Consider the following 72,089-nt stretch of genomic DNA (forward strand, 5'->3'; position numbering starts at 1 on the left):
TAGGAAGTGTTATACGCGTAGAAATACAAACTTTAGTTTTGGGGAATGTTGTCCCTACGGGTGCGGGACAGATTTTCTTAGGGGCTTTCCAAGAATCAGGTAAGTTGATAAACTAAGTTAGTATTTTATGAAAAATATGTATATTGTTATAGCATTTGTTTTCAGGAAAATAAATATAATTATATATGATTTATATTTGGGTAAATACTGTTAAAAATGATGGTATGTAAATATGCGAAAAACCTATTAGTGTGGCATGAGTAAAAATTGTTATAAAATACTGTTTTCTAGGAATGTGTTAATGATACGGATTTTTATAATGGAAAACTGGTGTACGGGCCGAGATTTTTATATGTTTTGCCGACGTACGGGCCGCGCTATGTGTATGATTTACCAGCATACGGGCTGAGCTATGGATATATTTCGCTGGCGTACGAGCTGTGCTATGGATGTGATTTGTCAGCACACGGACTGAGCTAAGTATATGATTTGTCGGCGTACGGGCCGAGCTATGGATGTGACTTGCCAGCATACGGGCTGTGCTATGATATGATATGCCAGCGTACGGGCCGAGCTATGGTAAAATGTGAAATATCGGCGTACGAGCCGATGATTTTTCATAATATACGTTTATATGCAAATGAAATGATTTATCTGATAATTAATGATATGGAATATCCATGTATCACAGTTTCAGTATATGTTATATGATATCAGAACCTGGTTGGTTTGGTCTAGGCTAGCACTTGCACAGTACCGTTGCTATGTGTCCATGGTCATCATGATCATGATATCTATGTTAACGCCGCTGTACGAAGTGGTGTGAGATTGGATGGTCGATGTGGTTTTTAAGAAGTGTGTGAGCGCCTCTGGTGTATGGACCAGGTCGGCAAATCTATCAGACTTACAGACTGTACTTTTGACTTGGCAGTGGTCGACCAACCATTATCAGGTCCCGCCTTTGGGCCGCACAACTCAGTCATGTGTGGGTAATACATAACAACCAGCTAACTTACCAGGAATGTTTTTGTATTATTATTATATGAGATGAAATATGTTTATGAAAATGCAGTATGTTCAGCCATGTTTTGATAATATATATGTTTTCCCAGATTTGACAAAACAGTTACTGAATATGTTCTGTATGATATATGTATAATACAGAATACTCATGTTGCCACACACTAGTATTAGTTTATTTCTCTTGCTGAGAGGTGTCTCACCCCAAAATTTTATGAACTTTTCAGGAGCTCTAGATAGGAGAGCGAGAAAAGTCACGCTGATCTAGTGTTGTTTGTCTGCCCTCTCTAAAAGGTAAGTTTTAGTAGGGATAGTTGGATTTTGTGAGAAATGTCCCTAGATCTTGTTTTTGGGATGTATATACTGAAATACACTAGATATAGTGACTCTGGTATTTATGGTAATGTGATGGATGTTTTCGTATTTATAATATTGTGATTGTATGTTTCCTGCTGGTTAGGCTTCTGTTATGTATTCTAATGTATCCCTGGTACCCACGGGTCTAGGTGGATTATGATCTGCTAAGTTGAGGGTTGTGATTTTGTAATATGGAAAAAAAATGTGGAAAAAGAAAATATTAAAATAATATTTTATTTATGATTGATTTAATGGAATTACGATTTTTGATTCAGGGTCCGGGTGAGCGCCACAGGTATTTTTCGGGGTCTCTGTTGGCGTAATTCAAGAAACTAGGTAAGGGGAAATTATATATTAAATCAGATTTTATGAAATTAAATGTAATAATTTATGTTATATTATATGTATGTTTTGGTGTGAATTATTAAAATGCCAACCATGTAAAATTATGATTTCTGAGCTTAGGACCACTTATTTAATTATGTATTTGTGGAAATGAACTGAAGAAAGTGGAAAGAATTTTCTGGATAATTATGTAAGAAATGGAAATTGTATTTTCAGTAATTAAATGCTAAATGTGGGTTGACCTATTTTACAGGAATATGTATGAATTTTACTGTTAAATTGTGTGGCATAAGATTTTGTGCAAATATATGTTAAATGTATGAGATGCAAGTTAAGTAAGTAATGCATTAAGAATAAAATATAATATGGATTATGTTGCTTGTGTGTGTTAATACAACCATGTAAGCAGCTGAAAGATGTTGGGTAAAACAGCTGAAAGATGTTGGGTAAAACAATTGAAAGATGTTGGATAAAACAACTGAAAGATGCTGGGTATGTAATGTAATGAAATGAAAATGGAAACGAATGAAACGAAAATGAAATGTGAAATGTGAAATGTGAACAACGGAAAATGGGAAAGAGTCACTTAAAGTGAAATGAAATGAAAAGTTAAAGTTATGAACATGAACATATATGAACAATTGAATAATGACAGAAAGAATAATGTATTATGACACTAGAAGTATCTATGCTCATAGAACACGTTACGATTAGGTGGGGTTTACTCTTTGCCTGAGAGCTTGCTGAGAAAGGCGAGTGCGCTAGTAACTTCAGATGTGGTAGTAGCTGCATAACGTACTAGGGCAGAGGGAACCTACTTGTATGGGCAGGTAGATTTCCCTATCCTTAGGGCCTTTGTTGGTAAACTATTGTTGAATGCGTAAGTACGAGATCAAGTTAATACTTGAGGGCTTTCTGAGTAAGGTGAGTGCCCTAGTATGCTTTAGTTGTGACCTTAGGGTTACCTATGTATCAGAGTAGAGGGGTGCTACTTGCATGGGCGGGTAATCACCCCTATCCTTGGGTAATCTTGTGGGTTAAACCTTTGCATGTAATTGGTAGGTTCAGAGAATGTTTTCAGTATTAAGTTAATGATTTGCAAATGTTATTAAAATGGTATTTATATACCTCATGTTAGCCACACGCTATGTTTAATATATTGTTTCTTCCCTTACTGAGATGTGTCTCACTCGAATATAAATGTATCTTTTCAGGATTTCCTTGAGATCGAGTTTAGGGAGCTCGAGGGTTTTAGCCTTTTTGAGAATCATAAAAGAAAAAGGGTATATAATGATAATACTTTGGGGAATGTAAATGTTTATGTTTTATGTCTTTATATTTTAAGTCAGTTATAAAAAGAATGATTGTGAAAATACTGGAATGTTTGGAGAGGTATGTATTTATGGTAATGTAGGTGTTGGATGGATAGTATGGATGTTATATAGGGGTATTAAACTCTAGTATTATTGATTATGGTTTTTATATTATATGGAGATTATGTTTATATTTTCTGCTACGTATATCATGGATTATGGATTATCAGGGATTTTATCAGGTATAATGCGCCGAACCCGAGTTTAAGAGTTCGGGGCGTTACAGCTGGGGTTTGGAAGGAAAAAAAAAATCTTATATAAGGAGAGGGGGAAAAGAACCCTATGCATGGATGGAAGATCCATACCCGACTGCAGTCACATCAGGTAGGTATTTAATTTTTTTCTTCTTTTGCTTCTCCTTTTCTTCTTTACTTTGTTTCCTAGCGAACGAAGGCGATTTTGACCGTATTAGAGCTCGTTTCTCTCAAAACTCAAAACATGGAAGTTGTAGATAATCTTCTCATCTTTTTCCAAAATTTTGAATCATCTCGATCAGAGCTCGGACAAAAAAATTATGCATGAATTATGAATTAGTGCCAGTTTTAGCTTCTGATAATTTTCTTGCGATAAAAAAGTACCAAAAATTCATAAATTGTTCAATAAAATCCAAATACTACATTTAGGGCATTGTATTAAAATATCGAGAGTAATAAGGTATTTAATTAAAAATATAAACCTCAATGTATAAATTAAACCACCTACTTACGCAATTTAAGCGCGTAATCACATTGGTTTGCATCCTTGCTCCAAATTGTGATCATATTTGAAGGATACCCTCCGGTAGTGGATAATAAAAAATCACCAGAGAGCATTGCTCAAAATAATTTCATATACTTATAAATGCTTTTCACCTAAAAAGTTTGGACATATTCACTAGCACGAAAATATTTTGAATATTGTCCACTCGTGCTCACTTCTGATTACTCTTCTAAACTTAATAGAAAATTAATTCTTAAGAGTATTTATGTGCAACTCTCTCACAAGCTCTCAAATTTTAATAAAATCCTTTAGAGCTTTGCATCCTTATAATGAAGTTGAATGGCTAATAAGATTGTTATAGGTTTCAATCTAGATGAAAGTACAGAGTTAAAGAGACCTATGCACGGGTAGTTAAAATTGAAATCCATTCATACCTTGAGCCTCTCACGTGTTGAGATTCATAAGAAAAGAGGCAAAACAAGCTTAGTACACTGAAAGGATTTTCATTATGACTTTTTGATCCTCTAAGCCTAATCATTTAAAGTCAAGTTCAAATCATTGAAAATTAAGTAGTCTTGGCTAAGATTTTGAAAATATTAAAAAAAGGCATAAGATGGAGAAGTGCATAACTGAGGGGGAGCATTTTTCTTTATAATATCATAACTCTATTAAATGCTCTCATGATTATGTTTTATGCCCTTATGCCTTTATGTGAACAACATTGCAGATTACTATCCATAATGTACTGAATGATTATATTTTTTTTAATGGATGGTTTATATTTTGTATGATTTGTTATTTTAGCTACTAGATTTCATGCTTAATCTGGAACGTCAATTGTATGGTTGATGCAGTATTGTAAAATGCATGCTAGTAGTTGATATTAGGAGTGCATGCTGTGAATTTATGTGTAATCCCAAGAGGGGGTGAATTGGGTATTTTAAAAATCTAGGTCTCTTAACTCCTAATTTTGAAAACTTACAATCACACACGCACAAAGTAGATGACAATTAGCTCAGTATTTCTCAACTCATCAATTTAAGGTGTGATATTATCAATCCACCAATATTACCCAACTACTTACAAACATACTAGTTGTTTATCACATACACAACAACAAAATAATTATGTGCAAGCGAAAATTAAAAGAGTTAAGGGAAGAGAGATGCAAACACGGTTTTTACGAGGTTTAGCCAACTTGGCCTACGTCCTTGCAGGATTCCACTAAATTGTTCCTTAACTTGGGACAGAACTTCCCGTTACAATCTGCTGCTAACAAGAGACGTAGCTATCTCCTAATTTGCTGCTTACAAGAGGTGTAGCTTCCTCCTCATGATTCACAAATCGAACTGTTAATACAAATAACAATTAAATATTCTTGAACACTCAAATACTTCTCAAAAAGCTAATGAGTACAATCAGTCATAAGCACTCTCACAAGGTATAATATGAAACTCAAGAGAGAATGTAATTTTCTCAATGATGTATATGAAAAGTATGATCTTTATATGAAAGATATATATGTATGAGATGCTTCAAAAATCTAAACTTTATTCAATATCTCCCAAAAAATGATATATAAAAAAATGCTTTGGAGATTCTAGGGTTTGCTTTCAAATAACTTTTGCAAGAATAATAAAATATAAAATCTTTGAATCAGAATATAACTTGTAATATCACAAAGATTTAAGCTCTTGTTTTCAAATACCTTTTGCAAAAATAATATTAAATCTTTTGAATAAAAAATATGCCTTTGAATATTACAAAAGATTTTTATAAATAAGTATGTATGTGAGATTCGAGTTCTTGCTCCCAATATAAGATTTTAAATAAAAGAATACGAGAATAGATGAGCTTATAAAGATACGATTGAATGCTCAATAATAAAGCTAATCAAACCTCAAGATCAAACCAGTTTTTCGTAAGATGATATGAGTGTAAGCACTTGGATCTTGAAGATGATCTTGAGGAATGCCCAAACTTGATATGAATATGTTGAAAGTAGGCAAAGGTTTGCAAGAGGTATGCAAAGGTTGTGCAAAAGTCGTACAAAAGTTGTGCTTGATGACTTTTTTAGTCCTATCTTATTTTTGATAATGACAAATACAAGGTATTTGACGTTTTCCCTGAGTTTGTGTGCAGGATCAGTCTTACTTAAATGGGCAAGATCATATGGTGTGTATGGTGACTCGAAGAAAATGATGAAGACAAAGTGTTTAAATTGTTGTAATTTATATTTCATTCTTTCGGATCTGTAATTATAATTCCAAAGGTCTATAATAATCTGCATATCATGTATGTAGGAACTATAAGCTCAAAGGCCTTAGAACAACCCTAGGTCCTTGACACTTGGAAATCGAGAGACCTTAAACCTTAGAAAGACCTTAGGTCCTTGCACTTACATGTAAGAAAGTCCCCAATATCACATATATTATCGGGGGAATTAATTGAAGTAAAATAGGACTTAGAGGGTTAAATTGGTGAGGCATCGGGCGACCAAACTATGGTGTTCAAAAACACCTCATGCGACCGAACCATTGACTAGTTAGCAAGCTAACTTGGTTTCGGGTGACCGAACCGAAAGAACTGCACCGTCTTCAGTCAACCGAATGTATATTTTGACTTTTTCCACCAACTCGATAGCCCAAACTTTCACGTTCAAAACCGCCTCGGGCTATCGAACACGTGAGTTCAGTAAACCGAACTTAGGACTAGGCGACTGAACCGCGGAATTTTGGAAAATCGCCTCGATTCAGCAAACCGTCTTCTTATTGAGGCGCTTGAACATGAAGAACACACTTTTTCTCATGTGTTTGTTCGGGAGACCGAACCTCAAGTCAAGTGCCTCAAACTCTCGAGTTGTTCAATTTTTTACCGAGGTTAATTGTGGTTAAATAGTTTTAATTTTCTTAAACTCTTTTAAAATAAATTTAATAATACCCTGGATGTCCCCAACGGTCATAATTCTTGGCATCTCTATATATAGGTCTTCATTTGCAAAAATTAAGATAAGATTAGGAGTTTGATTAATGAAAATATCCTCTGAATTTTTGAGAGCCTTTTCTTTATTATAGCCAAATACTCATCTTTTTACTATTCCCTTGAAAAATATTTTTGAGTGAGTATATCTTAAGAGATCCTACAAAGTTATAACTCTCATTGTTTTGATTGTGTGATTGCTTTTCGATTGAGAGTTTAGCACAAAGTTCCCCCCCCCTCCCTGATTTAATCAATAAATCCATTGTGTGGGGAAAACTTGGTAGCTTGTGAATCTTAGCATTTGTATTGCAAGACTCCTAAGCTTCTATTGTGATTTGTGAAGCAAAATATTTTTTTACAAGCTTATACTCAAATATCTCTTGTGCATAATATTTTCGAAAATCATTTTTGAGATATTTGATCATTATATTTGGATATCTTTGAAACCCTACTTGTGATTGAGGTATATTGATATATTGTTTCAAATATAGTTTGAAAATACATTCTTCCACTTGATTGCCTATTGACATTAGATTGAGTGTGATTACACTTCATTGGCATTGAGCTTATAGTTCATATCTATGTGCTATGCATTGATTGATATTGATACATATGTGTTTATTGGAGAAGCATTTAAATTGTACACAAAAATTATACTGATTATTGTATTCCAGGCGTGAGCCTGAATAGGGAGACTTGCCCTCGTAAAAGTCCCAGACTGGCTTCGACCCGATCAAGAAATTTAGGTGCACCATCTTGGTAAGGTGTAGTTGTAGGTTGAGGTCAGCCCCGTTAATTTACCAGGTTGTAAATGGTGCCGCTCCACCCGTTAAGTGAGCCATAGTGGAATCCTCAGGCTTGCGAGCTAGAGGCGGGGACGCAGGTAGTATTGGTCGAACCATGATAACAAATCGTGTGTAAACTTTACATTTCAGCACTTTATATTTACTGCATATGTATGTTATTCTCAATTGCCTGTGAATGTTGTGCATGATACTGCTGTTGGATAGTTTAACCTAGGAGATAAATTTTTTAAATTCCAATTCACCCCCCTCTTGGGAATAACCACAGTCAACAGTGCTTAAGTGATAAACTAGGGTTTAAAGTTGGTATATATAAGTATTCTCGACCTTCGATCAATTTTCAACCGTTGGATCATTTAATTAAAAAAATTCCATCCATTTCTATGCTGAAGCGTCGTTTTGCGCCACGAACTCATCGATGAATGTTCGTACCAGTCGACGAATTTCCTTCAATCGCTCATCGACAAGAATAGGGGATTCGTCGATGACTGGGCTATCTGAGATTTTTATGGTATCGGTATTTTCTCGTCGACAAGAGTAGAGCATTCGGTGATGAGTGGCCTTCAGTAATTCATCGACGAAACCAAGGGAATCGTCAACAAGCTGCCTGTTATTCAGCCCGATCCAACCTAAGCCAATGCATATGAATATGTCATGAAACAAAAACATGCATCCTAAGGTCAATCTATATGCCATTTTGAGCTTCGCATCATATCTTTTGAGTTATGAAAATACAATCAAACCTAATGCAAATTACAATTGAAAATCTGGATTACCTATGTGCATTGATTACTGTGAGATTAACAAAGTGACTGTGAAGAATCGCTATCCTTTGCCTCGTATAGATGATCTCTTTGACTAGTTGCAGGGGACGCGGGTATTTTCAAAGATTGAATTGCGGTCAGGATATCATCAGGTGAGGGTTAGATCTGAGGATGTGGTGAAGACTGCTTTTCGAACGAAATATGGCCATTCAGTTAACCATTTTAACCGAAACTAGGTAGGAGGGAAGGTGTATCACTGTATGTATATTCGTGTATATGTATCCAAACTGAAACAAGGGAACGTGGGGGAAGGTTGAAGCCTTGAAGTCCTGAGTCATCGAGTGTAGATCCATCACCACGCCCATGCGAGGGAATAGCCAATTGAAGAGGGATTCGGGATCGGGACGGGTCACGAACTGGGAAGACTGGAAGAGGGGCTCAGGCGAAGCTAGGAAGAGGCGATTTGTGAAGAGGGAGAACCGTAGAACTGAGAAGTGGAGATTGATGTGGAGGAAAGGTGGTTGGTTAGGGAGACGATTGGGCTCGAGCGAGCTTGATGCCAGTGAAGAGGAGCCGGGGTGGTTCTCGGTGAACTGCTCTGCCAGCAACGACGATGGCGATGGGCGCAGGCGATAACATCGCCGTCGCATGAAGATGGTGGTGCGAACTGTGGTGGATTGAGCTCGGGTGAGCGAGGGAGAGGCAATAAGGGACAGAGGGAGGGCTTTCTGACTTCTAAGAGCACTGAGAGTGTGAGACTGGGAGTGAGACTGTGAGAGGGAATAGAAAATTAGAAATATAGATAATAGAATAACAGGATTTTCATTTACTAATTTAAATTAAAATTTAATTAATTATTAATTCGGTTAATCGGTTAATTGAATTAATGTTTTCTATTCACCGAACCGAAACCCGATTCCCAGAAAAATTGAAATGCATAACAGAACCGACCGAACCGATTTTTTTAACCAAATCGAACCGACCAATTTCGGTTGGTTAATTCGGTTAATTTGGTTTTTCCCGAAATTATGCTCACCCCTATGCATTCCTAGGCCATGTGGTGACTGGTGACAGTATATTAGTTGATCCTAGGAAGATCGAAGCGGTGATCGACTAAGCCAGGCCGAAGAATGTGCAGGAGGTTTGGAGTTTTCTAGGACTGGCGGGTTATTATCGTCGGTTCGTGGAAGGTTTTTCTAAACTATCTGGGCCTCTGACTCAATTAACCAGGAAGAGAGTGAAATTTGAGTAGACCAGTGATTGTGAGCAGTGCTTTCAGGAGTTGAAGCACCGACTGGTTATTGCTCCAGTTTTGACCATTCCTTCGGGGGATGGTGGGTTTGTGATTTATAGCGATGCGTCTCTGAAAGGTTTGGGATGTGTGCTTATGCAGCAGGGTAGGGTAGTAGCATATGCTTCCCGGCAATTGAAGGAATATGAGAAGAATTACCCTACGCATGATCAGGAGTTGGCTACAGTTGTATATGCATTGAGGATTTAGCGACACTATCTATATGGTGTATAGTGTGAGATCTTCACTGATCATAAGAGCCTCAGATACTTTTTTTCGCAGAAGGAGTTGAATATGAGGCAGAGACGGTGGCTTGAGTTGATTAAGGACTACAATTGCACCATCAGCTATCACCCAGAAAGAGCTAAAGTGGTGGTTGATATGTTGAGTCGGAAGTCGGGACCTGCGGCTGTATCTGCAGTTGTAACTTAGTATGACATCATACAGGATCTAGAGAGCTCAGGTATAGAGTTAGTGCGTGGTGATCATCAGGCTTATCTTGCTAGACTGGTGGTCCAACCAACTTTGTTTGAGTGTATAAAAGCCGCGCAGGCTAGTGATGCAGAGTTGGCAGAGGTTATGGGAAAGGTATAGCAGGGACTGGCTACAGAGTTTAACATCACTGAGGGAGGTGTGCTGAGGTTTGGGACCACGTTATGTGTTCCGAACGACGATGAGATCAGAAGGACAATTCTGGAGGAAGCGCATCGTTCTTTATATATGGTACATCTTGGTAGTACAAAGATGTATTGGGACTTGCGCAAGACCTTCTGGTAGTCTAGTATGAAGAGGTAGATTTCTCAGTTAGTGGAGCAGTGTCTGACGTGTCAGCAGGTGAAAGCTAAACATCAGAGGCCTGCAGGGCCATTACAGCCCTTGCCTATTCTGGTGTGGAAATAGGAGCATATTTCTATGGATTTTGTGATCGGATTGTCGCTAGCACTTCACGGGCAGAATGCTATTTGGGTGATCATGGACAGATTGACGAAATTTGCTCACTTTTTACCAATGAAGGTTAGCTACATTTTGAGTAGGCTAGCAGACATGTACGTGCATGAGATTGTGAGAATGCATGGAGAACTTGTGTCCATTGTATCCGATCGAGACCCGAGGTCCTGCAGGAAGCATTGGGGACAAAGCTCATTTCAATATAGTGTTCCACTCCCAGACTGATGGACAGTCGGAGAGGACGATATAGATCTTGAAAGATATGTTGCGAGCTTGTGTGTTAGACTTCGGTGGTAGCTGGATACAGTTTATGCCACTAGTAGAGTTCGCGTATAATAATAGCTTACAAGCTAGTATTGGGATGGCACCGTTCAAGACTCTGTATGGTCGGAGGTGTCGATCTCCTCTTTATTGGAATGATGTTGGAGAACATCAGGTGTTTGGACTTGAACTTGTACAGCAGGCGTCTAAGAAGGTAGGTTTGATCCGGAAGAGGATTAAATTGGCTCAGAGTTGACAGAAGAGCTACGCAATGTCCCGCCGTGAATTTTATAGTTCAAGTGGGGTATGTATTTCTAAAAGAATCGCGCTTATGAAAGGGTTGTGATATTAGGGAATGAAGGGCAATCGAGCCTAAGGTATATCGGACCATTCGAGTTCTTGGAGTGATGGGTCCGGTGGCGCTACAGGGTACTCTCTAGGATCCACGTGTGTTTTCACGTATCCATGTTTGAGGGGACTGTGTTGGGGAATCCAGCACATGTTTATCAGTTATATGATTGAAATTGGCGATACTTTAGCGTATGAAGAGATACCTGTTCAGGTTCTGGACTGTAAAGTTCAAAAGTTTCGCACTAAAGAAATACGTGTTGGATCCATCACATTGTAATGTTCGCCAGTTTCTCTCTAGAGTTGCGTGTATGTATTCAGTTGTATGTTGAGTTTGTAAATGAGAGATGGCAAATATCGAGGACGAAATTTTTGTAAGGAGGGGAGGTTGTAAGAACCTGAACGGTGATATCTAGGTTTAAAAAATTAAGGGAGGGGTGAGAATTGGAATTTGAGTAGGTTTCGTCGACGAAGTCAGATCTCGTCGACGAAGGCCTTGTATTTCTCGTCGACAAAGTTCAGAGGCTCGTCGACAAGGAGAAGCCGAGAGATTTCGGGAAATCGTGAATCTCAGGTTCATCGACGAGGTCACCGTTTCATCAACGAGCTGTCTATATGACCTCTTCGATGAGGACACCATTTCTTCGATGAGGGCGGCCGAGTCAAAGGCTATAAATATCAATTTCTATTACTTCTCAGCTAAGAAATCTAAATATCCTCTCTCTATCTCTCTAGAAACTCTTCTTACACTTCCTCTCTTTAGATTTCTTTGTCGTTCATCGTCTGATTCGACGATCCGAAGGTACCACGAGGATCAGTAAAGGATTCTCTACAAGTTTTGCAGATCAGAACTTGTTTCGAAGATTTTTGGGTTTTGATGTAAAATCAAGGTAAGACTCGGTTTTCAATTCTGATTTGGTAGTTTTATAGAGAACAGTCTTGTGAGTATCTTCTGTACTGGGATTTATAGGTTTTGGAACTCGGTTCGCTATTTAGGGGCCTTAGAGTTCGAGATTTGTCATTTGGGGGAAAGGTAAGGGAAATCTATTTATGTCGGTTATTTTCGAAATCGGACTTAGTAGAACTATGGTTCACGGTCTTGTGTATGTTTTGGCTACTCATTTGGGGGGATATATTGGGGAACACTATGGGTTTTTCATGATTACAGTTTTGGGAAAAAGGGAGCGACGGGCTGCATCCCTGGTTTTGTTGAAAACCGAATGTATATGTTGATTTATACTATATTATAGGGATGGCTGTGCCTTGAATTTTTTAAATAGTATATGTTTGGAAAACCACGATTTTAGATTATCAAATAAGCGTGGTTTGTTTGGTTGTATAAGCATGCATGTTTATGTTGTGTTTGGTTGAAATGCGAGTAGGAATGAGGTTCCGAATTTGTTCCAGGTATTGAGAGTGTTCGGCTCTATATCCGAGGGCGTATGAAATCGCTAGCCATGTTTGGCAAAAGTGTCCGACTCTATATCCAAGGGCGTGAGCCTTATCGACTAATCACCAAAAGGTGTGGATCCACTAGTTTAGCCCTTGTACAATGCCATGGGGGAGTTTGGGACTAGCCATATGCCGGTGGCGCCGTGTTTCGTAGGTTGGCTATGGGCCAACGCCATATGTCGCGGGCTGGCATTGGGCCGAAGGGTGTGACGACATCGAGATTGCTTGATCATGTGTGTGTGTGTGTATGCACTGTTGTGAAATTAGTACTGGAACTGCATTTATCTGTATATGTGTTGCGTCATGATAACACTCAAATGCCACACACCGATATAACCTGCATTCTTCCTTACTGAGAGTTGTCTCACCCCTGCTGTACGTACATATTTTTCAAGTCCTTCGAGTAACCGAAACTAGCGTCCTTGTGTCGGGAGCATAGTGGCCGGTGTACTACGGGTAGCGCTTAGGTAAGTGCTAGGACTTGTGTTTTTTGGGTTACCGTTTTAAGATATGTTGGGCACCTAGTTGTACGTTGTATGACAGGGCCTTGTTCTACTTTTGTATAGACTCTGGTATGGTACCATGTATATATAGAATAACCTTTTTCCGCTGCGTATATTCTGTTGTGTTTGGATGTGTATAGGGTGCCTGGGAACCCTACGGAGTCGGACCCTTATCCTTTGAACTGTATCTTTGGATGTTTTGATGGATACAAGGATAGGTTAGGTTACATTATCACCCCTGGATCCCATTTCCGGGTTCGGGGCATGACAGATTGGTATCAGAGCTAACCAGGTTGTTGGGTCTTGTAGACTTGGTTAGACTTAGCTGTGAGTACATACCAGAGTATAGGATGTTGGACGTGGGTAGAGTTGGTTGAGGGTTGTTCTGTTGCTAGACCGGGACTCATCGGCAGTATTTCGTGTTTTTTGCTTGGAATGACGATTTCAGTAAAAGTAGGGTAGACCATTGATGACTTTCGTGTCGGTGTGATAGGACAGACCTAGACCTGGCAAGGAGTAGTTAACATGATTAGTGCTAGATAATTGTGTTAACTATACGTCTGTACGTGTTATAGGAGTATTGATAAGATTCCTATTGTATTGCCGAATGGAGCCTAAGGATAATGACCTGGGAAGTGGCTCCGAGGAGACTACGAGTGATGAGTCTCCTACTGTGCCTTGTGGATTGACGAGGCAGGTGCTGCGAGAGATCGGGCGGAGTGTGAGGAGACTTGAACGCTCTCATATTGATGCGGGGTGCACCATTGAGAGGTTCAGACGCATGCATCCTCCGACATTCGCTGGGGGACTTGACCTAAAGATAGAAGAGGATTGGGTGGAGAAGACTAAGAGGATCCTGGAGGTCCTGCACTGCACGGATAGGCAGCGAGTCCTCTATGCTACCTCCCAGTTAGCTGGGGAGGTGGGTCAATGGTGGACTGTGTTGAGTCTCCTGGAGAAGCAGAGAGCCAATCTAGAGGAGATGTCATGGAGCCATTTCAAGGAGGTGTTCTTTGATAGATACTTCCCGGCTTCTGTACCTGATGCTAAGGCGGATGAGTTTTCTGCTCTGACTCAGGGGAGTATGATGGTGCAGGGGTATGCAGCTCAGTACATAGAGCTATCCTGCTTTGCGCCGTATTTGATCTCGAGTGAGTGTGAGAAGACTCGAAGATTCGAGAAGGGTTTGAGGAAGGATATCCACAGACTAATGGGTATGCTTCAGATTCGTAAGTTCTCGGTGTTGGTGGATAAAGCCATGGTGATTGAGATCGGTATCCGAGAGGATAAGGTGGATCAGGAATCAAAGAAGAGGACAGTACCTTCTGGTTCTCAGTTAGGATCTCGTTAGGGATCATGGAAGAAGAGGGACAAAGGCTTAGGTTACCGTCAGAATACCGAGCGCTAGGGTTCTCAGGGGAGCCAGACTAGTGGTCGATGCACCAGATGGCACAAATGGCACGAGGGTGAGTGCCGGTCATTTGGGGGTAACTGCTACAACTGTTGCAAGTCAGGTCACATGTTTTGCGTTTGTCATGCACCGAAGCGAGATTGGCCTGCATCCAATGTGAACTGGGGAAGCAATCAGATACCTCGGGGAACTATTCAGGCGAATACAGCTCCGGCCAGAGTATACTCTCTTACTCTAGCGAATGTTGAACATGCAGGGAATGTAGTGACAGGCACCTTATTATTGCTTTCAAATAAGGTTTTTGTTTTCTTTGATTCGGGTGCAACCCATTCTTTTGTATCTGTGAGTTTTATTAAACGGTGTGAGGTTGAGACCCAAATCATAAACGAGGTGTTATCTGTTACTACACCATCTGGGAGTACATCATTATGTAGGAAGATGTTGGAAGACTGCCCAGTGATAATCCAGGGGAAGCTACTACCGGCGAATCTTGTGGTATACGACATGTCAGGGTTCGATGTTATTTTGGGGATGGATTGGTTGTTCTCCAGTTATGTTGTGATCGACTGTCATAGGAAGGTGGTAGTGTTTAGACCTTTTGGGGAGCAGGAGAATGAATTTGTGGGATCGTGTGTGCGTCTGATGCCACAGATCCTATCGGCACTACAGGCGAGGAGGCTACTATTGGACGGATGTCAAGGGTACCTAGCTTATGTGAAGGAACCGCCGCGAGATGAGTTGAGGCTCGAGGATATTCAGGTAGTTAGCGAGTTCCCAGATGTGTTTCTAGATGATTTACCCGGTTTACCTCCTAATCGTGAGCTGGAGTTTGCAATAGAGTTGCTGCCAGGCAAGGCACCGATCTCTAAAGCTTTGTATCGGATGGCTCCAGCAGAACTTCGGGAGTTAAAGGAGCAGTTGCAGGAATTACTGGACAGGGGTTTCATTCGACCTAGTGTTTCGCCCTGGGGAGCTCTAGCTCTGTTTGTGAAGAAGAATGACGGATTGATGCGTATATGCATTGATTACCGTAAGATTAACATGGTGACTGTGAAGAATCGCTATCCTTTGCCTCTATAGATGATCTCTTTGACCAGTTGCATGGGATGCGGGTCTTTTCAAAGATCGACTTGCGGTCAGAATATCATCAGGTGAGGGTTAGATCTGAGGATGTGGCGAAGATTGCTTTCCGAACCAGATATGGCCACTATGAGGTTTTAGTCATGCCTTTTGGGTTGACGAATGCTCCAACGGTGTTCATGGATCTGATGAATAGAGTTTTCCATGAGTACCTGGATCGGTTCGTGGTGGTATTCATTGATGATATTCTGGTATACTCAAGGAGTTCAGAAGAGCATGAGAGTCATTTGAGATTAGTATTACAGGTTCTGCAAGAGAAGCAGTTGTATGCTAAACTGAAGAAGTATGAATTCTGGTTGGATCAGATTGCATTCCTAGGCCATGTGGTGACTAGTGACGGTATATTGGTTGATCCTAGAAAGATCGAAGTGGTGGTCGACTGGGCTAGGCTAAAGAATGTGCAGAAGGTTTGGAGTTTTCTAGGACTGGCGAGTTATTATCACTGGTTCGTGGAAGGTTTTTCTAAACTGTTTAGGCCTCTGACTCGATTGACTAGGAAGGGAGTGAAATTTGAGTGGACCAGTGATTACGAGCAGTGCTTTTAGGAGTTGAAGCACCAGCTGGTTACTACTCCAGTTTTAACCATTTCTTCAGGGGATGGTGGGTTTGTGATTTATAGCGACGCGTCTTTGAACGATTTGGGATGTGTGCTTATACAGCAGGGTAGGGTAGTAGCATATGTTTCTCGGCAACTAAAGGAATATGAGAAGAGTTACCCTACGCATGATCTAGAGTTGGCTGCGGTTGTATATGCACTGAGGATCTGGCGACACTATCTATATGGTGTGCAATGTGAGATCTTCACTGATCATAAGAGCCTCAGATACTTTTTCACGCAGAAGGAGTTGAATATGAGGCAGAGATGGTAGCTTGAGTTGATTAAGGACTATGATTGCACCATCACCTGTCACCCAAGAAGAGCTAACGTGGTGGTTGATACGTTGATCGGAAGTAGGGACCTGCGGTTGTATCTGCGGTTGTAACTTAGTATCACATCAGACAGGTTCTGGAGAGCTCACATATAGAGTTAGTGCGCGGTGCTCATCAGGATTATCTTGCTAGTCTGGTGGTCCAGCCGACTTTCTTTGAGTGTATAAAAGCCATGCAGGCTAGTGATGCAGAGTTGGCAGAGGTTATGGTAAAGGTACAACAGGGAGTGGCTATAGAGTTTAACATCTCTGAGGGAGGTGTGCTGAGGTTTGGGACCAGGTTATGTGTTCCGAACGACGATGAGATCATAAGGACGATTCTGGAGCAAGCGCATCATTCTTTATATACGGTACATCCTAGTAGTACAAAGATGTATCAGGACTTGCGCGAAACCTTCTGGTGGTTTGGTATGAAGAGGCAAATTGCTCAATTAGTGGAGCAATGTATGACATGTCAGCAAGTGAAAGTTGAACATCAGAGGCTTGCAGGGCCATTGCAGCCCTTGCCTATTTCGGTGTGGAAATGGGAGCATATTTCCATTGATTTTGTGACTGGATTGCCGCAAGCATTTCACAGGCAGAATGCTATCTGGGTGATCGTGGAAATATTGACGAAATCTGCTCACTTTTTACCTATGAAGGTTAGCTACCCTTTGAGTAGGCTAGTAGACATGTACGTGCATGAGATTATGAGAATTGATAGGGTACCGGTGTCCATTGTATCCGATCGAGACCCGAGGTTCACTTCTCGATTCTGGTCGAGCTTGCAGGAAGCATTGGGGATGAAGCTTACTTTCAATACAACGTTCCACCCCCAGACTGATGGACAGTCAGAGAGGACGATACATATCTTGGAAGATATGTTGCGAGCTTGTGTGTTAGACTTCGGTGGTAGTTAAATACAGTTTATGCCACTAGTAGAGTTCGCGTATAATAATAGCTTCCAGGCTAGTATTGGGATGGCATCGTTCGAGACTTTGTATGGTCGGAGGTGTCAAATTCCTCTGTATTGGAATAAGGTTGGTGAACATCAGGTGTTAGGACCTGAACTTGTACAACAGGCGTCTAAGAAGGTAGGTTTGGTCCAGGAGAGGATTAAATCAACTCAGAGTCGACAGAAGAGCTACGCAAATGTTCGCCACCGTGAGTTAGAGTTCGAGGTGGGGGATAAGGTATTTATGAGAATTGCTCCGATGAAATGGGTGATGAAATTTGGGAAGAAGGGCAAGTTAAGCCCGAGGTATATCAGACCATTCGAGGTTCTTGAGCGAGTGGGTCCAGTGGCCTACATGATTGCACTACGCCCTGCACTTTCAAGGATCCGCGATGTGTTTCACGTATCCATGTTGAAGAAGTACGTGTTGGATCCATGTGATGACTTGCTTAATTTTCATAGATTTTTCCTATAATGTAATAAAAACACAATCCACCTGAACCCGTGGGTACCAAGGATATAACAGAAATACAAAACGGAAGCCTATGCAGCAGGAAATACAAAAATCACAATAACTCATAACACCATATACAATACCATTCATCATAATACCAGAGTTACTACATCTATTATATACACATCCCAAATAAGAAAGACCTAGGGACATTTCCCACAAAATCCAACCGCTCCCCCCTAGAACTTACCCTTCAGAGAGGGCAGATCAACGGTACTATATCAATGGAGCTTTACCCGCTCTCCTATCAGGGGGTCCTGAAATTTTTATGAAATTCGGGGTGAGCCACCTCTCAGTAAGGGATATAAACTAACACCGGTGTGTGGCAACATGAGCATTTTTGTGATATATATATAATCATGAACATAACGAGTAAAACTATATATATATTTCTGGGAAAAACATGTATAATCACAACATGACAGAACATACTGTATTCTCATAGCATAACTTATCTCATATAATAATAATACAAAAACAATCCTGGTAGGTTAGCTGGCTATTGTCATGTATTACCCCCACATGACTGGGTTGTGTGGCCCGAAGACAGGACTTAACAATGGTTGGCCAACCACTGCCAAGTCAAGAGTACAGTCTGAAAGTTCGATGGGTCTGCCAGACCTGGTCCGTACACCAGGGACGCTCACACTTCTTAAAACCACACCGACCATCCAATCTCACACCACTCCATACTGTGGTGTTAACACAAATATCATGATGAATCATGAACACATAGCATTGGTACCGTGCAAGTGCTAGCCTAAACCAAGCAAACTAGATTCTGATAGCATATAACATATAATGAAACTATAATACATGGATATTTCATACCATTAATTACCACATCAATATCATCATATCGTTTCGCATATATATGCATATCATGAAAATCATCGGCTCGTACATTGGTATTTCACATTTTACCATATCTCGGCCCGTACGCCGGCAAATCATATCCATAGCTCAGCCCGTACATTGAAAAATCATATCCATAGCTCGGCCCGTACGCTAGCAAATCATATACATAGCACGACCCGTACGCTGACAAAACATATCCATAGCTCGGCCCGTACGCCGGGCAAATCATATCCATAGCTCAGCCCATATGCCGGCAAACATATAAAAATCTAGGCACGTACGCCGATTTTTCATTATAAAAATCCATATCTTTATTATATTCCCAAAAAACTGTATTTTATAATAATTTCTACTCATGCCACACGAAATAGGTTTCTCGTATATTTAACATACCATCATTTTCAACAATATTTCCCAAATATAAAACATATATAAATATATTTATTTTCCTAAAACCAGATGCTATAATATCATACATATATTTTCATAAAATAACTAGCTTAGTTTATCCTCTTACCTGATTCCTGAAAAGCCCTTAGGAGAAATACTCTTGCACTTGCCAAGTTCTCCGTTTAATATCCTGAAAATGACATTTCCCCAAACTAAAGTTCAGTATTTCTTCACGTACTACGTTTCCTGCAACTATAAAATAGCCAAATACTGAGTAGAAAGTCTTACCCTGAATCTGGGATGGTTTCCAACTTAGCCCCACCGACGATCCAGTCCAGTAGATTTGAAGAGAACTCTCCCAGGAGTGTCGTGGTGGTTTTAGATCGTCGAATCGGCATAAATCCGACCTAGAAACTTAGAGAGAAGGAGGAGAAACCAAAGGAAGTGAGAGAGAGAGAGATTATGCGGTCAAATTAAGCTAAAAAATTGCATTTAACACTATTTATAAACTGACCTTCGTCGACAAGCCACGTCACCTCATCAACCAGGTCATGAAGACAACTCGTCGATGATCTCCCTCCTCGTCGACGAAATTCAGAACCATCCAAAACCTTTCTCGGTATTTTCTTGCGATGAAACATACCCTCGTCAACAAGCCCAATTGTAACTTTGTCGATGAGGCTTGCTGCCCCTTTTTTTATCCCTTCCAATTTCAATTTTCTCTCTCTCTCTCTCTCTCTCTCTGTTATTATTCAAAATACCATAATTTCTCTCGGGTCACTACAATCCATCACATGTTATTAGTTATGATGAGTTGGAAATTGGGGATACTTTAGCGTATGAAAAGGTACCTGTTCAAGTGCTGGACCGTAAAGTTCAGAAGCTTCGTACTAAAGAAATACAATTAGTGAAGGTATTGTGGTGAAACCACGAGGTTGAGGAAGCTTCTTGGGAACTGGAAACGGAAATACGCCGAAAGTATCCGCAGTTGTTTTGAGTGCGTGTACATTACTGTACTTTGAGTTGGGATAGGTGGTTAGTCGTTAGGAGTGTATGTGTATTGTGAACTCCTGAAACGGTTGTATATGTAGCCACGGTATTCCTCCACCATAAGTGAGGGTATGTATATATTGTGATAGGGTTGCATTGTAGTAGTCACCAGTTTCTCTCTAGAGTTGCGTGTATGTGTTTAGTTGTATGTTGAGTTTCTAAATAAGAGATCGCAAATTTCGAGGATAAAATTTTTGTAAGGAGGGGAGGTTGTAATAACCCGAACCATGATATCTGGGTTTAAATAATTAAGAGAGGGGTGACAATTAGAATTTGAGCACGTTTCGTCAACGAAGCCAGATCTCGTCGACGAAGGCCTTGTATTTCTCGTCGGCGAAGTTCAGAGGCTTGTCGACAAGGAGAAGCCGAGAGATTTTGGGAAATTGGGAATCTCAGCTCGTTGACGAGGTCACCATTTCATCGACGAATTGTCTATATGACCTCGTCGACAAGGACACCATTTCGTCGACGAGGGTGGCCGATTCAAAGGCTATAAATATCAATTTCTATTACTTCTCAGCTAAGAAATCTAAATATCCTTTCTCTATCTCTCTAGATACTCTTCCTATACTTCCTCTCTCTAGATTTCTTCACTGTTCATCATCTGATTCGAAGATCCAAAGGTACCACGAGGATCAGTGAAGGATTCTCTACAAGTTCTACGGATCAGAAACTCGTTTCGGAGATTTTTAGGTTTTGACGTAAAATCGAGGTAAGGCTCGATTTTCAATTCTGATCTGGTAGTTTTATAGAGAACATTCTTGTGAGTATCTTCTTTACTGGGATTTGTAGGTTTTGGAACTCGGTTCACTGTTTAGGGGTCTTAGAGTTCGGGATTTGTCATTTGGGGGAAAGGTAAAGGGAATCTATTTATGTCGGTTATTTTTGAAATCAGATTTGGTAGAACTGTGGTTCACGGTTCTGTGTATGTTTTGGCTACTCATTTGGGGGGGATCTAATGGAGAAAACTATGGGGTTTTCATGATTACAGTTTTGGGAAAAAGGGGGCGACGGGCTGCATCCCTGGTTTTGTTGAAAATCGAATGTATATGTTGATTTATACTGTGTTATAGGGATGGTCGTGCCTTGACTTGCTTAAATTGTATGTGTTTGGAAAACACATGATAGCCAAAAAGGAGTTGTGGATTATGCTCATGATAGCTAAAAGGGAGCTATAGATCATGTTAATGACAACCAAAAGGGAACTGTAAAAATAATAGCCAAAAAGGAGCTATTGTAAATAAAAGACAATGAGAATGATAAGGAAATATGAAATGCGAACAATGTGAAATGGAATGAGCCACGTAAAGTGAAATTCTATGAAATTGTTAAGCTAAGAACATGAACAGTTAAGAATTACCGGATAATGACGGGAAGAATAATGTATTATGGTATTATTAGTATATATGCTAGTAGAATGTGTTATGTTTGGGCAGGGCAAAATCTTCGCCCGAGGGCTTGTTAAGAAAGGCGAGTGTCCTGGCAAGTATCATATGTGGCACTAGGCTGCATAACGTGCTAGGGCAGAGGGAAACTATTTGTATGAGCGGGTAGATTTCCTTATTTTTGGGGCCTTCGCTGGTAAACCTTTGTATGAATTGTGTGAGTATAAGATTACATCACTACCTAGGGGCTTACTGAGTAAGGTGAGTACTTTGGTATGCTTCAAATTGTAACCTTTGGGTTACCTAAAGTATCAGAGCAGAGGGGTGCTACTTGTATGGGCGGGTAATTACCCCTATCCTTGGGTAATCTCGTGGGTAAAATGTCTTGCATGCGTTTGATTAGGAATAGGAAATGATTTCAGAAATTATGCTAATGATTTGCAAATGATGAAAATGTATACTTATTTTAATTACAAACCTCATGTTAGCCACATGTTGTTTTAATATATTGTTTCTTCCCTTACTGAGATGTGTCTCACCTGAATATGAATCTATCTTTTTTAGGACCTCTATGAGATCGAGCTTAGAAAGCTCGAGGTGTTTGTAGCATTTTTAGGATATAGAAAAGAAAGAGTATATACTTAGCCGATATTTTGGGTTGTATGAATGTTATGTTTTATGTTTTAAGTCTTCTGAGATATGGATGGTTGTGAAATATACAAGTGTTTGTGAATATTGAATGTCTTTAGAGATATGTGTATATATGAGAATACATGTGATGAATAGTTATTTTGGATTATAGATAGAAATAGTAAACTCTGGTATTATATTTGTGGAGATTATATTTATGTTTTTTGCTACGTACATGATATTAGAATGTGGGTTATTAGGAAAATGAATGGATTAGTAGCACTCCGGGCCCACGTAGAGGGTCGGGGTGTTACATTAACATCCACCGATATACCTTGCTTGTCTTTATCTAATTTTTTGGAAGAACTCATAGGTGTTCCTAAAATTTTACCATCTTCCATATTAAACTTTTTGAGCAAGTCTCTAATATATTTTGATTGGTTTATAAAAATTCCATATATTGCCTATTTGATCTGAAGTCCTAGAAAGAAGTTAAGTTCACCCATCATGCTTATTTCAAATTCACTTTGCATACAACTGGCAAACTCATTACACAACTCTTCGTTTGTTGCTCCAAAAATGATATCATCTACGTATATTTGAACTAGGAGCAAGTTATCATTTTTAGCCTTTATGAAAAGTGTTGTGTCAATCTTCCCTCTAGTAAACCCATTATCTAGTAGAAAACCACTAAGCCTTTCATACCAAGCTCTAGGAGCTTTAATCAATCTATACAAGGCTTTAGTCAATTTATAAGCATGATTTTGAAATTTGTAGTTTTCAAATCCTGGGGGTTGTTCAACATAAACTTCCTCATTTATATAAACATTTAGAAATGCGCTTTTGAGATTCATTTGATATAATTTGAAGTTCTTAAAAGCAACATATGCTAATTACATCCGAATGGCTTCCATTCTAGCTATAGGAGCAAATGTTTCCTCAAAATCTATGTCTTCCTCATGGTTATATCCTTGAGCTACTAGTATGGCTTTGTTTCTAACTATTATTCCATTTTCATCTTTCTTGTTCTTATAGACCCATTTTGTTCCAATAACTATATGATTATCAGGTCTAGGAACTAATGTCCAGACTTTGTTTCTCTCAAAATTAATTTAATTATTCTTGCATAGATATCACCCATGATTCATCCTCGATTGCCTCCTTCACATTCTTAGGTTCTTCTTGTGATAAGAATGCTAAGTGGCTAACCAATGATGATCATGTAGTTACTCCGCATGATGGTTCACCTATGATTTGATCTATAAGGTGATTACTTACATAATTCCATTCTCTAGGTAATTCATGAACCTCACTTTCTACTTGATTATCTTCAAAAGATGTTTCCTTAACTTCATTGCTCTTATCTAAATTATTTTCAATAGACGATTTTTCTAATTCCTTACTTATCTCAAAATCATCTTCATCAGACCTTTTAGAAAATGGATTAGACTCGTCGAATACTACATGAATGGATTCTACAATGGTCAATGTTCTTTTGTTATACACCCTTTAGGCTTTACTATCTAAGGCATAACCTAGAAAGATACCTTCATCAGATTTCGCATTAAATTTTCCTAGGTGTTCATTATCTCTAAGAACAAAACATTTGCAGTCAAAGATATGGAAATAGGAAATATATGGTCTATAGTCATTCCAAAATTCTTGGGGAGTTTTATTTAGAATAGGTCTAATCAAAACTTTGTTTAATACATAGCAGGCAGTGTTCACAGCCTCAACCCAGAAATACTTAGGTAACTTATGTTCGTTAAGCATGGTTCTAACCATTTCCTGTAAAGATCTATTCTTTCTCTCAACTACTCCATTTTGTTGTGGTGTCCTAGGTACTGAAAATTTATGAGATATTCCTTGTGAATCATAGAATTCTTCCATATACTTATTGTTAAATTCTCTACCCCTATCACTTCGGATGTGTGTGATCATATACCCCTTTTCATTTTGAATTCTTCTACATAATTTAATAAATTTTTCACATGCTTCATCTTTATATGCAATAAACAATACCCATGTGAATCTAGAATAATTGTCAACAATGACGAAAGCATATAATTTGCCACCTAGACTTTGAATTGGATTAGAACTAAACAAATCTAAGTGCAACATTTGAAGTGACCTAGTGGTGGAGCTAATTGTCTTCTTCTTAAAGCTGGATTTTATTTGTTTTCCTAATTGACATGCATCAAATATTTTATCTTTCATAAATTGTGTCTTAGGTAATCCCTTAACTAATTCTCCTTTAACTAGTTTAGATAATAAGTCTATGTTTGCATGTCCTAATCTCTTTTGCCAAAGCCAACTAGCTTCATTTATAGTAGAAAAGAAAGTTACATGTTGAGAAGCAAGATTATCAAAGCTAGTGGTGCAGACATTTTCATGACGATCAGCAGTAAACAATATTTTGTTTTAAGATTTATTCTATATAGTGCATTTGTCATGTTCAAAGGAAACCCTATAACCTTTATCACAAAATTGACTTATACTTAACAGGTTACGTTTTAGACCATCTACTAATAACACATTATCAATAACAAGGGAAGGTTCCTTACCGACCTTACCTACTCCAATGATTCTACCTTTTGCGTTGTCGCTGAAGGTGACAAATCCTCCATCCTTAGGTGTGATGGATGCAAACTTGGCTTGATCTCTGGTCATATGTTGAGAGCATCCACTATCCATATACCATTTGTCCTTTTAAGTAGACGATCTCAAGCACACCTACAATGGACATTTAATTGACTAATTTTAGTACCCATATTTTCTTGGGTCCATAGGGGTTAGTGCTCGACTCTCCTTTGATTTTCCAGACTTTCTTAATTTTAACATCTTTGTTCTTAAAAGGATAGTCAAATTTTATGTGACCTAACCTCTTACATTTAAAACATGTAGTATATCTATAAGAGTCTTTAGTTCGAACATAAGATTTCGACTATCTCATAAAGTATCCCATGAAAAGATGTTTCTATTTGAGGTTTTCCTTTCCATTAAAACCAAGACCTTCCTTATCTAGGGAATTTCTTTGAGCTCCTAGAAGCCTTTCAAAATTATTTTGACCCTCTGTGAAATTATAAATAATTTTACATTTGTCTTCCAAATTTCTTTCTAACTCCTCAATTTTCAAATCCTTTTCTTTTATTAAAGAGGTATGTGACTCATTTTGTTTTTCCAATAGCTTTGAAAATTCTTTTAATTTTAATTTCAAATCAAAATTTTTCTTAGTCATTTTCTCAAGAATTTTAAGAGTATACAAATATTCCTATTGCAATTCATCATACGAAGTCATGTTATCATCATTATCAGAGTCACTAGACTAATATGATGGAGTTGAGCAAAAAGATTGTACCTCGTGATCTTCATGTACCATTAGACACAGATTTGCAATATGGTCGTCTCTAGATTTAGAGTCTGAATTGCTGGTACTGTGTGTGTCCCAACTGACCTTTAGTGCCTTCTTCTTCTTTTTGGAAACTTTCTTTAAATGAGGACATTTTGGCTTGATGTGCCCAACTTCTCTGTAGTTATAGTATATAGGGGGGTCATCCTTTTGCTTCCTTCTACTCGACTCTCCTTTTTCTATTTTTGAGTTCTGTAATTTTCTGGTACACTTCCTATTCTTTTTTAGGAACTTTCTGAACTTCTTAGTTCAAAGAGCCATATTGTCTTCTAATTCTGAACAACTCTCTTCACTGGAACTACTGGAAGCTTCTTTGAGGGTTGTTACTTTCTTAGTTTTGTTCTGTTCGCTCAATCTTTCATTTATTGTTAATTCATACGTGATGAGCGACCCAATCAACTCATCTAGTGTCATTGCTTTTAGGTTCCATCCTACTATGGCTGTAGCCTTTGCCTCCCAGACTGGTGGTAGACCCCTAAGAATTTTCCTAATCATTTTCATAAGTGGGGTAAGTCTTACCAAGAGCATGCAGTGAATTTGTGATGTGGATGAACCCGGTGTACATATAATGGATTGATTCATTAGAAGACATTTTAAATGCTTCGTATTCACTTGTAAGCATGTCTATTATACTATATTTTACATCTTTAGTGCCTTCATATGTTACTTCTAATTTATCCCAAATTTCCTTAGCAGTTGTACACGCCATGACCCCATTAAATTCATTTACGTCTAAAACACAGTATAACGGATTCATTGCAATAACATTTATTTGAAGAGCTTTCATATCCTCATATCCCTATCTATAAATTCATCTTCAGTCTTAGGTATTATTTTTTTCTCTACAATTTTCATAGGAATAGGATTTCCTCTGGAGAAAACTTTCCATACTTTCCAATCAGCATTTTGAAGAAAGATTCACATTCTTTGTTTCCAATATGTGTAGTTAAAACCACCAAAAAATAGGTGGTCATGTAGATAAGTGTCCCTCACCAAAAGGGGTTACACTGATGTGTGCCATCGTGATCTTTTACAAAAGAAAAATGTTTGAGTCTAGTGCAACCTCGCTCTTTTACCAAATGTGAATTTATGTGTAATCCCAAGATAGGGGATAAATTGGGTATTTTTAAAATTTATGTCTCTTAAGTCCTAATTTTGAAAACTTACAATCACACATGCACAAACTAGATGACAATCAGCTCAGTATTTCACAACTTATCAATTTAATTCAATCCACCAATATTACCCAACTACTTACAAACATACTAGTTATTTATCACATACACAACAACAAAATAATTAAGTGCAAGAGGAAATTAAAAGAGTTAAGGGAAGAGAGATGCAAACACGGTTTTTACGAGGTTCAGCCAACCTAGCCTACATCCTCGTCTAGGGTAAACTATCCAAGGATTTCACTAAACTGCTCCTTAACTTGGGATAGAACTTCCCATTACAATCTGCTGCTTACAAGAGACGTAACTATCTCCTAATCTGCTGCTTACAAGGGGTGTAGCATCCTCCTTATGATTTACAAACCGAACCGTTAATACAAATAACAATGAAATATTCCTGAACACTCAGACACTTCTCAATAAGCTAATGAGTACTATTAGTTCTAAGTACTCTCACAAGGCATAATAGAAGCTCAAAAGAGAATATAATTTTCTCAATGATATATTTGAAAAGTATGATCTTTATATGAAATATATATATATATATATATATATATATATGCATGAGATGCTTCAAAGATCTAAACTTTATTCAATATCCTAAAAAATGATATATAAAAAAAATATGCTTTGGAGATTCTAGGGTTTACTTTCAAATAACTTTTGCAAAAATAATAAAATATAAAATTTTTGAATCAAAATATAACTTTGAATATCACAAAGATTTAAGCTCTTGTTTTCAAATACCTTTTGCAAAAATAATATTAAATCTTTTGAATAAAAAATATGCCTTTTAATATTACAAGTATGTATGTGAGATTCGAGTTCTTCCTCCCAATATAAGATTTTAAATAAAAGAATACGGGAGTAGATGAGCTTATGAAGATATGATTGAATGCTCAATAATAAAGTTAATGAAACCTCAAGATCAAACCAGTTTTTCATAAGATGATATGATTGTAAGCACTTGGATCTTGAAGATGATCTTGATGAATGCCAAAACTTGATGTGAATACGTTGAAAGTAGGCAAAGCTTAGCAAAAGGTGTGCAAAGGTTGTGCAAAAGTCATACAAAAGTTGTGCTTAAGTGATAACCTAGGGTTTAAAGTTGGCATATATAAGTATTCTTGCCCTTTAATCAATTTTCAACCGTTGGATCATTTAATTAAAAAAAATTTATCTGTTTCTGCGCTGAAGCGTAGTTCTGCACCACGACCTCATTAGCGAATGTTCGTACTAGTCAAAGAATTTCTTTCAGTCGCTTGTCGACAAGAACAAGGGATTCATCGACGATTGGGATGTCTGAGATTTTTATGGTCTTGGTATTTTCTTTTCGACGTGAGCAAAGCGTTCGACGATGAGTGGCCTTCAGTCATTCGTTGATGAGACCAGGGGAATCATCATCGAGCTGCCTATTATTATGCTTGATCCAACCTAGGTCACTGCATATGAATATGTCATGAAAAAAAACATGCATCCTAAGGTCAATCTATATGTCATTTTGAGCTTCGCATCATATCTTATCAGTTATGCAAATACAATCAAACCTAATGCGAATTACAATTTAAAATCTAGATTGCCTTTATCCTTTTGCTCTTTGGCTTCCATGGATTGAGCCAAGTAGTATGTAGTTCATGTTCCTTGTGGCTTCCATAGCATACTTACCATTCATACATGCTAAGTCATGATCATGCTCAAAATCTCAATGCACAAGTAAAATACCAAGTGATTTGTCATTATCAAAATAGGATTAGACTCACAGAATCAACACATGCTAATTGAACTGAATGCCACATGCATGCCCAATGCAGTGACTTGTGTATTGCATGCTGGTAGATACTTTTAGGTTGTTGCATGCTTAAAGTGAATTACTTGAGGAAAACCGCCAAGTTTTGGTGCATATCTTTATGGGAATTGTTCTATTTATAGACCGCATGTTGTCAAAATTTTGTTAGATTTTTCCCAAAATAATTAAAGTCCATAACCCATGTAATGACTCGGAATTTAAAATAATTAGGAAATATAATAAATGTAAATGGATTAATGAATAATAAGGGAAAAGGAAGGATTTAAGAAGGAAAAGCAAGCCTCGTCGACGAATGTCCTGTCTTCGTCAACGAGTGTCCTTCTAAGCTTGTCGACAAAGTTTGTTCCTCGTCGATGAAGGAATCCCGAGAGAGTATATTTTGGAACTCTAAATTTCATCGATGAAGCTATCTTCTTGTCGACGAAGTCTCTATAGCGCCTCGTTGACGAAGCCTTGTCTATAAATAGGTTGTTCTTCATTTTCAGCATGAAACTCGCGAACTCTCTCCCCAAAATGGTTTTCCTACCTTCTCTCTTCGATTTCGAGCTAGATTTGACCCAGTTTGATGATTCGGAACTACCACGAGGTTCGTAGGATCATTCTCTGCAAGGTTGTAGGAGCTGATCGTTGGTTTGAGAGGTTTGGAAAACAATCCAAAATCAGGGTAAGTAAGTTATTTTGGAAATTCCTTAACAAATAATGTTATTTGAAGCCTAGGAAGTTGTAAATAGGTGTTTTTCCTAAGATCTGAGTTAATTGGAATTTATTGAATTAAACTACGATTTTTGGATTCAAGGTCCAGGTGAATGCTGTGGGTATCGTTTGGGGATCCTACAGGCGTAGTTTGAAGTCAGGTAAGGGGGAAATTTATATTTTAAATTAAGTTTTTCATGAATTAAAATGGATTATGTGTTTTATATATATATATATATATATATGTTTTTATGTGGATTTAAAATGCCAATCATGTAAAACCATGTTTTCTGAGCCTATGAATGTTTATATAGTTATGTATATGTGAAAGTAAACGAATGAAAGTGAAAGATATTTTCTAAGGAAATAAGTAAGGAATGAAATGTATTTTCAGCATATAAATGTTAAATGTGGGTTAACTTATTTTGTAAGGAATGTATATGAATTTTACTGTTAAATTGTGTGGCATGAGATTTTATGCAAATATATTGTAAATGTATAAGATGTAGGCTAAGTAAGAAAAGTATTGAGAATAAAATGTGATATGGACAATGTTGCTTGTGTATATTAAATGCAACCATGTAAATGTAAGACAGTTGAAAGGCAGCCATGTTAGCAGATTCTAGCGCATTTCTATGTGGACTAACTGATGGTGGCTAAAGACCAGCTGCAGTACGAAGGAATGAAATGAAAATGTTATGCAATGAAATGGAATGTGAAACGTGAATTGTAACGACCCAAAGAATAATGGTATTCAAATAATAAAAGAAAGGGGAATGGAAATCGGAAACAGAAGGAGGCAGTCGAATTCGTCGATGAATGCTTCGCATTCGTCGATGAACATAGGGGATATTTATTGACAAGGAAATACTGAGAGAGGTTTTGGGCAGTTTGAATTTCATCGACGAGGAGTGGGTTTCGTCGACGAAATTATTAAAGGACTCGTCGATGAGATGACGTGGCTCGTCGACGAATCAACCTTATAAATAGTGAAGAAATTGGATTTTTTATGGAAATTAAGCGCACAAACACTCTCTCTCTTATCCTACGGTCCTTCCCCCTTCTCTCTTCGATTTCAGGCCGAAACTTCGCCGGATCGACAATCTGAAGACACCACGACGCTCCTGGGAAAGTTCTCTGCAAGTCTGCCGTAGTGGATCGTCGGTGGGGCTGAGGTTGAAACCATCCCAAACCTAAGGTAAGGCTTTCTACTCAGTATTTGGTTAATTGACAGTTCTAGGAAGTGTTATACGTGTAGAAATACTGAACTCTAGTTATGGGAAATGTTGTTTTCAGGGAGTTAAGTAGGAAACCCTGCGGGTGTGGGACAGATTTTCTTAGGGGCTTTTCAGGAATCAGGTAAGGGGATAAACTAAGTTAGTTCTTTTTAAGAAAATATTTGTATATATAGCATTTGATTTCGAGAAAGTAAATATATGCATATATATAATTTATATTTGAGAAAACACAGTTGAAAATGATAGTATGTTGAATATATAAAAAACATGTTCAGTGTGGCATGAGTATAAATTGTTATGAAATACTGTTTTCTGGAAATATGATTATGATATAGATTTTTAAAATGGAAAACCGGCGTACGGCCCGATATTTTTATTTATTTTGCCAGCGTACGGGCCGTGCTATGTGTATGATTTGCCAGCATACGAGTTAAGCTATGGATATATTTTGCCGGCGTACGGGTCGTGCTATGAGTATGATTTGCCAGCATATGGGTTGAGCTATGTATGTGATTTGCCGGTGTACGGGCTGAGCTATGGATGTGATTTTCTAGCGTATGGGCTGTGCTATGATATGATTTGCCGGCGTATGGGCCGAGCTATAGTAAAATGTGTAATACCGGCATACGGGCTGATGATTTTCATGATATACATATATATGTAAAATGATATGATTGATTTGATAATTAACGATATGAAATATCCATGTATCATAGTTTTAGTATATGTTATATGATATTAGAACCTGGTTGGCTTGGTCTAGCCTAGCACTTGCACGATACCGTTGCTATGTGTCCATGGTCTTTATAATCATGATATTTGTGTTAACGCTGCTGTATGGAGTGGTGTGAGATTGGATGGTCGATGTGGTTTTTAAGAAGTGTGTGAGCGCCCCTGGTGTACGGACCAGGTTAGGCAGACCCATTAGACTTACAGACTGTACTTTTGACTTGGCAGTGGTCGACCAACCATTGTCAGGTCCCGCCTTCGGGCCTTACAATCCAGTCAGGTGGGGGTAATACATGACAATAGCCAGCTAACCTAGCAGGAATGTTTTTGTATTATTATTATATGAGATGAAATATGCTTACGAAAATGCAGTATGCTTTGCTATGTTTTGATGATATATATGTTTTCTCAGATTTGACATAACAGTTACTGAATATGTTCTGTATGGTATATGTATAATACGAAATACTCATGTTGTCACACACTAGTATTAGTTTATTTCCCTTACTAAGAGGTGTCTCACCCCAAAATTTTATAAACTTTTTAGGAGCCCCAGATAGGAGAGTGGGTAAAGCCTCGCTGATCTAGAGCTGTCTGTCTGCCCTTTTTGAAGGGTAAGTTTTAGCAGGGACAGTTGGATTTTTGGTGGGAAATGTCCCTAGATTTTGTTTTTGGGATGTATATACTGAAATACAGTGGATATAGTGACTCTGGTATTTATAGTAATGTGATGGATGTTTTGTATTTATAATATTGTGAGTATATGTTTCCTGCTGCTTAGGCTTCCGTTATGTGTTCTGATGTATCCTTGGTACCTACGGGTCCAAGTGGATTATGATCTGCTGAGCTGGGATTTGAAATATTGTATTTATATTAATATGGAAAAAAAATGTGGAAGTTAAGTAGGTTGTCACATGAATGATATAAATAGGAAAGAGTCACTTAAAGTGAAATGAAATGCAATGTTTAAACTCTGAACATGAACAGATGTGTATGAATGAATAATGACAGAAAGGAATAAAGTGTTATGTTATAAGAAGTATTTATGTATGTAGAACATGTTATGATTAGGCAAGGCGAACTCTTCGCCTAAGGGCTTGCTGAGAAAAGAAAGTGCACTAGTAGCTTTAGATGTGACAGTAGCTGCATAACGTACTAGGGCAGAGGGAACCTACTTATATGGGCGGGTAGAATTCCCTATCCTTAGGGCCTTTGCCTGTAAACTACTATTGAATGCATGAGTACGAGATCAAGTTAACACTTGAGGGCTTACTGAGTAAGGTGAGTTCCCTGGTATGCTTTAGTTGTGACCTCAGGGTTGCCTAAGTATCAGAGCAAAGGGGTACTACTTGTGTGGGCGGGTAATCACCCCTATCCTTGGGTAATATCGTGGGTTAAATATTTGCATATGTTTGTTTAGGTTCAAAGAACAATTTCAATGTTATGATAATGATTTGTAAATGTATTTAAAATGATATCTATTTACCTCATGTGGCCACACGCTGTTTTAATATGTATGTTTCTTCCCTTACTGAGATGTGTCTCACCCGAATATGATTATTTCTTTTTCAGGACATCCTCGAGGTCAAGCTTGGGGAGCTCGAGGGTATTTAGCATTATTTAGGAACATAAAGATAAAAGGTATATGTTTGTTAATACTTAGGGATGTATATATTTTATGTTTTATGTTGTTATGTTATAAGTCTTTTTATACTCTCGCCATTCTTTTAAGGATTAGTGTCTGAGCTTTTATGCTACATGTCTGTGCTTTATTACTAAACTAAATGCATATGATTTAAAATGTCTTCTTTCATGAATATGCCTATGCTATACTATGTATTTTCTAAATTATGCATATTGTTAGGGGGAGCCTTTTCAGGCTAAACCCATTTTGCTCGTTTGTGTTTGTCATCATCAAAAAATGGGAGATTGTTGACTTTTTGAGTGTGATCCCTATTTTGATGTTGACAAAGCACTTGTATCTTATATTTGTAGTAGAGACCCAGAAAATAGTAGTAAAAAAAAAAAGCAATAAAAAGAGGAATTTGGTTTGGTGCAGAACTAGACAGTTTTAGCAAGCTTAGGAAAACCGTTGATGGTTTCGTTTTACCGAGGGTCATTAAAGGTAAATATGAGGTAAAACAGTTTGATTAAAGACTAAATTGTTGACAGTTTCAGGAAAATCATTGACGGTTTTGGCCGCAGTTAACAACCTATAAATAGGTTTTAAGTCATTTTTTTAAGAAACTTATCTCTCTCTCTCTCTCTCTCTCTCTCTCTCTCTCTCTCTCTCACTCTCGCTCTAGGGCTGCGACACTCACTCTCTATTTCCTCAATTTCTCTAAAATATTCATCCAAATTAGCAGATAAACACCATTTCAGGATCCCAGCTTCGATCCTCTGCAGTTTACCTAGAGTGGAGTTGCTGTTTGGACATCTTAGGCACCACTCTAGGAATAAGGTAAGGGGAATAGATTATGTCAGGTATTTTTAGAAGTTCAACCGATTAAAATGAAGTATATGATTACTAAAGTATTATATATGGTTTTTCCGAATAATCGGGCATGAGAATAATTATTATTATATGTATATTTTTGGAAAACCAGGTATTTTGAGTTAAGTAAATCCTAGAAGATGTTGATAAGTTTAATTCTCAACAATATATATATTCCAGGCAGTTATAAAATTATGAATTATCACTCAAATTGTATGGCATGAGTAAGGTTATTTTTACTGTATAAATAAGCATGTTAGAATATTCTATGATGATACAGAACAAGTATGATTTTATACTGATTTCAGAAAATGTTATGAATAATGTGGAATTAGAAATTACAGTTCAGACGACTTTATGCCGAGTTCAAACGGCTTTATACCGAGTTCAGACAGCTTTGTGCCGAGTTATGAAATATCAGTTTTAGACAGAGATATGATATGACAGATTTATGTAAATGAGATTATATTACAGTTTATTATACAAATTGTATTATATGGTAGTAGAACCTTGATGGACTAGTAAAGATTTAGAGCACGGTAGTGTAGCTAATGTGATATAGTCAGTGCCACCACACTATTGAGAAAGTGTTGGTGATTGGATAGTCAATTGAGCCAGAGAAGAGTATAGTACCCTCTTGGAGTTCGGACCAGTTTGGGTCGCCAATCGTGCTTATAGATATGTTATGTTTGACTTTACTTAGTAGGCCAGCTAATGCTAAGTCCCACCTTCGGGCTGCATAACCCGATCATGCAGGGTTATTACATGATGTTATATGATTGTCCATTCAGGGAAAATTCATTTTATATATATATATATATGATGATTTACATACACAATGAAATATGTATTACGATAAAACATGTTTTGAAAAGTAAATATGTGTTTTCAAGTATATATAACTGTGAGTACATATTTACGCGATTTATCCGTTAAAGTAAATTATTTAAAGGTTGTGCTTATGCCACACTAAAACTCATGTTGCCACACACTAATAATAATTTATTTCACCTTACTGAGAAGTGTCTCATCCTACTATTTTAACATTTTCAGGGAGTACCAAGCACTAAGCCCAAAGAGATCAGGGGCGGGATTAGTTAGTGTGGTATAGGTAAGTTTTGGTGAGATACTGATATGTGATTGTAGATATGTTTTTGATTGTTTGGGATGTAAATAATCAGGATTTTGGAGGTATATGTATAATTATGGTGGTGTTATTAGAACTCTGGTATAGTTATTGTGGTATTTATGTTTTCTGTTGTGATTTTTATAAGGGTTATGGATTGGAATACCCGGTACCCCACTTCGAGTTCGAGTCATTATAATTAAGGTATCAGAGCTTGTATTTATTATTATTAGAATTTTCGGGTCGTAACAGTTGTGGTATCAGAGCCTAAGTTGTTAGGTTCCGTAAACTTTCGCGAATAACAATACTAGAGTTTAGGAATGAATCTTGATGAGGGTAGGAACTGTGTAGATCAGGATTTTAGTGAGTCATTACTGCAGGTTAAGATTGGAATTTGGGGTTTGACTTGCAGCCTAGAGGCAAAAATTCTGTGACGGTTTCTTTGATTGTCCTTAAATGACGATTTCAAGAAAGTCATGACAAACTGTTAGCTTTGGTGTATTCCCAAGAGAGGGGGTGAATTAGGTATTTAAAAATTTCCTCCTAGGTTCAACTAATCTAGCAACAATATTACTCAACCTAGGGTCTCTCTATGCAATTGTAAACCCAATCATTCACAATAGTAAAATACAAACATTTATGTGCTAGAATTTAAAATGCAGAAATTAAAGCATGCGCAAGAAATGTTATCGGGGTTCCACCAACTGTGCCTACGTCCCCACCTCTAACTCGCAAGCTCGAGGATTCCACTAAAGCTCACCTAACAGGTGGAGCGGCACCGGTTACAACTAGGTCAATTCACGGGGCTAACCTCAACCTGCACCTTACCAAGATGGTGCACCTAACTTTCCTAACCGGGTCTAAACTAATCCGAGACTATTCCACAGGGCTAGTCTCCCTTTTCAGGCCAATGCCTGAAATATGACGAATATGAAAATTTTTGCACAAAAAAATGCTTCTTACACAAGCAGATATGTATTACAATACGCACAGTATCATCAATGCACACCAAACATGTAGCAATTATAAGCTCAAGGGTGTATATGTGTGCAATCTACACTCAGTACAATGATATTCTCAAGTATGCACAAAAGTGTTCAAACAAGCTAATATTTGAAAGTAAAGTATATCAAATCTCAATATCAAATTAGTGTTTCAAAGATACTAGCAATAATATTCAAACGAACTCAAAAAATATTTTCTCAAATTGCATCAAGCACTAGAATTGTTTGAAATCAAGCTTTCTAAAATATTTTGCACACAAAAATATGGGCTAAGGTACCTTGCAATATCTATGCAAGAACCACAAGGCTCAAAGTCTTCCCACACAAGATTTATCGAATAAAATCAGTGGGAGAACTTTAAGCTTTACTCTCAATAATAAAATCAAACAATAAGCACAACAGATGAGAGTATGAGCAAATGAGAATTAAGCACAAGCACTTTAAGAATAGTCACAACACTTGGATTGTAACGACCTGCCTAATTTACCATATATATATAGATATTCCATAATAAATACTTATAGTAACTCTAACACCTACTAAATTGATGTAATCATGATCAACCTGGACCCATGGGTACTAGGGATAAACCTCTCATATAACTTTGATACCTAAGCCGTAGGAAACATAATTTACAAACATGTCATCCAACCAACCACAATACCAGAGTCCTACTAAATCTATTATATATACAATCATCCACCAAAATACCAAAAAGTAACCTAGGGTCACTTCCCAAAAATAAATCTAACCCTAGCTCAACAACTCACCCTTCTAACAGGGTAGCTCGGTCAGACTCTACTGTCACACAACTCTATCTACTCCTCTACCTAGATTTCCTGAAATGTTTGAAATGCTGGGGTGAGACACCTTTCAGTAAGGGAAATATACTAACATCAATGTGTGGTATCATGAGTACTTTTCGTGTTACATATATAAACAGTATGATAAACATATTTGGTAAAATCTATCTGTAGTAAAACTGAGTAAAACATGATTTGTCATATCATAATAAGGCATACTAGATTTCTGTATATGAAAATCATCTTATATAATTGCATAATATTGAAATAACACTTAGGATGGATTGCTAGCTGATGTCATGTCTTACCCCGACATGACTAGGTTGTGCGGCATGAAGGCGGGACCTAGCAATGGCTGCCCGACCATGCTAGATCGAGCATAAGTCTGCAAGTACGATGGGCTTGCCATTCCTGGCCTCGGACTTCCAGGGGAACAACTCCACTCTACACTGAAGCCACATCAACTGCCATCGTCCACACTACTAGTGTGGTAGCACTATCATAATTCTGAACATATAGCTATGGTACCGTGCTCCGGAAAACTGAACTAAACCATACCATCTGGGTTCTGATAACATACAATATGTTTCATATACTAAACATAACTGTTTCGTATTTCATAATAATATCTGACATGATAATATTTCATGAATTTTGTCTTATCATACATGATTATGGCATTTTCGCCAATATGGATCACGGCATCTGCGCCGGCATATCATAATATACTGAACATGATTTCTCTGTATTGTTAAACATTATATTCATAAAATCATGGTTCCTGTATTTTTTTTATAATTGCCCTAAATACTATCATATCATGCTTGATCTGGAAAAACATGTTATTCTAGTATACATAATTACATGGAAATTTCAACTCATGCCACACAAAAATGGGTAACATTTCGAATGTAAAATCTGTTCTAAAACCATAATTTCTGATAAAGCACGTTTAAATCATATCCTTGTTCATAGTAGTATTTCCCAAACATAATTCTATAATATACATATTTTCCTGAAATTAAATACTGTAGAATAAAAATAATTTCATGAAAAATTTTGACTTAATTTATCCCCTTGCCTGGCTTACTAAGAAGCCCACAAAACACTCAATCCTACATCTGCAGTGTTCCCAGCACAACACCTTGAAATTAACATTTTCTCCCAACAAACTTCGGTATTATCTCACCTAACATATTCTCCTCAGTCCAGAAACACCAAATACCCAATAAAACTAAGATTAACTAACTTACCCAAATGTTGGGATGATTCCCAAACTTCCCAAATCAAATTTCTGCTTCGGCTATGTTGTAGACAATCTCCCCAGGGTCACCATGGTAGCTTTTGATCGTCGAACCGGGGAGAATCGAAGCTGAAAACTTAGAGAGAAGTGAGAGAAACAATGTTGGGAATGAGAGAGGAATTGATAAAATGAATTTTTTCTCCATTGAAATCAATTTTGGGCTATATATAGAGTGTTGTCCACGTGGCCTCGTCGACGAGCAACATCTCCTCATTGACAAGTCCAAGCAATAGTCTCGTCGACGAATGCCTACTCCTCATTGACAAGATTTAGGCCCTGAAAACAGCCCTCTTGGTAACTTCTTGTCGACGAGACACGCATCCCCGTCAATGAGCCCAAGAGCCTTGCTCGTCGACGAGCACTTCTACATTCGTTGACGAGACCATGTTGAACTCCTTTTTTAAACATTCCTTTTCTCTCCTTTCTTTTATTATTTAATTACTATAATTCTTTGGGTCTCTACATGGATAATCAAAGATATTTGAGTTTTGAAGTGTATGAGAGTAGTATAGGCTAAAATAGAATTTTTGATTTTTTGAGAGAATTTGGCCTTAATGATTTTTGCTAATCCTTGCTAATCTAAACAAATGAACTTGTATATATAGGCAAGGGGCAGATTATGACTGTTGGGGACTAAAAGGGTATTATTAGAAAATAATTAAAACAATTTTAAAGATTTAACCCATTTTTAACCCTTAATTACCTTGGTAAAAATAAACAACCCGAGACCTTTAGGGTGCCTAGTCCAAGGTTCGGGTGCCCGATCAGACATAACACAAAAAGGTGTTTTTGAGGTTTGGGTGCCTAAAAATGGGCTTGGTTTGTTGACCGAGGCGATTCCTCAAAAACACTGTGGTTCGGGTGCCCTGTCCAATATTCGGTTGACCAAACTCACAAGTTCGGTCACCTAAGGCTATTTTGAACGCTAAGATTCAGGCGCCCGCGTTGGAGAAAAGTGCTCTGACAGGGGTTCGGTTGACCGAGAAAGTTGTGTACAATATGGGTCGGTGTGCCGAACAAAATTCAACAAGTTGACCTATCCATGGTTCGGTCGCCCGAGGTGTTTTGAACGCCATGGGTTCGATCACCTGACCTCTCACAATTTGGCGTTTATGTTCATTTTTACTTCAATTAATTCCCCTAATATGTTAAGTGATTTTACGGACATCTTATGTGCTAGTGCTAAGACCTAGGGTCTTTCTAAGGTCTTTTGAGGACACTGAAAAATCCAGCATCGATCGATCGAAGGGTGACCCCTAAGGTCTTTCTAAGGTTTTGAGCTTATAATCCTACATCATGATATGCAGATTATTACAGACCTTTTCTTAGTTAAGATTACATACCCAAATAGAAATTATAACAAATAAATATGCCAGGGTTTTCCTTTTCTTCAAGTTACCGCATGCTATCAATGTGATCTAGCTTAGTATAATCCTGCACACAAACTTGAAAGTCATCAAATACTAAAGTACTTGTCATTATCAAAACCGAGAATGACCCATAGGGTCAACACAAACTATCGTTAGTTTTTGTTTCAGAGTGGTAAGACTGAACCTTAAATTGGGAACATGGATATTAAATTGATTTGTTTATGTGAGGGAAGTTCTTAAGGGAGCCCGACTATTTTAATACGAGGATATAGTATATTTTATAGTTTCTTAGTTAAATGATTATGTCGGTCATATTATGAGATAGGGTTCTAAGATTGTTTTATGTCCTATTTTCAGGATGGACCCTGGGGGTAACAATGCAAATGCTGGAGGTAGTAGCAATGTGGGGGCTTCTAGCATGGGTGGCGATGAATCTAATCAAGTACTGCGTAGTGTAGCTCAGTAGGTCATGGTAGAGTTTGCACGAAACTCTAGGGAATAGGTTTGCCCACTAGATGATCAGGGTTGTATGATAGAGCAGTTTACCCAAATGAATCCCCCAGCTTTCTTAGGAGGAGCCAATGCAACTATTGCAAAGAATTGGGTGCAGGAGATTTAGAAGATACTGGGAGTGTTGCACTGCACTAATGAGCAAAAAGTCCTTTATGCCACATTTAAGATGATGGGAGAGGCCGAGCGGTGGTGGTTAGCTATGAAGCTACTAGAGGAGCAGAGGCCAGTACCCGTAGCATTGACCTGGAATCGCTTAAAAAAAATATTCTTTGATCGGTACTTCCCCACCTCCACCAAGGATGCTAAAGAAGAATAATTTTTGAGTTTGACCCAAGGGCACCTGATAGTCCAGCAGTATGCAGCTAAATTTGTTGAGCTATCTCGTTTTGCCCCATATATGGTGCCAGATGAGGTGAAAAAGGTGCAGAGGTTTGAGAGGGGCCTGAGATAGGAGATTTATAAGCAGGTGGTGGTCTTAGAGGTGCAAGATTTCTTGGAGTTGGGGGATAAAGCCACCATAGTAAAGATAAGTCAGCAGAGAAGCACAGGGTTGCAGAGTCAGAGGAAGAGGCCCACACCTCCTAGCTTTCAAGCAAGTACCAATCAAGGTTAGTGGAGGAGAAACAATGTGGGCCAGAGACAGGAAACAAGAAACTGAGCTGAACAGGGTAATCCATCGCGCTCTCGTTCTCCAAGGTGTAATAGGAGACATTTGGGGGAATGCTAGGTTAGGGCAATTATCTGCTATCATTGTTGTCGGCTCGGCCACATTGTGCAAGACTATCGTGCGTTGCCAATCAATGCACCCACTCCCAGTCAATTCTTGGGAAACAATCATGCAACCTGAGGTGGTCATTAGAGGAACACCACCCAGACACGGGTATATTCTCTTACACTGAGTGATGCGGACGACGCCGGTGATGTGGTGACATGTACTATTTTAATTTTGTCACATAAATCTATTGCGTTGTTTGATTTAAGGGCAACACATTCATTCATAGCTTGAGATTTTATTAAATTATATGGGATAAAAGCTCAGTCGTTGGATGTCGATCTATCAGTGGCTACACCGACAGGAACCGTAGTGGTGTGTAGGAGAGTACTTAAAGATTATCCAATTAGTATTCAAGGAAGGACACTACCTGCTAATCTAGTGGTCCTCAACATGCATGGATTTGAGGTGGTTCTAGGATGGACTGGCTAGCTTCCGGTTATGCCAGTATTGATCACTACAAGAAAGAGGTGGTGTTCAAACCTTTAGGGGAGCAGGCGTATAGATTTTTGGGGTCGTGTGTGCGTTCTTCACCACAACTACTGTTAGCCATGCAGGCTAGAAGGCTACTCTTGGAAGGATTCCAAGGGTACCTAGCTTGTGTGTAGGAAGTGCTAGAGGGAGAATTAAAGTTTGAAGATATTCCAGTTGTAAGAGAATTCTCTGATGTATTTCTAGGGGAGTTACCTAGGTTGCTTCCCGATTGTGAAATCAAGTTTGCTATTGACCTACTTCTAGGTACGGAACCAATCTCTAAGGCTCTCTACAAAATAGCGCCGGAAAATTTGAAAGAATTAATGGAACAATTACAGGAGTTGTTGTAAAAGGGTTTCATTAGACCCAGTGTATTCTCGCTGGGTGCACTAGTGTTGTTTGTTAAAAAGAAAGGTGGGTTGATGAGAATATGCATTGACTACTAGGAAATCAACAAGGTAATGGTTAAGAACAAGTATCCTCTTCCTCGTATTGATGATTTGTTTGACCAAATCTAGAGAACACAGGTTTTCTCTAAGATTGATCTCCCGTTCGGGTACCATCAAGTGAAGGTTAAGGCAGAGGATGTTACAATGGCCATTATGAATTCTTGGTTATGTCATTCCGGCTGACTAATGCTCCTGTTGCATTCATGGACCTGATGAACAAGATTTTTATCAATATCTGGATCAGTTCATGGTGGTGTTCATTAATGATATATTGGTTTATTCAAAGAGTCCTGAAGAGCACGAGGATCATTTAAGGATAGTACTCCAGGTGCAATAGGAAAAGAAACTCTATGCTAAATTCAAAAAAAAGTGAATTTTGGCTGTAAAAAGTGGCATTCCTTGGGCACGTGATTTCTAGGGGTAGTATTTCAGTAGACTTGAGTAAGATAGAGGTGGTGGTGGATTGGGTAAAATTGAAGAGCGTTTAGGAGATCAAAAGTTTCTTGGGTCTGGCAGGGTACTATCGTCGATTTGTGGAAGGATTTTCTAAACTATCGGGTCCTCTAACGTGATTGACAAGGAAAAATGTGATGTATGAGTCGACTGATGATTGTGACAGAGTTTTCAAGAATTGAAACAACAACTAGTCACTGCTATGGTTCTGACTATTCCATCGGGAGATGGTGGTTTTGTAATTTATAATGATGCATCTCAGAAAGGACTGGGGTATGTTTTGATGCAATAGGGGAAGGTCATGGTGTATACATCTCGGTAACTCAAGAAATACGAGAGGAATTATCCAACTCATGATTTGGAGTTGGCGGCAGTGGTTTATCCGTTAAAAATATAGAGGCACTACCTGTACGGTGGAAGGTGCGAGATTTTTACAAACCACAAAAGCCTTAAGTACTTCTTCACGCAGAAAGAACTGAATATAAGATAGAAGAGATGACTTGGACTAATTAAGGATTATGACTATACATTCAGTTACCACTCAGGAAAAACTAATGTGGTGGCCAATGCGTTGAGTTGGAAGTCAATGAGTGCATCAGTATCTGCATTGGTAACTCAACACCATATCAAGATGGACATAAAAAGATTTGGTATGGAGTTAGTAAAGGGAAATCACCAGGCACTCATTACTAATCTGGTAATTCAACCCACTTTGCTAGAGAGAATTAAGACTGCTCAGATGAAAGATACAGAGCTAGTGAAGATTATGGATAAAGTGCAGAGTGGACTAAGGGCAGATTTTAAAATTTCATATGATGGAGCATTGAGGTTTCACACCAGACTATGTGTACCCGATAATGCTGAAATTAAAAGAACCATTCTAGGAGAGGCACACCACTCTTTGTATACAGTGCATCCAGGAAGTACCAAAATGTATCGGGATCTATGGGAATCATTTTGGTGAAATGATATGAAGAGAGAAATTGCCCAATACGTAGGGCAATGTCTTAGATGTCAGCAGGTGAAGGCTGAGCATTAGAGGCCAGTAAGGCAATTGCAACCACTCCATATTCCTGAGTGGAAGTGAGAACACATTAGCATGGACTTCATTACAGGGTTACCACCAGCACAATATGGGCAAAATGTTATTTGGGTAGTAGTAGACCATCTGACAAAGACTGCCCATTTTATTCCAATCAGAGTTAACTACTCCATGAATAGATTGGCAGAGCTATACATTCAGGAGATAATTAGACTTGGGGATCTCAGCTGACATTTAGTACAACATTTCACCCCTAAACTGATGGACAATTTGAGAGGACAATTCAGATATTGGAGGATATGTTGCGGGCATATATGCTAGACTTTGGAGGTAGTTGTATCTAGTATTTGCCATTGGTTGAATTTGCTTATAATAATAGCTCTTAGGCCAGTATCAAGATGGCACCGTATGAAGCGTTATATTGATGGAGGTGCCCATCTCTTTTGTATTGGGACAAAGTGGGTGAAATGAGCATTTTGGGGCTAGAGATTACATAGAAGACTTCTAAGAAAATTAGTGTAGTGACCCAAAGAATTATGGTATTTAAATAATAAAATAAAGATAGAAAGGAAAGTAAATATGGAATTTTAAACAAGGGTCTCGTCGACGAACACAGGAAGTTCATCGGCGAAGTGGCTTATTGGGTTCGTTGACAGAGACACGTGTCTCTTCGATGAGAAGATACCGAGAGGCTATTTTTCAGTTCTTAATTTCATCGATGAGGAACAAATGTTTGTCGACGAATTTCTTTCATGGCCTCGTCGACGAAGTGACGTGTCTCGTCGACAAAGGTCAGTGCATAAATAACCCTAAACTTGATTTTCAGCTCAGATTATTCAAGAAAAATCAGATTTTCTCTCTCTTCTTTGATTTTTCCTCCTTCTCTCTAGGATGTCAGGCCAGATTCTCGCCGGTTCAATGGTTTGAGACCACCACGACACTCCTGGGGAAGTTCTCTTCAAGTCTACTTGAGTGCATCATTGGTGGAGCTATTTGGAACTTCATCCCAAATTCAAGGTAAGGCTTTTTATTCAATATTTGGCTTACCCACAGTTATATGAAATGTAGTATTCGAAGAAATACTAAAGTTTTGTTCAGGAGGATATTGTTTTGAGGGCGTTGAATGGGAAACCCTCCAGGTGTAAGGCTAGACTTTGTAGGGGCTTTTCAAAAATCAGGTAAGGGAATAAACTAAGTCAGGATTCTTATGGAAATATATATATATATATATATATATATATTATTTTGTAGCATTTAATTTTAGATAAATATGTAAATTATAAAATTATGTTGGGAATAATGTTGTTGATCATGAATATGTGTAATATCCAAATTTGTGTGGCATGAGTAAATTTACCATGAAAATGTTACAATGATACAGAGTTATTATATGATAAATCGGCGTACGAGCCGAAGTTTTTATATGATATATCGGCGTACAGGTTGAGAGTTTAATATGAAATACCGGCGTACGGGTTGAAGGTTTTATGCAGTATCGGCGTACGGGTCGTGATCTATAAAATATGAAATGCCGACATAAGGGTCGTAGATTTTATGATATGTTATACAAAATTATATGATGATATTAACTTGACAGTTATTATTATGAATAGCCATGTATCACTATTTGGAAATATGTTATATGTTATCAGAACCTGGTTGGCTTGGTTTAGGCTTTCACGAGCATGGTACCGTTGCTATGTGATCACGATCATGATATGTTAGTGCTACCACCTGCCGTACGGGGCAGTGGGAGATTGGCAGTTGATGTAGTTTATGCTAGTGTTGACGCCCCTAGTGTACAGATCAAGAGAGGTAGACCCATCGTACTTACAGACTTTTGCTTTTGATTTGGTGGTGGTTGGCCAGCCATTGTCAGGTCCCGTTTTTGGATCGCACGACCTAGTCATGTGGGGGTAAGACATGACACCAGCTAGCTAACCATCTAGGATGTTTTCTATGTATAGATATATGAGATGATTTATATGTATGGAAAATCAGTATGTTATACCATGTTATGTTTATATATGTTTTCCTATATATGAAACATACAGTTTTATCAAGCATGCTTATGTACTGTTATATGTATAACATGGAAATACTCATGTTGCCACACACTGATATTAGTTTATTTCCCTTACTGAGAGGTGTCTCACCCCAAATTATATAAATATTTTAGGAGCCCTAGATAGGAGAGGGGACAGAGCTCCGTAGCGTTAGGTTCCAGCTGATCTACCCTATTTGAAGGGTAAGTTATTTGCTAAGATGGATGTTTGGGTGGTGACCTTATGACCTTTTTTGGGATATTTGGGATGTTTATAATTATATGACGGTTGTAGTAAACTCTAGTATTATGTTGATTAATAGTTTGGTATGTATATGATTTTACGTTTCCTGCTGCATAGGCTTCCATACTATATTTCAGATGTACTCCTGGTACCATGGGTCCAAGTGGATTATGATATGTCAGGATTATTATATTGTTATGGAAAAAAATTGGTAAAATAAGCAGGTCATTACAGTTTGGTATTAGAGCCTAAGTTGTTAGGTTATGTAGACTTTAGAGTGCAGCGGAAATGATACCATAGTATAGGAAAAGGATTTAAGGTTTTGTTCTACAGTCTAGAGGCGCAAAACTTCCGTTGTGGTTTCTATGTTTTTCCTGGGGTGACAATTTCAGGAAAACCATAGTAAACTATTGTCGGGTTGTGTTTCTAGAATGTAGGACTGGATTTAGAAATAAGATGGGGATGTTAAGATAGGGGATTATGTTAGGCAAGTAAATTATAAGGAAAGGGTCTCTAAATCACGTTTATTGTTTTCAGGAAGGACCGAGAGGAGGAGGTAGTGCCCATGTGAGCGGTAATGATGGAGCAGCGCCCTTGAGTGCAGGTGGGACTGATTCTGATGCAGTACTAAGCAACGTGGCTCAACAGGTTATGGCTAAGATCGTCAGGAGCTCCAGAGAGCAGAGAGGCCCATCTGCAAGTCATGGGTGCACGATAGAGAAGTTTACCAAGATGAATCCTCCGGCATTTTTAGGAGGAGTTGATCCTGCAGCCACTGAGAATTGGATGCAGAAGATCAAGAAAGTCTTGGCCATATTACAGTGTATGGAGGAACAGAGGGTTCTCTTCGCCACCTATAAATTAACAGGGGAGGTCAAGAGGTGGTGGACTGCTGTGAGAATTCTGGAGTAGCAGAGGACGATGCTGATAGCTATAACATGGGACCGATTTAAAGAGTTATTCTTTGATAGATACTTCCCAGCCACTATCAGGGAAACTAAAGTGGAAGAGTTTCTGAATCTGAGGTAGGGATAGCTGTCGATCCAGTAGTATGTGGCACGGTTTATAGTAGGGGTGAGCAAACGGTCGGTTTGGTCAAATTCGGTTAATTAACCGAATTAACCGAAATTTTCGGTTAATGATTTTTATTAACCGAACCGACCGAATAAGAGATGTTAACAGAACCTCACCCGACCGAATTACCTTTTCGGGTAATTCGGTTAACCGAATTTAACCGAATTTATTTTAAATTAATTATTAAAAATAGATTATAATTATAACTTTAGTCTTATTTTTACGCAATCTCAAACTTTAGTCTTATTTTTACGTAATAAAAATAATCTTAAAACTCAATTCATAATTTTAATTTCTCTTAGAATAATCTTTCCCCCATCCCGCGTATATATATATATTATTAGTTTATATTTAAATTTTAATTTATTATTATTTCGGGTAATTCGGTTAACCGAATTAAAATTTCTCTTAACCGAACCGATAACCGATTAACCGAAATTTGGTACATCCATAACCGAACCGAACCGATAGCTTCTTGCTTCACTCCATATATTGCTCCTGATAAGGTGGAAAAGGCAAGACAGTTTGAAAGAGGTTTGAGAAGAAGCATATACAAGAAGGTGGTAGTGTTGAAGATACAGGACTTTACTGAGCTAGTCGACAGAGCAGCCTTGGCTGATATTAGTGAGCGTATAGACGCAGAGGAGCAGGGACAGAAGAAGAGATCTACGTCTTCTAGCTTCAATCAGGGACCTAGGTAGGGTTAGTGGAGGAGAGGAAACTATGGCAAGGGACAGAGGCAGGAGATTGGAGGTCGTGAGGTTCAGGTAGTGCAAAATTCTCCAATATATCAGAATTGTGGGAAAAGGCACTGGGGAGAGTGTTGAGCGGGGAGATCTGTCTGCTATCGCTGCAGTAAAAAGGGATATATGGTGCAAGATTTTCCTACACCACCAAATATTGCTCATGCTCCTAGACTGTACCAGGGAGGCTATCAGGTGCCATGTGAAGGCCAGTAGAGGAATACGGCTCCAGCCAGAGTTTTCGCTTTGACGCCGGGTGATGCTGAGACAATCGGCGACATGGTGACAGGTATGGTTAGCATGCTTTCCTCTAAAATTATTGTATTATTTGATTCAGGAGTCACACATTCATTTGTGTCTTTGGAGTGCACTAGACTATATGGGGCAGAAACACAGTTATTAGACACTGAGTTGTTAATAGCTACATCGACCAGGTCAGCAGTAAGATGTAGTAGCGTGCTCCGAGGTTGTCCAGTCGGTATCCAGGGGAGAATTTTGTCTACCGATCTGATAGTGCTATACATGCACAGGTTCGATGTAATATTCAGCATGGGCTGGTTGGCAGCTAATTATGCCAGTATAGACTGTTGTTTGAAAGAAGTATTACTCAGACCTCCGGGAAAACCAGAATTTTGGTTTACAAGGTCGCGAGTGCAATCCTTGCCTCAGTTAGTTTCAGCTATTCAAGTGAGGAGACTACTCCTAAGTGGTTTTTAGGGATTCATGGTGTTTGTGAAGGAAATAACAGGGAATGAATTGAAGCTCACTAGTACGCTAGTAATAAAGTAGTTTACAGACGTTTTTCCAGATAAGTTACCACGCTTGCCACCTGATCGGAAGGTAGATTTCCCTATTGATCTTCTTCCAGGTACATCGCTGATCTCTAAAGCACCTTACCAAATGATGCCAACAGAAGTGGCAGAATTAAAGAATCAATTGCAAGATTTGCTTGACAAGAGTTTTATACGGCCTAGTGTACCTCTGTGGGGAGCTCCAGTGTTATTTGTGAAGAAGAAAGATGCGACCATGAGGATGTGTATAGATTATAGGGAAATTAATAAGGTAACAATCAAGAACAAATATCCTCTACCCTATATAGACGATTTATTTGAACAACTCCAAGGTACCCGGGTGTATTCTAAGATTAACCTCAGATCAGGCTACCATCAGGTGAAAGTAAGAGCAGACGCTCAGGGAAAAGGAGTTGTTTGCCAAGTTCAGCAAATGTGAATTTTGGCTCGAGAAGGTTGTGTTTTTGGGACATGTCATTTCAAGGGATGGAATTTCTGTGGATTCTAGTAAAAGTGATGCGGTAGTGAATTGGGATAAACCGAGGAACGTCCAGGAGATTAGGAGTTTCTTGGGGCTAGCTGGGTATTACTGTCGTTTTGTTAATAGATTCTCGGCGTTATCAGGGCCTCTAACATGATTGACTAGGAAGAAGTTAGGTTCGAATGGGACGATAGTTGTGAGCAGAGTTTCCAGGAATTAAAGCAAAGGCTTATCACGACACCAGTGTTAATCATCCCATCAGGGGGTGAGGGTTATGTTATCTACAGTGATACGTCCTTAAAAGGACTTGGCTGTGTATTAATGTAGCATGGCAGGGTGGTAGCGTATGCTTCTAGGCAGTTGAAATAATATGAAAAGAACTACCTTACCCATGATCTTGAATTGGCTGCAGTGGTACATGCATTAAGGATTTCGAGGCATTACCTATATGGTGAACGGTGTGAAATCTTCTCCAACAATAAGAGCCTAAAGTACTTTTTCACTCAGAAGGAACTGAATATGAGGCATAGAAGGTGGTTGGAGCTCATTAAAGATTTTGATTGTACTATCAATTATCACCCAGGAAAAGCAAACGTGGTAGCTGATGCACTGAGCAGGAAGTCTATGGGACTAGCGTTGGCAGTTATGAAGATTCAGTATCTGATCATGATGGATCGAGAGAAACTCGACATAGAGTTAGTCGAGAGTGACTCTTAGGCATGTATTTTCAATTTAGTGATGCAGCCTACTCTGTAGGAAAGGATCAAAGTTGCTCAGAAGGAGGATCCAGAATTAGTAGAGGTAATGGTCAGAGTATAGAGAGGTCAAGGAGAGGACTTTTGTATTGCAGATGACGAGGCTCTACGGTTCCGTTCTCGATTGTGTGTTCCCGCTGATGCTGATATCAGAAAGACCATCCTAGAGGAGACTCATAGATCTTTATACACAGTTCATCCTAGCAGCACGAAAATGTATAAAGATCTACAAGAGTCTTATTGTTATAGTGGTATAAAGAAAGAAATTGTTGAATATGTAGCACAATGTTTGATGTGCTAGTAGGTAAAAGTTGAGCACTAGAGGCCAACAGGCCAGTTGCAGCCACTTTTTATCCTAGAGTGGAAATGGGATCACATATCTATGGATTTTGTTTCAGGGCTACCGTCGGCATTGCGTGACCAGAATGCAATTTGGGTGATTGTAAATCGTTTGACTAAGACCGCCCATTTTCTTCCTATCAAGATTAGCTACTCTATTAACAGACTGGAAGAGATTTATGTTCAGGAGATAGTCCATTCTCACCGTGTGCCTGTGTCTATAGTATCAGATTGGGACCTGCGTTCCACGTCATGATTTTGGAGGAGTTTGCAAAGAGTTATGGGGTCTCAGTTATCTTTTAGCATGGCATTCCATCCTTAGTCGGATGGGCAGACTGAGAGGATGATTTAGATATTAGAAAATATGCTTTGAGCATGTGTACTGGACTTTTGGGGTAGTTGGACCCAGTTTATGCCACTGGTGGAATTTGCATACAATAACAGTTACCAGATCAGCATTGGCATGGCACCGTTTGAGGTGTTCTATGGTAGGAGATGTCATTCTCCTTTTTATTGGAATGAGATGGGTGAGTGGCGTGTTGTGGGGCTAGAGTTAGTTCAACAAGCGTATGATAAGGTTCGGCTCATCAGAGATAGAATCAGTGCAGCTCAGAGCCGACAGAAGAGTTATGCCAATAATCACTGCTAGAAATTGGAGTTTGATGTCAGTGACCATGTGTTTATGAAAGTAGCTCCGTTAAAAGGGATTATGAGATTTGGAAGGAAAGGTAAACTTAGCTCTAGGTTCATTGGCCCATTTTAGATTCTGGAGAAAGTGGGGCCGGTTGCCTACAAGTTAACTTTACCACCTATGTTGTCCACGATACACGACGTATTCCACGTTTCCATGTTGAGGAAATACGTCCTATACTCTTCTCATGTGGATAGTTAAGGTGAATTAGAGATTAGTGATTCTCTAGTTTATGAGGAAGTACCAGTATAGATTTTCGACCGGAAAGAACAAGAATTACGTAATAAGAAGATTCCTCTAGCAAAGGTTTTGTAGAGAAATCACGGAATAGAAAAAGCTTCTTGGGAGCTCGAGGAATAGATAAGACAAAAATACCCGCAATTGTTCCACAGGGTGCAAATATAATCAGGTAAAGTGTAAATAATTGTGAAATGTTTCTTTTTCAGGTTAGTTAGTATAGGTAGTAGTTTAGTTAGTAAGTAAACTTTTGGTTTTGGGAGAATTTTTATTTTATACATGTAATCTCCCAAAAATCTGAATGTAACCACGGTTTTCCTCCACCATAAGTGAGGGTAAGTAATAAAATAAGTAGACTATTTACTTCAAGGGATGATGAATCGTATGGATAGCAAATTTCGAGGATGAAATTTTTATACGGAGGGGAGAATGTAGTGACCTGAAGAATTATGGTATTTAAATAATAAGAGAAAGAGAGAAAGGAAAGTGAATCTGGAATTTTAAACAGGGGTCTCGTTGACGAACATAGGACGTTCGTCGACAAAGTGGCTTATTGGGTTCGTCGATGAAGAGACGTGTCTCGTTGACAAGAAGATATCGAGAGGCTATTTTCAGTTCTGAATTTCGTCGATGAGGGACAGGTGTTCATCGACGAACTTCCTTCGTGGCCTCGTCGACAAAGACCAGTGTATAAATAGCCCTAAACTAAGTTTTCAGCGCAGATTATTCAAGAAAAATCAGATTTTCTCTCTCCTCTTCAGTTTTTCCTCCTTCTCTCTAGGATTTCGGGTTGGATTCTCATCGGTTCGATGATTTGAGGTCACCACGACACTCCTGGGAAAGATCTCTTCAAGTCTACGTGAGAGGATCGTTGGTGCGGCTATCTGGAACTTTATCCCAAATTCAAGGTAAGGTTTTTTATTCAATATTTGGCTTACCCACAGTTATAGAAAATGTAGTACTTGAAGAAATACTAAATTTTTGTTTAAGGGGATATTGTTTTCAAGGTGTTGAACGGGAAACCTTGCGGGTGTAAGGCTAGACTTTATAGAGGCTTTTCGAAAATCAGGTAAGGGAATAAACTAAGTCAGTATTTTTATGAAAATATATATATATATATATATTATTTTATAACATTTAATTTCAGATAAATATGAAAATTATAAAATTATGTTGGGAATAATGCTGTTGATAAGGAATATGTTCAATATCTAAATTTGTGTGGCATAAGTAAATTTACCATGAAAATGTTATAATGATACAGAGTTATTATATGATAAATCGGCATACGGACCGAAGTTTTTATATGATATATCGGCGTATGGGCCGAAGTTTTATATAATATATCGGCGTACGGGCCGAGAGTTTAATATGAAATATCGGCGTACGGGCCAAAGGTTTTATGCAGTACTGGCATATAGGCCGTGATCTATAAAATACGAAATGCCGGCGTAAGGGCCGTAGATTTTACGATATGTTATGCAAAATTATATGATGATATTAACTTGACAGTTATTATTGTGAATAATCATGTATCACTATTTGGAAATATGTTATATGTTATCAGAACCTGGTTGGCTTGGTTTAGGCTTTCACGAGCACAGTACCTTTGCTATGTGATCACAATCATGATATGTTAGTGCTACCGCTTGTCGTACGGGCCAGTGGGAGAATGGCTATCGATGTGGTTTATGGTGGTGTTAACGCCCTTAGTGTACGGACCAAGAGAGCCAAACCCATCATACTTACAGACTTTTGCTTTTGATTCGACAGTCGTTGGCCAACCATTATCGAGTCCCGCCTTCGGGCTGCATAACCCAGTCATGTGGAGGTAAGACATGACACTAGCCAGTTAACCATCCGGGATGTTTTCTATGTACAAATATATTAGATGATTTATATGTATGGAAAATCAATATGTTATACCATGTTATGTTTATATATGTTTTCCCAAATATGAAACATACGTTTTATCAAGCATGCTTATGTACTGTTATATGTATAACACGGAAATACTCATGTTGTCACATACTGATATTAGTTTATTTCCCTTACTAAGAGGTGTTTCACCCAAAATTATATAAATATTTCAGGAGCCCTAGATAGGAGAGCGGACAGAGCTCCGTAGCGTTAGGTTCCAGCTGATCTACCCTATTTGAAGGGTAAGTTATTTGCTAGAGTTAGATGGATGTTTGGGTGGTGACCCTAGGACCTTTTTTGGGATATTTTGGGATGTGTATAATTATATGACGGTTGTAGTAAACTCTAGTATTGTGTTGATTGATAGTTTGGTATGTATATGATTTTACATTTCCTACTGCATATGCTTCTGTACTGTATTTTAGGTGTACTCCTGGTACCATAGGTCCTGGTGGATTACGATATGTCAGGATTATTATATTGTTATGGAAAAAAAATTGGTAAAATAAGCAGCTTGTTACAATTAGACTCATCGGGGAAAGGATTAAAATAGCTCAGAGTCGACAAAAAAGTTATGTTGATACCCACCGACGAGAGCTAGAGTTTGGTGTAGGGGATCATGTATTTTTTAGAATTGCACCAATGAAGGGAATTATGAGATTTGGGAAGAAGGGTAAGCTTGACCCTAGGTATATTGGGCCATTTGAGATATTGGAAATAATTGGTCTAGTTGCCTAAAGGTTAGCGCTACCCCCAACCTTGTTCAGGATCCATGAAGTGTTTCATGTATCCATGCTGAAAAATTAAGTCCTAGATTCATCGCATGTAGTAAGTCATGAATCTCTTGAACTTGGAGATACGCTATCATATGAAGAGGTGTCAGTTTAGATTCTGGACCAAAAGGAGCATGAACTACGCACCAAAAAGATCCTGTTGGTAAAAGTACTCTAGCGTAATTACGCAATTGAGGAAGCTTCATGGGAATCAGAGGAAATACGCTAGAGATACCCAAACTTGTTCAACGAGGCCCAGTATTAAATAGATAAATGTGATGATTTAAGTGATTTGGTTATTTTGGATTGTATAGTTAGTTAGTTTAATAACAATCTTTTCATTTTTTATTTTGAGTCTTAAATGGTTTTGGAAGGATTTTGATTTAACTATTTGTAATCTCCCAGAGCTCGTATATGTAATCACGGTATTCCTCCGCCATAAGTGAGGGTAATTAATAAATTTGGGATGGGGTGGCTATGTGGGTGGCCGCCGGCTCTTTCTAGAGTCGGATAAACATGTCAATGATTTCCAAATGATGAGATAAGACCTGGTTAGCAAATTTCAAGGACAAAATTTTTATAAGGACAGGAGAATGTAAAGACCCGAAAAATAGTAATAATAAAAATAGCAATAAAAAGAGGAATTTGGTTTGGTGCAGGACCAAATCGTCGACGATTTAAGGGAGTCTCAAGAAAATCGTTGATGGTTTTATGTGCGCATGGTTTGGTGAGACCAAATCGTTGACGGTTTAAGCAAGCTCAGGAAAACTGTCAACGGTTTCAATTTACTAAGGGTCGTTAAAGGTAAATATGCGATAAAATGGTTTGGTTAAAGACCAAACCATCGACTGTTTTAGGAAAACTATTGACAATTTTGGCTAGGGTCAACAACCTATAAATAGGTTTTAAGTCATCTTTTTTAAGAAACTCACTCTCTCTCTCTCTCTCTCTCTCTCTCTCTCTCACTCTCTCTCTAGGGCTGCGACACTCACTCTCTCTTTCCACAATTTTTCTCAAATATTCATCTAAATTAGTAGATAAACACCATTTCAAGATCCCAACTTCGATCTTTTACAGTTTAACCAGAGTGGAGTTGTTGTTTGGGCATCTTAGGCACCACTTCAGGAATAAAGTAAGGGGAATAGATTATGTCAGGTATTTTTAGAAATTCAACCAATTAAAATGAAGTATATGATTACCGAAGTATTATATATGGTTTGTCCAAATAAACAGGCATGAGAATAATTATTATTATATGTATGTTTTTGGAAAACCAGGTATTTTGAGTTAAGTAAATCCTAAAAGATGATGATAAGTTTAATTCTTAGCTATATATATATTCTAGGTAGTTATAATATTATGAATTATCACTCAAAGTGTGTGGCATGAGTAAGGCTATTTTTACTATATAAATAAGCATCTTAGAATATTCTATGATGATACAGAACAAGTATGATTTTATATTGATTTCATAAAATGTTATGAATAATGTGGAATAATGAAGTGACAGTTCAAACAGCTTTATGCCGAATTTAGACGGCTTTATGCCGAGTTCAGACAACTTTGTGACTAGTTATGAAATATCAATTTTATATAGAGATATGATATAACAAATTTATGAAAATGAGAATATGTTACAGTTTATTATACGAATTGTATTATATTGTAGCAGAATCCTGATGGACTAGTTAAGATTCAGAGCATGGTACCATAGCTAATGTGATATAGTTAGTGCCACCACACTATTCAGAAAGTGTTGGTGATTGGATAGTCGATTGGGTGGCCAATCGTATTTATAGACACATTATGTTTGTCTTAGCTTGGTAGCCCAGCCAATGCTTAGTCCTGCCTTCGGGCCACACAACCTAATCATGTGGGGTTATTACATGATGTTATATGATTGTCCATTCAGGTAAAATTCCTTATATATATATATATGATTTACATACGTAGTGAAATATGTATTATATTGGAATTGGTGTGATTCCAAAAGGAGGGGGGTGAATTGGGTTTTAAAAATATTTTGGCTAATTTAAACACTTACAACGATTCACCACATATCATATCCCATTTTAATTATGGTTGTGTATGTAAAAACTAAATAAGCAATATGTGTAGACATGCATGTGTATGTCATTTAAAATAAATGTGTGCAGGCAATTTGTTGTAACCATAAATGAACAAGCATACATATGTTGAATTAAAAGTGCATAAATTAAATAAGATAAGGAGAGAGCGACACACAATATTTGTTATTGAGGTTCGGCCAAACCAGCCTACGTCCCCGCCTTGGGTATACCCCCCAAGGATTCCACTAAACCTGCTCACTTAAACACGCGGAGAAAAAGCTGTTACAACCTCTCCTTACGGGACGAGGTAAACCCCAGCTCAATTACAACGCTGAGCCCAACTTGTCACACTTACGAGGTTAAGACTCCCTAGTTCAATTTTCGAGCTGAACCAAACAGGTCTCACCTACGGGGCTGAGACTCCCTAGTTCAATTCTGGGTTGAACCCAACTGATACAACAAAAATTATTTTCGTACATATAACATGCTTCAAAAATAAGCTAGGATGAACACATTTAAGCTCATAAAGTCAATTTTGAACTACTGAATTAGTCGACCGTCTCAGGGTGATTTTCGAACCCTTTGTAGGTTTGGTTGACCAAGGCAAAGTTCGGTTGACCATTCCTAAGGATTTGGTCAACCAAGTTAAGGGTCATACACGTATTAATTCGGTCGACCATGGATGGTTCGTTCATTTTAGAACGATCAACCGAGCGAAATCAATATGTTGACTTCTGGTCAGTTCGGTCGACCGTGGCATTTATATTGCCAATGGTCCTGTCAACTGAGACAATCAAATGTTTGCCTCAGGGTAGGTTCGGTCAACCAAGCTAGTTTGTACTAGGATTCGATCAAACGAGACTTTTGAATAAAGCTCAAAAAACCCAACGCCGGTCGACCACCAAAAGCTTTGTTTGATTTTAGTTCTTATGAAAATGGTTTTTAGTTAAACGCCAGGTGCCCTAAGGTCAATCTACAGTTATCTGAGCATTCAAGTCATATCATGCAGATGCATGCATTATTACAAACCAAATAATAAATGCATATACAATTAAAATAAATATGTCTTCTTTTCCTCGTTGCTCTTCTATTTTCATGGAATACGTCAGATTGACATGAGCTTTACGTTCCTCTTGGCTTCCATTTTCCCTTGATCTTATGTGTAATTTGAATTAGATACCCCTTCACAAGCTAAGTATACATATAAGATACATGTGCTTCGTTAGCATCAAAACAAGGACCGAACTCAAAAAGTCAACAATCTCCCTCTTTTTTATGATGACAAACACACCAGAGCAAAATGGGTACAGCCTGAAAAAAGCTCCCCCTAAGAATATGCAGAATATAAAATATAAACTGTAAGCACAAGCATATTCACAAAAGAAGACATTACAAATAATCATGCATTTAAATTTTTGCATTAAGGCACAAGCTAGATATTTTACTTATATGCCCCTAAAAAAGATTTCCCTTCTGGTCATAAACATTTTGCTCATAGAATTCTCCCTCTTTTGGCAACATTAAAAAAGGGCTAAGCTAATTTGAAAATTATTTTATCTTTTAAAAACAGACTTAGCAAAGAAAACTCCCATTTTTTAAAATAATTTTTATTTTTTTGAGAAAAACTCCCTCTTTTGGCATAGGATTTGGGCATAGAACTTTTTTAACTGTTTTTTTTTTTTTTAAATAGCAATTAAGCACACAAAACAGTTTAACTGGTCATTTAAATTTGAAATGACATGTTAATATGATCAGACCAGAAATATCCTCAAACTATTTCAATTTAAGTACAACTTAAGACCTTGCAAAAGATTGGAATTTAAAAATATGCGGCAAATGAAAAAGTAGGTTTGAGCATAGGATTGGTCTAACTAGTTCACATTCATTTTATGTATAATCATTGAACCAGTTATGCAATACCCTTAAAAAGCACTTGAAATTTCATGATATAACATTTTAATATAAAGAAAGCATAACTCATGATAGGCATTTAAGCACACAAGTAAGAAACAAGATGTATTATATATAAGTTCAATTCTTACATTTAAAAATGTATATATATATATATATATATATATGTATGTATGTATATGTATAGAAGTATATCCCCTTAAAATTTTTTATAAATATTGGGGGCTTATGCTTGCTGAAAAAAAAAATTTAATTTAAAACTCAAGCAAGCATTATTTTTCTGATTTATCATTTAATCACAAATCACAAAGTACCAAAAAAAATGCAACTATATAGATCTAAAGATATTCAATAAATTTAAAAATTAGGGATCATATGGTAAAACAAAGAACTGTGGCCAAGCAACATTTTAATTCAAAAAAATTTCAATGTAAACATCACATTTAAGCATGTGCCATAGTAAATTCAGAACAGATCTAAGCCTACAATGTTGGTGAGCATAATAAGATAGAAAATCATTTTCAGATGCTCCCCCTATCAATTTGACTACATGCTTAGGGTTTGTTAGCTACTTATACTGATATTAATTGTGAGAACTCATTAAGTGTTTAACACAGTATAAGTACTAGAACAAATCGAACTCAAAAAGTAAAAACAATAATAGTATGAGTCCATAAAGCTGGTGATTTTTATCCTTTTCTTAAGGATGGGGCTTAAATTCCCCGGTATAATCTCAAGCACACATAATTAAATGCAAGGATGAATTTCATTTAAGCACATCCATCATATGTGCACCCTTTTTAACAAAACTTAGCATGCAAGAGAATATAGACATTAATCTTTTATTCATTTTTCCTAATAGTGGGGTTTAAACTCCCCCTGTATATTTGCGTGCATACTTACTTGCATTATAGCTCAAGGATGATAGTCATTTAAGAACATTCCTCATATTTCATCCTTTCTAAGGATTTCAGTATGCAGCAAATATTAGACATTTAGCACATAGCATGACGTATTGCATTTCAATTTGAAATACGATAGCCCATCAAGGCTATGTTTAAGATAATACAATAGGGGTTCAAAGAAGGAATGACACAACTCAAAATCCACAATGAGTGTGTACAAAATATAAAGTTCCCCCTAAGTCATGCAAATCGCCTAGTTACATGGACTTGAATGTTATGACATGATGATCAACCATTAAGGTCCAGAGTGAAATTCATATTCCAAGGATTAGGACCAAATGGTGTCCATGAACTAGTTCATCCTAAGACACAAAAAATGTGTACATGTCTTCAAAAATATCTAGCGGTTTGGATTTTACATGTGCTAACCTATGTTGTGCATCCTAGGAAGGGAAATGTGTTGCTTATACTAATCAAAAATTAATTTCACTAAATATACCAAATAGTATAAGCACCCATTTTAACATAACTACACTAGTTATCTATTAAAGCATTTTATCAAGTGACTAGTCCAGGCGAGACCCTATCATATCTATCAACATGCAATTCACATTACTGCATCAGCCATACAGGAGGCATTCAGTACAAGCATGCATTCCAGTAGTCAATCAATATAGACTATCCATTTAAGCAGTATATTCATTTTACAAGAAATGGATGGTTGCATTCAGCTCAAAGCAGTCCATAAAAAAATATAGTCCATCCATCTTTATATGATTAATCTTTGAATGAAGGATGGACTATGAGCATTCAGAATAATGATTATGATTAACCATCCACCAAGAGTTTAAACATATCATAGTATATGGATAATGATTTGCAATTCAATATAAATTCTCTCCTTCTCCTCAGTTATGTAGCCAAAAAAAATTTATGTTCAATTAACAGTATTTGGCATAAAAAATATTTTCAAATATGGGGAAGTGGTTAAAAAATTCCTTTAAACTAAATTTATCATTTGAAAATGGTTTATCATTTAAGCTCAATGATGAGTTTAGGATTAAACATTATATAACAAAAGATCAATTTCCTAAAGCTCATTATAATGTGATTGGACAAAATAGTATGCTATTTTATATATATATATATATATATATAAAAGCACATATATAGCATTAAAAATCTTTTAGCAAATAAATATAACTTTGTCCAATTCTAGGGGATAGCCAATATAAGCATAAATTCACCAATCACAAAAATGCCTATGTATATTACGCTCGAATGGATATGATCATTAAGAGTTAGTATTGGCTAGATTTCTTTAGGGTTCTCAGTATGGTAATAGTGTTTACTAAAATTTAGAATATTAAGCACAAACACTATTTAAGTATTCAAAGCATAACAACCCCTTTATATATTTTGTCCTAACATCTTATAAGTATTAACAAAATTCCTTTTCAAGAAGTGCCTCATAAGATATCATGCAAAAACAATGATCACGATTCATACAAAAATTTAAATACAAGATATAACATGCAAATCATGACATGAAAGATACAAGAAAGTAGAAGGAGAAAGATATATACCTTTTCATTTTACTCCTTCTTAAACGTTTAAGCGCAAAGTGGTGTCTTTTCTCTCTCGATTTTTCCAAAATTCTTATGGTTCCCAAAATCCTTAGCACTTAAAAAAAAATATGAACTTGTAAAATCATTAGCGACTAAGGTACAGTAAAAGTATGAATGGCACACAATATGATATGCATTAAGAAACATGTTATGCACATTCAATTCATGTTCAGATTTGGGAAATTTTGAATTTTAAAAACATTTTGGATGGGATATGATAACTTTGACAAATACTTTCCAAATTCTCCAATCAATTGATTTTACAAAAATCATTCTCAAATTTCGAACTGTAAAACCTAGACAATAAAACCAGAGGAGGATTTGTAAAGACTTAGCCCTTAAAACAGGGATACACCGAAATATGAGTCGTTGCAATCTTTATGCAAATAGCAGTTAATCTTATTGCAACTAGGTTCTCATACCAAATGTTGGAATTGGTGTGATCCCAAGAGGGGGGGTAAATTGGGTTTTAAAAATATTTTGGCTAATTTAAACCCTTATGCCGATTCATCACATATCATATACCATTTTAATTATGGTTGTGTATGTAAAAACTGAATAAGCAATATGTGCAGACATACATATGTGTCTCATTTAAAAGAAATGTGTGCATGCAATTTGTTATAACCGTAAATGAACAAGCATACACATGTTGATTTAAAAGTGCATAAATTAAATGAGATAAGGAGAGAGCGACACACGATATTTGTTATCAAGGTTCGGCGAAACCAGCCTACGTCCTCACCTTGAGCATAGCCCCTAAGGATTCCACTAAACTTGCTCACTTAAACGAGCTGAGTAGAAGTCGTTACAACCTCTCCTTACGGGACGAGGTAAACCCCAACTCAATTATAAGGATGAGCCCAACTTGTCTCACCTACGGGGCTCAAACTTCCCAGTTTAATTTCCAGGCTAAATTGAACCGGTCTCACTTATGGGGCCGAGACTTCCCAATTCAATTCTGGGTTGAACCCAACCGATACAATAAAAATCCTCTTCGCACATATAACATGCTTCAAAAATAAGCTGAGATGTACACATTTAAGCTCATAAAATGCACACTCCAATATGATATGAAATTGTGCTCAGTAGAGTAAGTGTAGTGACCCAGAATTTAAAATAATTAGAAAATATAATTAAAAAAATGGATTAAAGGATAATAAGGGAAAAGGAAGGACTTTTAGAAGAAAAACTAGGCCTTGTCGACGAATGTCCTGTCCTCGTCGATGAGTGTCCTTCTAAAGCTCATCGACGAATCCAGTTTCTCGTTAACGAAGGAATCCTGAGAGAGTAAATTGGAAACTTTGAATTTCGTCGATGAAGGTATCTTCTCATCAACGAGTCTATATAGCACCTCGTCGACGAAGGCCTACCTATAAATAGGTTGTTCTTCATTTTTTAGTGTGAATTCATGAAACTCTCTCTCCTTTCTCTCTCTAAAACGGTTTCCCCACCTTCTCTCCATGATTTTGGGCCAGAGTTGACCCGATTTGACGATTCAAAACCACCACGAGGTTCGTGGGATTGTTCATTACAAGGCTGTAGGAAATGATCGTTGGTTTGAGGGGTTTGGAAAACATCCCAAAATCAAGGTAAGTGAGTTATTTTGGGAATTCCTTAATGAATAATGTTGTATGGAGCCTAGGAAATAGTAAATAAGTGTTTTCCTTAAGATTTGAGTTAATTGGAATTTATTTTAATTAAACTAGGAGTTTTGGATTCAGGGTCCAAGTGAACGTTGCGGGTATCGGTTCGCGGATCCTGCCAGCGTAGTTTGAAGTCAGGTAAGGGGGAAATTTATATATTAAATCAGGTTTTTCATAAATTAAAATGGATTATGTGTTATTATATATATATATATATATATATATATATATGTTTTTATGTGGATTTAAAATGCCAACCATATAAAACCATGTTTTTTAAGCCTAGGAATGTTTATAAAGTTATGTATATGTGAAAGTAAACGAATGAAAGTGAAAGATATTTTCTAATGAAGTAAGTAAGGAATGAAATGTATTTTCAGCATATAAATGTTAAATGTGGGTTAGCTTATTTTGTAAGGAATGTATATGAATTTTACTATTAAATTGTGTGGCATGAGATTCTATACAAATATATGTTAAATGTATAAGATGCAGGCTAAGTAAGTAAAGTATTGAGAATAAAATGTGATTTGGACAATGTTGTTTGTGTATGACGTAAATGTAAGACAACCATGTTAGTAGATTCTAGTGCATTTCTATGTGGACTAACTGATGATGGCTAAAGACCAATTCTAGTACAAAGGAATGAAATGAAAATATTATGCAATGAAATGATAATAGAATGATCATGAAATGAAATGACAAATGTGAACGAAGTAAATGGGAAAGAGTCATTTAAAGTGAAACAAAATGCAATGTTTAAGCTATGAACATAAACAGATGTGTATAAATGAATAATGACCGAAAGGAATAAGGTATTATGATATTAGAAGTATCTATGTAGGAAGAAAATGTTATGATTGGGCGAGGCAAACTCTTCGCTTGAGGGCTTGCTGAGAAAGGCGAGTGCACTAGTAGCTTAAGATATGGCAGTAGTTGCATAACGTACTAGGGCAGAGGGAACCTATTTGTATGAGCAGATAGATTTCCCTATCCTTAGGGCCTTTGCTGGTAAACTACTATTGAATGCATGAGTACGAGATCAAGTTAACACTTGAGGGCTTACTGAGTAAGGTGAGTGCCCTGGTATGCTTTAGTTATGACCTCAGGGTTGCCTAAGTATCAAAGCAGAGGGGTGCTACTTGTATGAGCGGGTAATCACCCCTATCCTTAGGTAATCTCGTGGGTTAAATATTTGCATATGTTTTTTTAGGTTCAGAAAATAATTTCAATGTTATGATAATGATTTGTAAATGTATTTAAAATGATATCTATTTACCTCATGTGGCCACACGCTATTTTAATATGTATGTTTCTTCCCTTACTGAGATGTGTCTCACCCGAATATGATTATTTCTTTTTCAGGACATCCTCGAGGTCGAGCTTAGGGAGCTCGAGGGTATTTAGCATTTTTTAGGAACATAAAGATAAAGGGTATATGTTTGTTAAGACTTGGGGATGTATATATTTTATGTTTTATGTCGTTATGTTTTAAGTCTATTGAGAAGGGAATGGTTGTGAACATACTGAAATGTTTTGGAGATTTGTGTATTTATGGAAATGCAAGTGTTGGAAGGATATTGCGAAATTTAGATAGGATTATTAAACTCTAGTATTAATAAATTATGGTATTATAGGATTATGTTGTATGGAGATTTTTTTTATGTTTTTTGTTGCGTATATGTTGACTTATGGATTATCAGGGATTTTATCAGGTATAACGCACTAGACCCGAGTTTAAGGGTTCGGGGTGGTACATTTTGGTATCAGAGCAATGATTTTGGGATTTTGAGGATTTAGGAATGATTTATACCGAAGTATAGGAATGAGATAGGATGAAAATAGGAGATGAGTAGGTTAGGTGTTGAGAAATAGGTTGGTGTAGGGAAGTATAGGATTTTTTTTTGTAATTTAGAGGCAAAAATACGTCAACTATTTCCTGTGATTTTCTAAAGTAGTCGACGGCCTCAGAAAAGCCACATAAACTTTAGATGTTTTTATTTTTGAATTGTGAGACTGGTCCTTATATGGAGGTTTTGGATTTTTATTGGATTAAATTTAATGATTATGATATTTGAAGTCATGATATGGAAATCTTATCTCTTTTCTATCGTATTTTCAGGATGGACTCTAGAGATGAGAATGTAGAGGCTGAAGGAAGGGAGGATTTAGTGACCTCTAGCGAGGAAGAAATAGATACCTATAAGGTGCTGCGAGGTATCGTCCGTCAAGTTAGAGCAAAAATGAAGAAGGATCCGAAGGAACAAACTTATCCACCTGCAAGATAGAGCTGCAGCCTAAAAGAATTCATGAAGATAAACCCTCCAACCTTTACAGGAGAACCTAATCATGTGGTTGCAAAGAACTAGGAACACGAGGTAGAGGAGATTATGGTTGTACTCGACTGCATGGATGAACAGAAGGTCCGCTATGCCGCTTTTAAGATGACAGGAGAGGCAAAGCACTAGTGGCTTTCTGTGAAGCTGCTAGAGGATCAGAGGATTGTAAAGATGGCTCTGCTAGAGGATCAGAGGATTGTAAAGATGGCTCTTACCTGGGAGAGATTCAAGGAGCTATTCTTTGACAGGTACTTTCCTTCATCTATCAAAGAGGAAAAGATTGAGGAGTTTACTAATCTGACCCAAGGAGATATGACAGTTGCAGAGTATGCAGCTAGATTTGTGGAACTGTCGTGTTTTGCTCCATTTCTAGTCCCAAATGAAGTAAGGAAGGCCAGAAAATTTAAGAAAGGCCTGAGGCGCAGGATCTACGAGCTGGTGGTCAGGTTTCAAGTTCAGAGTTTTTAGAATTAGTCGACAAAGCCTCAATGTTGGAAAAGAGTATCTAGGGCAGCACTGAGCCTTTAGAGAAGAAGAAGAGACCTACACCATCTAGTTATCAGTTTGAGGCCAATCAGGGATTAGCGAAGAAAGGGAAAGAAGCAATGGGCTCTGTATGCCCAAAATGTGATAAGAGGCATAGGGGCAAAAGCTGGTATGGCACTCCAAATTACTATAGGTGTGGTAAGCCAGGGCACCACAGGAAAGATTGCCGAGAACCCTTGCCTATGGTAGCTGCTCAGAATCAAGATAGGGGAAAGCAGCAAATACCACTTGGAAGAGGTGGTCCGCCTCCGCTGTATACACTTCAAGCTGAGGAGGATGCCATTAGAGAAGCAGGTATGATAATTTTATTTAATGAGAAATGATGGAATGATTTATATGATGATATGCATGTAGAGTTCTTATAATGGTAGTTGGCAAATGAGTTCAAGTAATGTGAAAGCATGATTAGATAGTAAAATTTTGAGGACGAAATTTCTTAAGGAGGGGAGAATGTAGTGACCCGGAATTTAAAATAATTGGAAAATATAATGAATAAAATGGATTAAACGATAATAAGGGAAAAGGAAGGATTTTTAGAAGAAAAAGCAGGCCTCGTCGACGAATGTCCTGTCCTCGTCGACGAGTGTCCTTCTAAAGCTTGTCGACGAATCCAGTTTCTCGTCAACGAAGGAATCCCGAGAGAGTAAATTGGAAACTCTGAATTTCATCGATGAGGGTATCTTCTAGTCGACGAAGTCTCTATAGCACCTCGTCAACTAATCCACGTGTCTCGTTGACAAAGCCCTGCCTATAAATAGGCTGTTCTTCATTTTTCAACGTGAAATCACGAAACTCTCTCACCTCTCTCTCTAAAACGGTTTTCCCACCTTCTTTCCTCGATTTCGGGCCAGATTTGACCCAGTTTGATGATCTGGAACCACCACGAGGTTCGTGGGATCGTTCTCTGCAAGGCTGTAGGAGCTGATTGTTCGTTTTAGGGGTTTGCGAAACATCCCAAAATTAGGGTAATGAGTTAATTTGGGAATTCCTTAATGAATAATGTTGTATGGAGCCTAGGAAATAGTAAATAAGTGTCTTCCTTAAGATTTGAGTTAATTGGAATTTATTTTAATTAAACTAGGATTTTTGGATTTAGGGTCCAAGTGAACGCTGTGGGTATTGGTTCGGGGATCCTGCCAACGTAGTTTGAAGTCAGGTAAGGGGGAAATTTATATATTAAATTAGGTTTTTCATGAATTAAAATGGATTATGTATATATATATATATATATATTATGAACCTAGGAATGTTTATATAGTTGTGTATATGTGAAAGTAAACGAATGAAAGTGAAAGATATTTTCTAAGAAAGTAAGGAATGAAATGTATTTTCAGCATATAAATGTTAAATGTGGGTTGGCTTATTTTGTAACGAATGTATATGAATTTTACTGTTAAATTGTGTGGCATGAGATTATATGCAAATATATGTCAAATGTATGAGATGCAGGCTAAGTAAGTAAAGTATTGAGAATAAAATATGATATGGACAATGTTGCTTGTGTATGTTAAATGCAACCATGTAAATGTAAGACAGCTGAAAGACAGTCGTGTAAGCAGATTATAGCGCATTTCTATGTGGACTAACTGTAGCAGATTCTAGCGCATTTCTATGTGGACTAACTGATGATGGCTAAATACCAGCTGTAGTATGAAGAAATGGAATGAAAATGTTATGCAATGAAATGACAATGGAATGACCATGAAATGAAATGACAAATGTGAACGAAGTAAATGGGAAAGAGTCACTTAAAGTGAAACAAAATGCAATGTTTAAGCTATGAACATGAACAGATGTGTATGAATGAATAATGACAGAAAGGAATAAGGTATTATGATATTAGAAGTATCTATGTAGGTAGAACATGTTATGATTGGGCGAGGCAAACTCTTCGCCCAAGGGCTTGCTAAGAAAGGCGAGTGTTCTAGTAGCTTCAAATATGGCAGTAGTTGCATAACGTACTAGGGCAAAGGAAACCTATTTGTATGAGCGGGTAGATTTCCCTATCCTTAGGGCCTTTGCTGGTAAACTACTGTTGAATGCGTGAGTACGAGATCAACTTAACACTTAATGGCTTACTGAGTAAGGTGAGTGCCCTAGTATGCTTTAGGTGTGTCCTCAGGGTTGCCTAAGTATTAGAGCAAAGGAGTGCTACTTGTATGGGCGGGTAATCACCTCTATCCTCGGGTAATCTCATGAGTTAAATATTTGCATGTGTTTGTTTAGGTTTAGAAAACGATTTCAATGTTATGATAATGATTTGTAAATATATTTAAAATGATATCTATTTACCTCATGTGGCCACACGCTGTTTTAATATGTATGTTTCTTCCCTTACTGAGATGTGTCTAACTCGAATATGATTATTTCTTTTTCAGGACATCCTCGAGGTCGAGCTTAGGGAGCTCGAGGGTATTTAACATTTTTTAGGAACATAAAGATAAAGGGTATATGGTTGTGAACATAGTAAAATGTTTTGGAGATTTGTGTGTTTATGGAAATGCAGGTGTTGGATGGATATTGTGAAATTTAGACAGGGTTAGTAAACTCTGGTATTACGAAATTATGGTATTATAAGATTATGTTGTATGAAGATTTTGTTTATGTTTTCCGCTGCATATATGTTGACTTATGGATTATCATGGATTTTATCAGGTATAACGCACTAGACCCGGGTTTAAGGGTTCGGGGCGTTACAGTAAGGGTGTAAAACAAATATTCCAATCTTTGATGAAAGATATGCATCACAAATTTGAACCCTAATAAAATACTACTCCAAAAAATATTTGCAATACTAAGTAAGAGGATTTAGGGTTTGCTTTTTAAATAGTTTTTGCAAAAATAAAATATATATGAAAAATGAGTATTATATTCTCCAACAAGGACTTTTGCAAATGAACAATATTTGGTCAATCTAGGAGTTAGGTTCAAAATATTTGTGCAATGAATACAATAGCAAATGCCCAAACAAAATACTCTCTTTAAAAAAATATATTTCAAAGAATGTAACAAAGAGAGTTGGAGAGTATGAAAACTTTAACTTCAAAATGGTTTTTGAAATAAAAGTATGTGGGGGTACTTTGATTAAGTAAAAAATTTGAGAGAAAAAGTTTGCTAATCAAAGTTGCTAATCTGGAGTTATGAGGGGGTATGGATTTCCAAAAATTATGACTGTTGGGGTCACATTGGGTATTTTCCAAATTATTTAATTAAAAATCAATTAAATTTAAGCACTTAAAAAATTCAGAACCCGAGATGTTCGGTCGACCAAATAATAGGTTTGGTTGACCTTGTCAATTTTAAACTACAGATATGGTCAACCATCTTAAAGCGATTTTCGAACCCTTCGTAGGTTCATTCGACAAAGGCAAAGGTCAGTTGACCATTCCTATGAATTCGGTCGACCAAGGCCAATATGAACTACAAGGTTTGGTAGACCAAGTAGATGGGGGTCAGGCATATGTTAATTCGGTCAACCGTGGACGGTTCGTTCATTTTAAGAATGGTTGACTGAGCGAAGTCAATATTTTGACTTCTGGTCAGTTCAATTGACCGTGGCATTTATTATGCCAAAGGTTCAGTCAACTGAGTTAGTTATGTAAGAACCCGTACCGTGATAAGTGGGCTTAAATAAATAAGAGAGGGGTAAAATTAGCATTTGAACAAGCTTTGTCGATGAAGCCAAAGTTCGTCGACGAAGGCCATGCATCTCTAGTCGACGAAGTTCAGAGGCTCGTCGATGAGGAGAAGCTGAGAAGTTTCAGGAACCAATGATATCAGGGTTTGTTGACGAATCCTCCGTCTCGTCGACGAGAGAACTATAGAGCCTCGTCGACGAGGACACCATCTCATCGACGAGTTTTCCCGGGTCCAATGGGCTATAAATAGAATTCTCTTTACTTCAAAGCTAAGAAAACTCAAATATATTTATCTCTCTCTCTAGAACTCTTTAGAGCTCTCACTACACTTCCTCTCTCTGGATTTCCTCTCCGATCGTCGCGAGGATTGTGAATCTGATTACCACGAGGATCGTGGAAGGATTATCTACAAGTTCTATCGATTGGAATTCCATTTCGGAGATTTTTGGGTTTTGGCAAAAAATTAAGGTAAGGCTCGGTTTTCAATTCTGATCCGGTAGTTTTGTAGGGAACAGTCTTGTGAGTATATTTTGTACTATGATTTGTAGGTTTTGGAACTCAGTTCGCTGTTTAGGAGCCTTAGAGTTTGGGATTGGCTATTCGAGGAAAAGGTAAGGGGAATTGTGTTTATATCGGTTATTTTTGAAATCGGACTCGGTAGAACTGCGGTTCACGGTCCTGTGTGTGTTTTGGCTACTCATTTGGGGGGATCTAACAGGGAAAACTATGGGTTTTTCATGATTACAGTTTTGGGAAAAAGGACGACGGGTTGCATCCCTAGTTTTTTTAAAAACCAAACGTATATGTTGATTTATACTGTGTTATAGGAATGGTTGTACCTTGACTTGTTTAAACTGTATGTGTTTGGAAAACCGTGATTTTAGATTACCAAATGGGTGTCGTTTGTTTAGTTATATGAGCATGCATGTGTTGTATCTTGGTGAAATAGGAACGGGGTTCCGAATTATTCCAGGTTTGAAAATCCGACTTTTGCCGAAGAGTGCGCAATACCACTAGATTGGCCTGCTTTAGAGCCGAAGGGTGTGCAAACTTCAGATCTGCACCAGTTCAACGCTAATGCTATGCCAAGTTACCGAGGCACCGGCGTTTTCCAAAGGGTGTGAAATATCACCAGACTGCCGGCGTTGGCCGAAGGGTGTGAAATATCACCAGATTTCTGGTTTTTCCCTAAAGGTGTGAAATACCACCAGACAGTCCAGCTTTTCAACTGAAAGGTGTGACTACACCAGATTGTATTGCTTGTTTTGTGAAAATACTGGAACTGGTTTTGATTGTTTTGACTATCGAACTATGCATGTTAGGATGTCATGATAACACTCATATGCCACACACCGATATAACATGTGTTCTTCCTTACTGAGAGGTGTCTCACCCCTGCTGTACATACATTTTCATAGGTCCTTCGAGTAACTGGAAGTAGCGTTCTTGTGTAGGGAGCGTAGTGGCCGGTGTATTGCAATTAGCGCTTGGGTAAGTGCTAGGACTATTTTTGGTGGGTTGCCATTTTGAGATGTATTTGGGCACCTGTTTGTACGTTTTTGGTAGGGCCTGTTTCTGCTCTTGTATAGACTCTGGTATAGTACTGCATATGTATATATAGAATGACCTTTTCTGTTGCGTATATAATTGTGTTGCATGTGTTAGGGTGCCTAGGAACCCCACAGGGTCGGACCCTTATCCTTTGTACTATATCTATGGATGATTTGTATGATACAGGAACAGGTTAGGTTACATTTTCACCCCTAGGTCCCATTTTGGGGTTTGGGGCGTGACAGCTTGGTATCAGAGCTAACCAGGTTGTTAGATCTTGTAGTCTTGGTTAAGCTTAGTTGTGAGTACATACCAGAGTATAGGATGTTGGATATGGGTAAAGTTGGTTTAGGGTTGTTCGGTTGCTTGTCGACGGTATTTCATGTTTCTCCTAGAATGACGATTCCAATAAAAGCAGGGCAGATCATTGATGATTTTCGTGTTAGTGCGATAGGACAGACATGGACGTGGCAGGAAGTAGTTAAGATTATTAGTGTAGATCATTGTGTTAACTGTATATGTTGTGGGGATACTGATAGATTCCTATTGTGTTACAGAATGGAGCCCAAGGATAAAGACTTGGGAAGTGGTTCCAAGGAGACTGCGAGTGATAAGTCCCCTTCTATGCCTCAAGGTTTGACGAGGCAGGTGTTACAGGAGATCGGGCGGAGTGTGAGGAGATGCAAACGCTCTCCTATTGATGCGGGGTACACCATTGAGAGGTTCATATGCATGCATCCTCCGACGTTCTCTAGAGGACCTGACCTAGCGATGACGGAGGACCGGGTGGAGAATACAGAAAGGATCTTGGAGGTCTTGCACCGCATGGATAGGTAGTGAGTTCTTTATGCCACCTTCCAGCTGTCTGACTCAGGGGAGTATGACGATGTAGGGATATGCGGCTCGATACATAGAGTTGTCCCGCTTTGCGCCGTGTCTGATCTCGAGTGAATATGAGAAGACTCGGAGGTTCGAGAAGGGCCTGACGAAAGATATCCCCAGACTAGTGGGTATGCTCCAGATCTACGAGTTCTTGGTGTTGGTGGATAAAGCCGCAGTGATTGAGACTGGTATCCGAGAGGATGAGCTAGATCAGGAATCGAGGAAGAGGATAGTACCTTCTAGTTCTCAGATAGGATCTCGTTAGGGATCATGGAAGAATAGGAGCAAAGGGTCGAGTTACCGTTAGAATACCGAGCGCCAGGATTCTTAGATGACCCAGACTCGTGGACGTTGTACCAGATGCCACAAATGGCACGAGGGTGAGTGTCGGTCATTTAGAGGTAACTGCTACAACTGTGGCCAATTAGGTCACATGTTTCATGATTGTCATGCACCAAGGTGAGACGCATCTGCATTTAGTGTGAACCGAGGGAGCAATCAGATACCTCGGGGAACCGTTCAGACGAATACAGCTCCGACCAGAGTATATTCTCTTACTCCAGCGGACGTTGAGCATGCAGGGAACGTGGTAATAGGTACCTTATTTTTACTATCAAATAAAGCTTTTGTTTTGTTTGACTCGGGTGCAACCTATTCTTTTGTATCTGTGAATTTTGTGGGATAATGTGGGGTTGAGACCCAAGACATGAATGAGGTGTTATCTGTTACTACTCCATCTGGGAGTGTATCTTTCTGTAAGAAGATGTTGGTAGAATGCCCAGTGGAAATTCAGGGGAAGCTGCTACCGGAGAATCTTGTGGTATACGACATGTCAGGTTTCGATATCATTCTGGGGATGGATTGGTTGTTCTCCAGTTATGCAATGATCGACTGTCGTAGGAAGATAGTAGTGTTTAGACCTCCTAGGGAGTAGGAATATGAATTCGTGGGATCGTGTGTGCGTTCGACGCCACAGATTCTATTGGCATTGCAGGAGAGGACGCTACTCTTGGATGGATGTCGAGGTATCTAGCTTGTATGAAGCAACCGCCACGGGATGAGTTGAGGCTCGAGGATATTCGGGTTCCCGGATGTGTTTCCAGATGATTTACCCGGTTAACCTCCGAATCGTGAGGTGGAGTTTACGATAGAGTTGCTGCCTAGTAAGGCACCGATCTCTAAAGCTCCATACCGGATGGCTCCAGCAGAACTTCAGGAGTTGAAGGAGCAGTTACAGGAATTACTGGACGAGGGATTCATTTGACCTAGTGTTTCGCCCTAAGGAGCTTCAGTATTGTTTATGAAGAAAAAGGACGGGTCGATGCGGATGTGCATTAACTACCGTGAGATTAATAAGGTAACTATGAAGAATCGCTATCCTTTACCTCGTATAAATGATCGCTTTGACCAGGTGTAGGGGATGTGGGTCTTTTCGAAGATAGATTTGCGATCAGGATATCATCAGGTGAGGGTCAAATCAGAGGATGTAGCAAATACGGATTTCCAAACTAGATATGGCCACTACGAGTTTTTGGTCATGCCTTTTGGGTTGACGAATGCTCCGGCAGTGTTCATGGATCTGATGAACAGGGTTTTCCATGAGTACCTCGATTGATTCGTAGTGGTATTCATTGACGACATTCTGGT

The sequence above is a fragment of the Malania oleifera genome, chromosome 7 (assembly GCF_029873635.1).
Source record: "Malania oleifera isolate guangnan ecotype guangnan chromosome 7, ASM2987363v1, whole genome shotgun sequence".
NCBI classification, from domain to species: domain Eukaryota; kingdom Viridiplantae; phylum Streptophyta; class Magnoliopsida; order Santalales; family Ximeniaceae; genus Malania; species Malania oleifera.